This window comes from Ipomoea triloba, chromosome 3, assembly GCF_003576645.1.
Source record: "Ipomoea triloba cultivar NCNSP0323 chromosome 3, ASM357664v1".
In the NCBI taxonomy this organism is placed as follows: Eukaryota; Viridiplantae; Streptophyta; class Magnoliopsida; order Solanales; family Convolvulaceae; genus Ipomoea; species Ipomoea triloba.
Window position 1 is genome coordinate 9,183,819 of NC_044918.1, and position 60,943 is coordinate 9,244,761.

The 60,943-nt window shown below is 38.8% G+C and overlaps 2 protein-coding genes, 1 long non-coding RNA gene and 1 other non-coding gene across 4 annotated transcripts; 1 reads left to right on the forward strand and 3 right to left on the reverse strand.

The window, feature by feature from the left end:
- Window positions 1–12,543: 12,543 nt before the first annotated feature.
- LOC116014399 lies at window positions 12,544–13,313 on the reverse strand. The gene is made up of 2 exons (XR_004097386.1): window positions 12,995–13,313; window positions 12,544–12,919 (listed from the first exon to the last, which is right to left on the reverse strand). It is a non-coding gene; the product is annotated as an uncharacterized LOC116014399 (long non-coding RNA).
- A 72-nt stretch (window positions 13,314–13,385) lies between these two features.
- Window positions 13,386–17,176, reverse strand: LOC116012870 (zinc finger BED domain-containing protein RICESLEEPER 2-like). Its single transcript, XM_031252545.1, has 5 exons — window positions 16,832–17,176; window positions 15,779–16,441; window positions 14,109–14,158; window positions 13,461–14,066; window positions 13,386–13,408 (listed from the first exon to the last, which is right to left on the reverse strand). The coding sequence occupies exons 1-5, from the start codon at window positions 17,002–17,004 to the stop codon at window positions 13,386–13,388; spliced, it is 1,515 nt and encodes a 504-aa protein (XP_031108405.1). The 5' UTR covers window positions 17,005–17,176.
- A 9,307-nt stretch (window positions 17,177–26,483) lies between these two features.
- LOC116012084 (E3 ubiquitin-protein ligase RKP) lies at window positions 26,484–35,993 on the forward strand. The gene is made up of 11 exons (XM_031251551.1): window positions 26,484–26,703; window positions 27,215–28,847; window positions 30,031–30,855; window positions 31,355–31,515; window positions 31,968–32,106; window positions 32,198–32,281; window positions 32,893–33,180; window positions 33,299–33,430; window positions 34,027–34,226; window positions 34,667–34,868; window positions 35,486–35,993. Exons 2-11 carry the CDS (start codon window positions 27,348–27,350, stop codon window positions 35,777–35,779), a joined length of 3,825 nt encoding a protein of 1,274 aa, XP_031107411.1. The 5' UTR covers window positions 26,484–26,703; window positions 27,215–27,347; the 3' UTR covers window positions 35,780–35,993.
- Window positions 35,994–37,054: 1,061 nt separating this feature from the next.
- Window positions 37,055–37,126, reverse strand: TRNAW-CCA. Its single transcript has one exon. It is a non-coding gene; the product is annotated as a tRNA-Trp (tRNA).
- Window positions 37,127–60,943: the final 23,817 nt, after the last annotated feature.

The window sequence follows — 60,943 nt, forward strand, 5'->3', positions numbered from 1 at the left end:
AACCCCCCCCCCCCCCCCCCCCTTCTCTCTCTCTACTATATATCTGAGTCTATCTTGTAAGATGGACTCGTCACAAATGTTCACAATTTACATACTGAATGCCAAAATTTAAATTGTGACATTTAGTATGGAAATTGTGAACATTTACGGGGTGGAAAAGATTTTCCATGAAGGGGAGGAAAATGTGTTTTTCCATTGTTTGGTTGGACGGAAAATGTTTTCCATTGAAATTTGAGTTCCCAAAAGTGAAGGAAAACAAATTCTTTTTAGTTAGAAGGTGGTATTTTGTTTTCCATAGGGTTTGGGAAGAAAGATTGAGCAAGTAGACTATTTTACCCTCATCAATAATAATATAATATATTATCACTATTAATTGTTAAGGGCATATTGGTCTTTATATTCATAATTCATTATCATTCCAAATCCAACCAAACAATGAAATTCATATTCCCAATAATTTTTTTCTACCAACCAAACAATGGAATCTATTTTCTTTGTAATTTGTTTTCCATGGAATTTGAATTCCATTTCCTTCAAATACTTTTCAGCGAACCAAACGGGCTGTTAGTATGTAAATTGTGTATTTTGGACTTGGGTCCACCTTGCAAGGTAAACTTGAGTCCACAGAATAATTTGCCACAATACAATGAAATGGGCTTGATAACCAATCATTATATCATAGATCATAGTTCACTTTGTAAGATGGACTGACATAAGGTATATTTTTATTATACTAAATATATATATTTTTAATACACTAAATGTTCACTTGTTGAAGATATATTATTATATATACGGAGTATCAAGACAAATAATATAGATTCAGTAAATTAAAATTATACATTTATTCTTGGTCACACATTATAATTTTGCCTGGCTTCAACTTTTTTTTTTTTTTTTTTATTCTCTTTTTAACAACACAACAGGACCAGTACGTCATTCCACCATGAATTTGTGTCACATGACACCTACAAAAAGTTAATAACTACTAGAATTCTACAAAGATGTCATTCATTAGAAGTAAAATCAATTGAGCACTTGAATGTAGGATATATATATTGGAAGTGTCACTTCATCAAAAGTGCACATATGGTAGAATGGAGATTGGTGAGGGTTTTTTAAGCACCGTTAACTAATGTCTAAATCTGCAGTTATATCTAGATGACATCGGTGAATGGGAAAAAGAAAAAATGGATGATGCATAAGCAACACAATCAAATCTAGCTAATGTTGCTTGTGCGCCTCTACTTGTGAGACACAATGACAAACATGCATGTTGCATTGTTCACCACCTTTATTTATTTTTTATTTTTCTTTTTTCTTTCATTTATTTTTTTATAATGTATAATATAAATAATAATTATAGTTACATGCATTATGAATTTTATATAAAATAATTATAAATTATAATATAAATACTATTATTTAATTTAAATTATTAATTAATTCAAATGGGTTAAATAATAATAATAATAATAATAATAATAATAATAATAATAATAGATATTTGAAATTATGCTTGCAGTGTATAAATATATTGGTGCATCATATTGACGATGTGAAGAAAGTGTATTGAGGATAAATAGAGTATTGAGTGTTAATGTGAGATGGCTGAACAAGTGGATCCTACAAATACACACATTTTGGATGCCCTTGGAATATTTGTCTTCTAGTTTTCAGACTTTTCACTATAAATAAATGTATGAACAAGTGAACAACTAAGTATATGTAACATTGGACAAAGACCTTGTGGTCAAGTGGCATCCGGTGTCCCAATTAACACTCTCACATGGATGATAGGAGTGGGTTCGAGCCTCAGTGGAGGCAACACTGTTGACTCGTTGTGCTTCAGTAGGTTGAGAAAGTAGCTATGAACAGATACTACATTGTAATAGAGTCCGTAGTACTCAAAAAAAAAAGTATATGTAACATTGAAAAATTTATTGAAATGTAAAAATCATTTCAATTTATTTTGCATTGAAAAAAAAAATACTAAAGACATATAAAAACAATTATAAATAAATAAAAAAATACAATCAATTGCTTGATAAAATTCTAAATACTTAAATAGTCAAAGACTTTGTTATACGATGAGTTAATTCTAGCATTGGTCCTCCGACTATGTTGATTTTTTAAAATTAGTCTCTGACTTTTAATCTGGACAATTTAGGTCCCTTGACTTTCAAATTCTTTTCAATGTTGGTCCTCTCGTCAAATATTGGTTAAGTTGAGGTCAAATGAAGGGGTAAACTTGCCCGTTCACCTGTTTAGTGTATTATTACTCATATTTCTCCTGTCCTACACACTGTATATATGAATATAATCTCAGTCGAAGTCTTAATCGAAGCCATATAATCTCATTCAAAGTCTCTTCGACTGAGATTGTATTCATATATATAGCGTATAGAACAGTTGAAATACGAGTAATAATACACTATATAGGTGAACGGACAATTTTACCCATTCATTTGACCTCAACTTAACCAATATTTGACGAAAGGACCAGCATTGGAAAGAAAAGTCGGAGACTAATTTTGGAAAATCAACATAGTCGGAGGACCATTGTTGGAATTAACTCTTATACGATTTAAGCAATTAATCTAAAAGATATAAATGAATTATTTATGATTTATACATATATAGGCCAAAACGGTATTATTATGCAATATACTCAGAAATAGCGATAGAAATTAGGGAAGAACAGAAGAATTAGGGTTGAGAAAGAAGAAGAATAAGAAGGGAGAGATGAAATTGAACTTACACTTTCCACATAAAAGACTCCTTTTCAATCCTGGTTTGCTATATACAGAGTAATCTCCTAGAATCAACAACGTTCCCTATTTCTCGAATCGCAGCAGGAGGCCAGCTTGATATCTACTATTTTGTACAATAATTCACTCCTTATTTTAGTTGTATTTCCCTTATCCTAGTGAAATTGGGAATTGTTTGTGTGTTATATTGTCCAAGTGTTGAATTATCTACAAGGAGCAACAAAGGAAGAATTTTGGAACATTTTGGACAAGTTTTGGAAGAAAAAGAAATTACAAGGAAGGAAACAAGAATACAATTTGGAAAAGAATTGGAAGTTGCCTAATGGGCCAAGGCCCATCTACCTCCTATATATTCTACCTATTCTCTACAATTGAAGGAAGTTCCCCTACAAAGTTCCTAACCCTAGTTAGTTTTAGATTATTTTTCCTTCTCTTTATATTTCCCTAGCATAGTTTAGATTAGTTTTATATTAGATTATTTTAATTTCAAGCTAATTGGAATCTCGGATTGAAGTTGGATTTGTTCTTTATCAGTTAAGTTCTCTTATTCCTTTATTTACTTTCTTCTCAGATTTCTTGCAATGTTTATGGTTATTTATTATTGCTTTGCTTTGTTTACTTTTATGATGCATGAGTAGTTAGCTTTTGGGTTTGGGTTAGGGTCCTATTGCTATTCTTGATGCTAGATTTGTGATTATTGCATAAAGGGAAATAATAATTGATCTAGGGTTTTATATTTGAATTGGATTATAAATTCCTCTTATTGATAATTGATGCGCAGCTTTTATTGATTTGTTTTGGAGAGGATTTCATCACAACGAAAGTTGGGTGAAAGACTCAGCCTAACCAATTTCAACCCAATTTTTCCTACTATGAGAATAGGGGTAATTTGGGGGCTTATAATGTTTTTGTGTTTAAGGTTATGATTGATGCATCACGAAAGTGGGGCAATCTTAGCCTAATTATTGTTATTGATTACGAAAGTAGCTAACTTGAATTCTTGAGTGCATTGCCAATAAATCCCTTGGTTAATTGTTTTTCCCTAATTCTAAGTTTGTTAGAGCATCAAGATTGCAATATCCCTAATCTGACCCATTCTTTTATCATATAGTTTTTCCCTTATTTTATTTGCATCTTTTATTTTATTTTAATTCCTAAATCATATTTTCCTTGGATTCTAGTGAATTCCAATACTTTAGTGCCTAGGATTTAATAATTCACACAATACGTGCCATAGCCCCAATCCTCAACGGAACGACATTTACACCCTCTTTTTACACTCCCATCTATACATCATCACATTTTAGCACCGTTGCCGGGGATTGATTTATTTGGTTGTATTGTGTGATTGTTTTATTTCTAGCATTAAAGTTAATGAATTCTTAGGAGATCAGGTTTTTATCAAAAAAAAAAAAAGAAACACAAAAAACACAAAAAAAATAATAAATTTTGCTAATGTGCCTGCAAATATATATATTTTGATTTGATTGAAAGGGATTCCCATGATGGATCAAGGAGGATACTATGGTTGTCAAGAGCAAAGAATGTCATTGCCCGATTTCACCAGAATGTGTATAAAGGCCTTTCAAGGTGGTCCACTTCAATCATTCCTTTCATACTCTAAATGATGTTCATATTGTGGTGAAGCTCATGCTTTGGAAAGTTGTTACAAGTTAAACTCCACAATACAAGCACCACATCCTCAGGAGTACCAATCTTTCCCTCAAGAGTTTGGTGCCAATATGAATCAAGAAGTTTTTCAAGGAGGTGCACCACCAATGTTCATGCCACAACCTCTTTGGTGTGCCATATGTGGAGGATCACATGAAGCCGAAAGATGCTACATCTTTGATCCTAACTTTCAATATCAAGGCCAAGTTCAAGTACCTGCACATCAAAAACCTCAAGAGCCATTATATCAAGCACCTCCAAAAACAAGCCAACCTATTGATGATGAGACTTTGGCATTGGCTAGGCGTTGGGGAGTCACTATTGTACCTGATGATGACACTGAGGATGGTGGATATCCCATGAGACAAAGTGAGGAAGAACATGCCAATGATCAATGGGAACCTCAAGAGCCATTCTATCAAGAAACACCACAAGTAAGCCAACCTATTGATGAGGAGATGATCAGGTCCATGATGAATAACATAACCATTCAAATGAACATGTTACAAGCTCAATTGGAAAAAAAATAAAGCTCAATTGGAAGAAAATAAAGCTCTATTGGAAGATCATAAGGCTCAATTGGAAGATCTTCAGGCTCAAAGAGAAGGCTTGACAACTCAAGAACCCATTCAAAATTCAATTCCTTATGAAGATGTTATACATGAGTTGTTCACGCCAAGTGAAGGTGGTGATTCAGAGGAGATGGAGGATGGAGCTGATGAAGATGAGAAAGTGAATGATGGAATTGAAATGGAAACTTTGAATTGGGAAGAAAGTGTGGAGTTACAAGGGAATGGTGACAAAGAGCAATTTAAAGATAGTCCAAGTGAAGAAGTGCTCAAGAATGATTTAGTTGATGAAATTGGTGGCACAAATGATCGAGGTATGTCTTTCATTTGATGACACTCCCTTGGGTGAGAACTTTAGACTAACCTGGGAACCGGGAGGTGTCAATGTTTTTGAATGTGGAGGCCCCCATTGGACGATTTTCATGTCCAAGGATTCTTACTTCATCTTAGTGCATAAAGAAGAACCAAGGTTTTCCCTACTTGCTTAAGAAAAGGAAAATCAAGGGGAAAATAAGAATGGATTTGGTGAAAGTGTGTTCATGGAGAAACAATGTTTGAATTTTATGGTGGTAGACTTGTGGATAAAGGAATTTGTTGATGGCCACCATTTGAGGCACTATCTTGAAGAAAAATTTGCTAGGAAGGATGGGATGTTCTTTATTCAATTCAATGATGGTTGATCTTGAGAGGTTGAGTCGAGCTGACGACAGTAAACTTAGCGCTTCATGGGAGGCACCCCATGTTATCCTTTACTTTTTGCACTTTATTTTACTGCATTTTTCTTTTTATTTTAGTTCAGAGTAGAGTTATGAGTTTTTCTCTATTCACAGGGTGCTCCTTGGGTTATTTTGGTGAGAGATTTGCGTTATTTTACTTTTGAGAGAGTGGGGAATGGTTAGAATTGAAGTGGTTATGCTTTGAAACAGTGTAGAAGTGTTTTAGGGAATATTTTGGACTAACTTGCAGGTGAAACCGAGCTTGGGCGCGAAAAGAACAGAAGTGCAAAAGGAGAGCTCTGGATCATGGCCAGGCTCACGGCCGTGACCCCAGCCGTGATGCCTGGGCGTCGATTCCAGTAGCCACAGAGCAGAATAGGGCTCTGGGTCACGGGCCACATCCCGGCCGTGACTCAGGCCGTGAAAGCTGCCTAGGATTTCCAGTACGTACAGGGCTATTGAGGGCTCTGGGTCACGGCCTGCATCTCGACCGTGACCCTGCCTGGGAGGTTTCACTAGAATTCTAGTGTGTAACAGGGTTTTTGAGGGCTCTGGGTCACGGGCCACTTCCCGGCCGTGACCCTACCCGTGATGGCGGACCGTACGAAAAAAAAAGAGTAAAAAAAAAATTTAGTTTCCTGTTTGTTTTTCTGCTTTCTAGTTCGATATCTCTGTATTTGTTTTTTTCATATGTGGGGCCTTGGTTGTCCATCAGGGACGATGTCCAGATTAAGTGTGGGGGGTACTATTTCTGATGAAATTTGGATGAAGTTTGCTTGAAGGACTCAATTTGCAGCTAAAGGTAGTATGTTTTGCTTGTGTTGTGGCTGTGACCACTTTACTTCCTACTGGTTTGTGGTTTGTTTGGTGGTACTTGTGCAGCCTAGCTTGTCATGGATGATTCAAGGTTGAGCTTGTGTTTAATTCAGTCTCTTGTCAATAATTGGGTTAACCTCTAACCTAAATGTTTCCCCTGTGTGTTATGCATTGCTAGTGAAGGCTTATGTAGGATTCCGGTGATACTTGTTCTGTCATAGCTTGTCTCAGTGCTCTCATAGTGAAGTCTAGAATTTACATGCTTTGAAGTGATATAGGCCATTGTTGTTAGCCCAAGCCTTTAAACCTACCATGTGTTACAATTATTTTCCCTAGTTGTCCCCTTTGAGCCTTGTTTTGTTTAATAAGTGCAAAGCACTTAACCCCGTTCTTTGTATTGTTTTTCTTGTTTAACCATATTATTTAACCCTTAGCCCTTAGCCATATATTTCCATTCACCCTTAGAGAGACTGTAGCATTTGTTCTTTAATTTAGAGGAGATTTTCCCTATTTGAGCTTACTTTTGATAGAGTTATTCCTGTTATCTTTGTTCTAGTGTGGGGGTGTGGTGAAGGAATTATTTGGTTGGTTTGAATTGAAGGAAAGAAAATGTTTGTAAATTGAAAAGAAAAAAAAAAGAAGAAGAGAAAAATGGTTGTTAGAGAAAAGAAAGAAAAAGAAGGATGAATAAAAGTGTGAGTCAGGTTGCTCGAATAATTGTCTTCACCCCCACTAGTTTAGAATACTCTTGTCTTTCCAATTATGTTTTGCTCTCTTGATTCATATTTTCCATATCTCCTCTATGTTTAATTGTGAATAGGTGTGAAATTCTCTCTCTTTTGTTTATTTTTCCATACCCTTTCTTTGTTTAGCCACTCACCCTTAGCCCCATTACAAGCCAAATAAAGTCCTATTTGATCTTAGCATGCAGTTTTAGAGTGATCTATGTTAGTATGAAGGGCATGTCTATGGGAGTTCATCTTAAGCCAAGTCTTACATAATCTCAACTGAGTACATATGCATACAGGGTTCTAATCTACCTAATTTCGGGTGCCCGGTTATTGGCCTGAGAGGGGAACTCACTTGTGATTCTGAGATGATTCTTGAAGCAGGTTAGGTTGTACAAGTTGGTTGGTGGAATGATTGGTTGAACAGGAAGGAAGTGTGATCAGTTGCAGTGCATGGAGGGTGGATTATCCTAGGTAATTGCTTGAGGACAAGCAAAAGTTCTAGTGTGGGGGAGTTGATATCTACTATTTTGTACAATAATTCACTCCTTATTTTAGTTATATTTCCCTTATCCTAGTGAAATTGGGAATTGTTTGTGTGTTATATTGTCCAATTGTTGAATTATCTACAAGGAGCAACAAAGGAAGAATTTTGGAACATTTTGGACAAGTTTTGGAAGAAAAAGAAATTACAAGGAAGGAAACAAGAATACGATTTGGAAAAGAATTGGAAGTTGCCTAATGGGCCAAGGCCCATCTACCTCCTATATATTCTACCTATTCTCTACAATTGAAGGAAGTTCCCCTACAGAGTTCCTAACCCTAGTTAGTTTTAGATTATTTTTCCTTTTCTTTATATTTCCCTAGCATAGTTTAGATTAGTTTTATATTAGATTATTTTAATTTCAAGCTTGGAATCTCGGATTGAAGTTGGATTTGTTCTTTATCAGTTAAGTTCTCTTATTCCTTTATTTACTTTCTTCTCAGATTTCTTGCAATGTTTATGGTTATTTATTATTGTTTTGCTTTGTTTACTTTTATGATGCATGAGTAGTTAGCTTTTGGGTTTGGGTTAGGGTCCTATTGCTATTCTTGATGCTAGATTTGTGATTATTGCATAAAGGGAATAATTATTGATCTAGGGTTTTATATTTGAATTGGATTATAAATTCCTCTTATTGATAATTGATGCGCAGCTTTTATTGATTTGTTTTGGAGAGGATTTCATCACAACGAAAGTTGGGTGAAAGACTCAGCCTAACCAATTTCAACCAAATTTTTCCTACTATGAGAGTAGGGGTAATTTGGGGGCTTATAATGTTTTTGTGTTTAAGGTTATGATTGATGCATCACGAAAGTGGGGCAATCTTAGCCTAATTCTTGTTATTGATTACGAAAGTAGCTAACTTGAATTCTTGAGTGCATTGCCAATAAATCCCTTGGTTAATTGTTTTTTCCTAATTCTAAGTTTGTTAGAGCATCAAGATTGCAATATCCCTAATCTAACCCATTCTTTTATCATATAGTTTTTCCCTTATTTTATTTGCATCTTTTATTTTATTTTAATTCCTAAATCATATTTTCCTTGGATTCTAGTGAATTCCAATACTTTAGTGCCTAGGATTTAATAATTCACACAATACGTGCCATAGCCCCAATCCTCAGCGGAACGACATTTACACCCTCTTTTTACACTCCCATCTATACATCATCACATTTTGGCGCCGTTGCCGGGGATTGGTTTATTTGGTTGTATTGTGTGATTGTTTTATTTCTAGCATTAAAGTTAGTGAATTCTTAGGAGATCAGGTTTTTATCAAAAAAAAAAAAAAAAAGAAACAAAAAAAAAATTTTGCTAATGTGCCTGCAAGCCTATATCTTTTGATTTGATTGAAAGGGATTCCCATGATGGATCAAGGAGTATACTATGGTTGTCAAGAGCAAAGAATGTCATTGCCCGATTTCAATACAAAAATAATGTACCTTAAAATAATGTACCTACAGTACAAAAATAATGTACCTTTAGTATAAAATAATATACTTTTTATTTTTGGTCCACACAGCTGTGTGGGTCATGGTCCATGCAATAATGATTGGCCTACCATTGGGGGGTCCAATTGAGCTACAACTCCCTCCCCAATCTTTTTTTTTTTGAGTTGTGAAACATGAAACACTCGATGGAGTAGGGAACCCGGGGTCAATAAGAGTTTATAAGCAACCTCACCAATCTTGGCAATGACTCTATAGGGCCCGTAGTACTTAGAGGAGAGTTTGAGGTTTCCTCTAATGGCCACAGTGACCTGTTTATAGGGCTGAATCTTGAGGTAGACCCAATCCCCCACATTCAATGTCCTTTCACTCCTACCCTTGTCGGCCTGGACCTTCATCCTATTTTGAGCTTGTTGGAGGTTGTGTTTGAGTGCTGCTGTGATAGCACCTCTTTCAGCTAACCAGTTAGAGTCTTCTCGTCAGATGTGTGCTGAAAGCCATGAGAGGTGGAGGGTAACCATATAATGCCTGGAAAGGGGTACACTTGAGAGATGAGTGGTAGTTAGTATTGTACCACCATTCCGCCAAATGTAACCATTTCACCCAACTCTTGGGTTTTTGAAACACCATGCACCTAAGATAGTTCTCCAAGCACTAATTCACCTTCTCGGTTTGGCCTTCCGTTTGGGGATGGTATGCAGTTGAGAGATTCAACTTGGCCTGCATATTTTTAAACAGGGATTGCCAAAACTTACTGGTGAAAATTTTGTCCCTGTCAAATACAATACTTCTGGGAAGGCCATGGAGTTTGTATATGTTCTCCATGTATAACTCTGCTACATCTTCTACAGTATAAGGGTGAGACAAGGGAAGGAAGTGGCCATACTTGGTCAATCTGTCCACTATGACCAAGATGACCTCCTTATGGTGTGATTTGGGCAGTCCATCAACAAAGTCCATAGAAATGCATTGCCAGGCTTCCTTAGGGATACTCAGTGGTTGCAACAAGCCAGGGTTGGCTATATTCTCAGACTTACATCTCTGACAAACCTCACAGCTCCTTACCCACTCCTTAACATCCCTCTTCATTCCCTTCCAATAAAAGAGAGACTTCATCCTTTGATAAGTGCCATTTTGCCCTGAGTGACCCCCAATTGCAGAATCATGCAACTTAGCTATCAACTCCTTTCTCAGGTGCCCTGTTGCCCCAATATAGAGTCTGTCCTTGTACCTCACAATACCTCTAGACACAACAACCTTGGGGTCTGCAGTGGTGAGTATGAGAGATGTAGTGAGTTTCTCTATGGCCCAAGGGTCCTCTTTATAGCTTGCAATCACCTCTCCCACCCACTGAGGCTGCATTACTGAAATGGAATGAGAGGTAGCTTCTATTTCAGCCTCTCTTCTAGATAGGGCATCAACTGCTATGTTATCAGTGCCCTTTTTATATTGTATTGAGTAGTCCAGTCCCAGTAACTTAGTCAAGCCCTTTTGCTGAACTGCTGTGGTAATTTTTTGTTCTAATAAGAACTGTAAACTATGGTGGTCAGTGTTAATTACAAAGTGCCTCCCAAGGAGATAAGGCCTCCATTTGTCCACAACATTGATGATTGAAATATATTCTTTTTCATAGATAGATAACCCCAAGTGTTTGTCACTAAAGGCCTTGCTGAAAAATGCCACTAGTCTTCCCTCTTGCACCAGTACAGCCCCCATGCCCTTATAATTGGCATCTGCTTCCACAGTGAAACCCTTATTGAAATCAGGTAATGCTAACACTGGAGAGTGACACAGGGCTTGTTTCAGCTGATCAAAAGCTTCCCCAGCCTCTTAGGTCCACTAAAATGCTGCCTTCTTCAACATATTAGTAAAAGGTCTTCTTATGACCCCATAAGCCTTGATAAACCTCCTGTAGTACCCAGTTAGCCCTAAGAACCCTCTTAAAGCTTTGATTGACATGGGCTTGGGCCAAGCTCCTACAGCCTCTAGCTTAGCAGGATCTGTCTGCAGTCCCTCCTTGGAGATGATATGACCCAAATACTCTATCTGAGCCTATGCAAAAGAGCATTTACTCAACTTAGCCAACAATTGATGCTGTCTCATGACTGCTAGGACTTCCCTTAGGTGTTGCCAATGGGTCCCCACACTTGGGCTGTACACTAGAATGTCATCAAAGAACACAAGGACAGATTTCCTGAGTAAGGGCTTGAAGACTTGATTCATTAGTGCTTGAAATGTTGCAGGGGCATTTGTGAGCCCAAATGGCATGACTTTAAATTCATATAACCCCTGGTGGGTTCTAAAAGCAATCTTGAACTCTTCACCCTCCTTCATTCTGATTTGGTGATACCTAGATCTCAAGTCCAATTTAGAGAAACAGACTGCTCCTGCTAATTATGAGAATAAGTCCTCCACTAGCGGTATAGGAAACTTATTCTTGATAGTGATGTTATTTAGGGCTCTGTAATCTATACAGAATCTCCACGTGTTGTCCTTTTTGGGCACTAAAAGGACTGGAGATGCAATGCAGGAGGAACTAGGGGTAATCACACCAGCAGACAACATCTCCTCAACCATACTCTCAATGGTGTTTTTCTGATCAAATGAATATCTATAAGGTCCCATATTGACAGGTTTTGCTCCTGGGATCAAGGGTATGGTGTGGTCAATGGGCCTTTTAGGAGGTAGGGTAGAGGGTTCTTGAAAAAGGTCTTGAAATTCTGTTAACAGTTGGGATAGCTCAGGTATGTCAATGTTGGTAGTGGTTTGGTATAAACAGTAGTCTAGGTAATTAGCCCTGGAAGGTAGGGAAGTGCATTGTACTAAGAAGCCTTGAACTCCCTCCTTATGCCATTTCTTGAGTTGTTTTTCAGTTGCTGCCTTAAGTAAAACCTTCTTAGTTAGTCCCTTTAAGAACACCTTTTTTCCCTCTTTGTGGAAAGAAATACCTGGAGGCCTAGTGTGTAGTTGGATTGGGGCAAATAAATCAACCCAATCCATCCCCAACACCATATCACAACCCCCCAACCTGAGGAGTCTAAAATCCTTCACAAACTACTCCTGTTGAATCTGCCAACTGAGGTTGGAGCAAATGGAATCACTTATCACTGTCTAGGGGTGAGCAAACGGTCGGTCGGTTACATAACTGACCGAATAACCGAATAACCGACCGCGATTTTTGTCAACCGTAACCGACCGAAACCGACCGAATGTAAAGCTATGACCGACCGAAAACCGACCGTCGGTTATCGGTCGGTTACCAAATAACCGAAAATAGTCAAAATCACAAAGTCAAACAAAAAAAATTACATAAGCATCATGTTTAGTCACTCCACTGCCAAGATTGGCATCCTAATATCCAAATTAATAAACCACAATGGCATACTGCCCACCGCCTAACACAAGAAGCCACTGCCAAAGTCCAAAGTCCAACCTCCAAACTCACAACTCACAAACATATTACAGAAATAGTCCAAAGTCCAAACACCAACATTCAACACATTAATTTAAAACAAAATTACAAACAAACTACATAAAATAGTTGATGAAAGATTGATGAACATTCTGCCAAATCCTTTGAACTTTTGAAGATTGAAAAACAGTCCATAAAAATGCAAGCTTCAAATCCTTAAAATCTTCAATTCCTTCAAAATTCAAACCTATCAAATGAAATGTAATAAAGTTAGCAAAATATTGATTCCTTCAAAATATCAACTATCAAGTTAGCATTTTACCTTAAGATAGTAGAACTTTTCTAACTTCTATTGATCAATCACGGGCTCCAAACTAATCTTTGAAAATTCTAAAATCAAATCAAATAATTTAAAAATAATTAGATAAAGATCAATAAGAAATAATAAGTTTATAACTTAATATTTTAACACAAAAAATAAGAAGCAAAGAAAGATATACCCAAGTCAACTTTATCAATCTCTCCCGTTTCGTACTCAATTTCACCATCAATTGAGTCTTCAGTTTCATTTCTTAGCCAATCTTGAGCACAAATGAGAGCTTGTACAACTCTAGGAGTTAAAGAACTCCTATAACTATCAAGAACTCGACCACCTGTGCTGAACACTAATTCAGAAGCAACAGTGGAAATAGGTATAGCCAATACATCGCGAGCTAAGCTTGAAAGAATGGGAAGTCTATGAGCATTTGTTTTCCACCAATTAAGTATATCAAACTCATCATCCTCACCACCATTCTCAAGTTGTTCAGTAATGTACTTATCCAACTCTGTGATCTGATTAGCACAACCAATTTCTTCCAAATACTTCATGAATTCCTTATTAACAGCTTTTTGTTTCCCTTTCTTTGGAGGTTGAGGTATAGAAGGCATGTCCTCACTTACAATCTCATTTGATTGAAAAGTCTCAACTACTGAAGAAGAAGAAGATTCATGCAACCTCTTGTATTCATTAAACAAATCCATCATCACTTGTCTAAGCTTTTTGGACAATATAGAGGCTTCATCATTTGAATACATCCTTTTGAAACAAAAATCAGCATACACATACTTTCTCCTAGGGTCAAGCACAGTTGCAACATACAACAACATATTCATTTTGTCCACATTTCCCCAATAAACATACAACAACATATTCATTTTGTCCACATTTCCCCAATACTTGTCAAATTTATCTTTCATTTTGTCCACATTTCCCCAATACTTGTCAAATTTATCTTTCATTCTTTGTGCCATTGAACTAAAATGTGAATCCCGACTCTTTATCCAATCACGCAAAATAGAATACACTTCACATATTTCTGGAAAATAAGTATTTGAAGTAACATACAATGAGCCTGAAACTTTCACAGTAGTATTTGAAGTAACATACAATGAGCCTGAAACTTTCACAGTAAGATCATAGAAATGACCCAAAAACATGCACAACCTCCTAACATTTTCCCAAAAATGACCCAAAAACATGCACAACCTCCTAACATTTTCCCAATCATCATGGTCCGGAATTCCTTCACTATTCAAAAGGTCATGACCATAATGTGGATCAAGCTCCTCAAATCTCTCAAAGGCTCTCTCAAACTTTTGTGCTGAATCCAACATAAGATAAGTAGAATTCCACCTAGTGCATACATCTAAGCTTAACAAAGCCTTGGATTGAATTTTCTCCATTTGAATACATTCTTTAAACTTTTGCAATCTAGATGGTGATTGTCTCACATATCTCACTGCCCCTCTAACACGACAAATTGATTCATTATTTTCCTTCAAAGCATCATTCACAGCCAAATTAACAATGTGAGCAATGCATCTCATGTGAAGAAATTTCCCATCTAAAATCGAACTACCCAAATTATTGAACTTCTTCCTCAAATACCCCGTAGCAACATCATTTGAACTAGCATTGTCTACTGTGATAGTGAAAACATTATCAAGTCCCCAATCCCGCAAACATTTCTCAATTGCCTTACCAATATCTTCTCCCTTATGACTAGAAATTGGACAAAAATTAAGTATTCTTTTGTGCAATTTCCATTCATTATCAATATAATGCAATGTAAGACACATATAATTCACTCTTTGCAATGATGTCCAACTATCAGTGGTAAGAGAAACTCTAGCACAAGAAGATTTCAAAATGTTGGACACATTTTTCTTTTCATCCAAATAAATCTTGTAACAATCTCTAGCAACAGTCCATCTAGATGGCATACGAAACCTAGGACAGGCAGTAAACATGCATTTTCTAAACCCCTTTGCTTCCACAAACCTAAAAGGCAATTCATCAATTATGATCATTTCAGCCACAGACTTTCTAATTGCAGTTGCATCAAATTTCCCAAAACTTAAAGACTCTCCTTCTGATGAAGGGGCAATTAGTTCGGTTTGTGTAGGGTCGGTACTACTATAGGGACATTTTGGGCAGCTTTTAATGTGAGCTTTTAAAGAACTTATGCCATTCAATTTAGTGTCAGCATGAAGTTCCTTTGCACAATAATTACACCTAGCTTTTTTTTGATGTGCCTCATTTTCAAATTTGGTAAAATGATCCCATACCTCAGATTTTGTCCGACTAATTTTTCGTTTCTTTGACTTAGAGGCACCGGGTGTTTTACTACTTGCATTTGCATCAACGCTAACCCCTTCATTTTGGATTGCTTCATCTTCATAATCAGACATCTCAGTTGAGTGTGTTGACATTCACAACAATCTGTGAAATGTATAAAGTATAATTAATGAATTAGTACAACAATTAAATATTTAAAACAATTAGCACAACAATATAACACACTGGGCAGTGGGGGTACTGGCTGGCAGTTTAAAAAAAAATAACAAAACAAAACTAGGCACTGGAACTAAAAAAAAATTATAAATTTACATACTCAATTAAACATATAAATTACATATGTAATATTAACAATATAATGAATTATTCATAAAAAAATATACTTTATAAAATATTAACAGAAAAAATTAAAAAACAGAGTAATGGTCACTGGAAGTAAAAACAAAATTATAAATTTACCTACTCAATTAAANAAACATGCACAACCTCCTAACATTTTCCCAATCATCATGGTCCGGAATTCCTTCACTATTCAAAAGGTCATGACCATAATGTGGATCAAGCTCCTCAAATCTCTCAAAGGCTCTCTCAAACTTTTGTGCTGAATCCAACATAAGATAAGTAGAATTCCACCTAGTGCATACATCTAAGCTTAACAAAGCCTTGGATTGAATTTTCTCCATTTGAATACATTCTTTAAACTTTTGCAATCTAGATGGTGATTGTCTCACATATCTCACTGCCCCTCTAACACGACAAATTGATTCATTATTTTCCTTCAAAGCATCATTCACAGCCAAATTAACAATGTGAGCAATGCATCTCATGTGAAGAAATTTCCCATCTAAAATCGAACTACCCAAATTATTGAACTTCTTCCTCAAATACCCCGTAGCAACATCATTTGAACTAGCATTGTCTACTGTGATAGTGAAAACATTATCAAGTCCCCAATCCCGCAAACATTTCTCAATTGCCTTACCAATATCTTCTCCCTTATGACTAGAAATTGGACAAAAATTAAGTATTCTTTTGTGCAATTTCCATTCATTATCAATATAATGCAATGTAAGACACATATAATTCACTCTTTGCAATGATGTCCAACTATCAGTGGTAAGAGAAACTCTAGCACAAGAAGATTTCAAAATGTTGGACACATTTTTCTTTTCATCCAAATAAATCTTGTAACAATCTCTAGCAACAGTCCATCTAGATGGCATACGAAACCTAGGACAGGCAGTAAACATGCATTTTCTAAACCCCTTTGCTTCCACAAACCTAAAAGGCAATTCATCAATTATGATCATTTCAGCCACAGACTTTCTAATTGCAGTTGCATCAAATTTCCCAAAACTTAAAGACTCTCCTTCTGATGAAGGGGCAATTAGTTCGGTTTGTGTAGGGTCGGTACTACTATAGGGACATTTTGGGCAGCTTTTAATGTGAGCTTTTAAAGAACTTATGCCATTCAATTTAGTGTCAGCATGAAGTTCCTTTGCACAATAATTACACCTAGCTTTTTTTTGATGTGCCTCATTTTCAAATTTGGTAAAATGATCCCATACCTCAGATTTTGTCCGACTAATTTTTCGTTTCTTTGACTTAGAGGCACCGGGTGTTTTACTACTTGCATTTGCATCAACGCTAACCCCTTCATTTTGGATTGCTTCATCTTCATAATCAGACATCTCAGTTGAGTGTGTTGACATTCACAACAATCTGTGAAATGTATAAAGTATAATTAATGAATTAGTACAACAATTAAATATTTAAAACAATTAGCACAACAATATAACACACTGGGCAGTGGGGGTACTGGCTGGCAGTTTAAAAAAAAATAACAAAACAAAACTAGGCACTGGAACTAAAAAAAAATTATAAATTTACATACTCAATTAAACATATAAATTACATATGTAATATTAACAATATAATGAATTATTCATAAAAAAATATACTTTATAAAATATTAACAGAAAAAATTAAAAAACAGAGTAATGGTCACTGGAAGTAAAAACAAAATTATAAATTTACCAGTAATGGTCACTGGAAGTAAAAACAAAATTATAAATTTACCTACTCAATTAAACATGTGTAAAAACAAAATTATAAATTTACCTACTCAATTAAACATGTAAATTACATATGTAATATTAATAATAGAATGACTTATTCATAAAAAAAAATATGTAATATTAATAATAGAATGACTTATTCATAAAAAAAAACACTTTATAAAATATTAACAGGAAAAAAAAACTGAGCACTGGTCACTGAAAATAAAAAAAAAAATTATAAATTTATCTACTCAATTAAACATTTAAACATGTAATAACATATATACTATTAACAATAGAATGAGTTATTCATAAAAAAAATACACTTAATAAACATAATTAAAAATTAACAGAAAAAAAATTAAAAATTTTACCTGGACTGGACACTGTCGGACGACGGACACTCGGAGACTCGGAGAGTAGTCGGAGTCTCAGTCCTGACTAGGTACAAGCCGGAAAGTGGTGGTGTGGTGCTGTGGTCTGTGGAAGTCGAATGCCAAACACCCAGACCAGCAGACCGTGGAAGTCGAGTGGAAGTCGTCCGTGGAACAGCGTGGTCGCATGGAGACGGGGGATTACAAATTATGAGAACATGAAGAACGGAGAAAATGAGTGGAGAGTGGAGACGATGAGACCGTGAGGGCGTGACTCGTGAGATGTGGTGTGGACTGTGGAGGCGTGGAGTGAAGTCAGTGAACTGTGAAGTCTGGAATTCTGGAAATCTGAAATCTGAATTAGGTTTTAGGGTTGGGCACTTGGGCTAATAGAGTAATGGGTTAGTGCCTAGTGGGCTACTGGACTAAGGCTGAGAGCAGAATGGGCTAACATATATAATTATATAAAAAATATATATATATATATTATATACTGGTCGGTTATCGGTCACCGACCGATAACCGGTTATCGGTCACCGACCGATAACCGACCCCAATAACCGTCTAATGACCGAAAAACCAAAAAACCGAAATTTTTTTTAACTTAATAACCGTAACCGACCGATAACCGATTTTTTCGGTCGGTTCGGTTATCGGTTAGCGATTGGCGGTCGGTTAACCGATATTTTGCTCACCCCTATCACTGTCTCCCCATTAGCTATTGTCACTTTGAGGGGATTGGCTTTTTCAGGGGTCTTTCTTAATTGGCTCAACAGTTTGGGATCCAAAAAACTATGTGTGCTGCCACTGTCCACCAAGATAACCAGTGGCTGCCTCTGCACCAACCCCAATAGTTTGATGGTGTTGAGACCCTCCCCTCCAACCACAGCACACAAAGAAACCTCAGCTTCCTCAGACCTTGGCAACTCCTCCTCCAAGCTCACTAGGTCAGGAGTCTCAGTGTCACCATAATCTTCTATGAGGTTAAAGGTAGGTCCACTATATTTATGCCCTGGTTGCCAAGGGTTGAAACATTTAAAACACCTCTTCTGCTCTCTGAGCTGATTCTTAAACTGATTTATATCAGGTGCCTTATAGGGTGGAGAATGGATAGGAGGTGGAGGTTTTTGGGAATAGCTAGGGTTAGGGAAATTGGAGTTTAGAGGTTTGGCAGGCTGTGTGGGTTTGGGGTTCCATACAGGGTTTTTGGGACCTTCATTAGTTTTTAGCCTTTTTTTCATATTGTCTAGCAAACCATATGGCATCCTCCAAACTCCTTGGTCTAGCAGTCCTAACAAAACACCTCAGGTTCTGCTTCAACCTAGCAACATAGTTCTCCAAAAAGTAATGCTCTGGCATATATGGGTGGGACTGTAACAACAAACTTTTGAACCCCTCAAATCCATCTGTAAAGTCATCCACCCCACCTCATTGTTTGAATGCAGCGAAATCCTCCATCAAAGACACACCACTATCCCCAAACCTCTTACAGACTGCTTCTGCAAATCTAACCCACTGAAATTCCTCCCTCAGTCCACGCACATACCCCTCATACCACAACCCCACTTTTCCAGTAAGATTCACATACAATAAATTCATTATTTCGTGTATAGGGATATGGGAGAGCACGAAGAACTTCTCACACCTAAGGATCTATTGCCTAGGTTGATTATAGTCAAATACTAGGAATTCAGCCTTATACTTGGAGTGAAGTCCTGATTCAATCAAGCATTCTGCCTGATCCCATCCAAGCCTCCCCTTCTGGGAGCCCACTCCACTTCCACTTTGTCTGTCTGATCCAACCCCCTAGGGGTTTCAACCTGTTCATCCTCGCCAATCGCAGGGTCTGGCATAGGAGCTTTGTCCAGTCGCCCTCCGGGTCGCTCAAGGACTCGACTCGACTCTCCATGGAATTGACCTTGAACTGAAGCCTGCCTCGGAGAGGTGCTCATTACCGGAGGTGCTGGCAGGTTAAGCCTCAGTAGTTGCATTAGCTCCTGCCTTAAGCTACCAAATTAGTTGGAGAGGTTCACAACCTGAGTCGTTAGCGCAGTAACCGTCTCCTGGGTGGTCTGAGATTGGCCATCGACTTTGTCATACGCTCGTCCATGGTAGCTTCAAGTGTCCTCATACGCTTGTCCATGGTGAAGGGCTCTGATACCACTTGCAATATACTCAGAAATAGTGATAGAAATTGGGGAAGACTAGAAGAATTAGGGTTGAGAAAGAAGAAGAATAAGAAGGGAGAGATGAAATTGAACTTACACTTTCCGCATAAAAGACTCCTTTTCAATCCTGGTTTGCTATATACAGAGTAATCTCCTGGAATCAACAACATTCCCTATTTCTCGGCAGCAGGAGGCCAACTATATGCCTCGAACAACGTCGCTTGAAGGTGTCTTTAAATGATTAACCCATCACGCAGAATGACGTCGTTTACTACTAACACTTAAACGGTTTTTAACCGCCCCCGTCAAACGGCGTCGTTTCCTTCCTTCGTAATTTCCCTTCCTTACTGCCTTCTGCACTCTCTATCAGACATCCTACCAGGGTCGTTGCATATTACAATTAGGGGTGAAGCAGGATAAACAAAAAGTGTGATACCCAATCCACGCAAAACCCGAACTACATAGCAAAATGGGTATCTGAATATGAGATGTTTAATCGGATTGGTGTAGAGGTATATTTTTTTTTATCCAATTCATCCAAATATATCCATATGATGTCATATGAGATATGATGTGTGTGTGTTCGTTGGCAACCGACACTTATTCCTAGACCATTTTTCCCTTTGCGCATAGTGTAGTTGTTTATCTCATTCTCTCCTCTTTCATGAGTCTCATCTTCACATAATCTTATAGACTCATATTCTAGTATATATCTCACAGACTTAGACACTTAATTAGAATCTTAGTTTAGACTCAACATTGGTAGAAGCCCTTAGCCCTGTATGCGGTTCTAAGCTTCCGACCACTACTAAAAAATTGATCATATAAGTATAGCTTTTTCACTACACCTCTTTAAAAAGGCGTAATGGATTCCCTAAAATGAATAAATAAGACACTACTTTTCGCGGCACCCACCGAGAACGGCTACTGTTGAAAGTAAATTAATGAAATAATAAGTAACTTTCCGCCGCTCCTCCACCATTGCCGTTGTCTCCTCCGCCGACGCCGACGCCGTCCTCTCCTCGCCATTACCATCATCTCCTCCGCCGAAGCACCCTCCTCGCTGACGCAGTCTTCTCCTTACCGCTCCTCCGCCATTGCCGTCATCTCCATCGCAGTTTATTTATTTTGTATTTCATTTATTTCTTATTTATTTCTTATTTATTTCGAATATTAGTGTATTTGATTTATTTCCTTTTATTTGTAATTTATTTCGATATTATGGCTATTGTGTTATATTTGAACTTTCTTGATTTATTTTAAATATTAGTGTTTTATTTTTTAAAGAATTTTTCTAATTTTATTATTATTGTGATATATTTGATTTTAAAAAAATATTAATTGAGATTGTGTAGTAGAGCATTTTTGAAAATAAAATGACAAAAATAATTCTTAGTTAATAATATGAAATCATAAAGTTTATCAATTTATTTTGAATTTTATTATTATTGTGCTATATTTATTTCAAATTTAAAAAAAATTGTGAAAATAAATTATTTGTTTCTCAAACAATTTAAAATAATATTATTTCTCAGTGTATATATTACATGTATTAGTATTAATTAACAAAATGATGACTATTAATAATATAAATTTTGAGAGAGATAGATAGAGCTACTTAAATGTAAAATTTTATATTAAGAAAAAAAAAAGAAATTACACTCCATATTGATTCAAACATAAATATATGTTATATTACGTATATTGTGATACACACACACACAAAAGTATGTATATCTTCATTGCATACATTTTGAAATTTATTTTTAAGATTTATTTTTCATATTTATGATTGTACAATATATTTTATGAAATTAGTATTTTGATAAATTAGGTACTTGATTAAATAGGTATTTGAAGACATTAATAATTTGATTGTTAGTTTTTTTTTTTTTTTGAAAACATAATTTGATTGTTAGTTAGGTATATATTTTGATGAATTAGGTACTTGATTAAATAGGTATTTAGAGATATTAATAATTTGATGAATTAGCTAGATTGAATTTGATTAGTTAAGTATTTTGATGAATTAGATTGATTTGGATTAGTTAGATATAAACTAGGTATTTTAATTATAAACTAGGTATTAGATTAATTTGGATTAGTCGACCATTCGTGTCTTCGTGCTGCTCTATGGCTCTGTCTTTGTTAGATTGCATATTTGTGGTGGCCGGTGAAAGCCCAAAGCTTCGGTGAAGGTTATTATTATAAAGATTAGACTCATTAGAGACTTTGTGGTATGTCATAACCTTAGTTTATTATTTTCTAAAAAGTGTTATTGAGATATGCATATGTGAAATATTGTGAATATGTTGATTGTTGAATTTGATATCTCTAATATCTATGATGTTGAATTTATTTTGAGATTAAGTTTTGCTTTTATTAAGACACAAAAATCATATATACAAATGAAATATGATACCTTAATTAATTCAAACACTAAATTAATAATTCGTTTAACGACTAAATGATGATATGTGTAAAAATTGAAAGAAAAATTAAATCAAAGAGTTAAATTATTTTCAATGTCAACAAAATTAGATAATATATTGGTCAAGCTGCATAACTATGACTCTACCAAGTAGGAGGTTACAAGTTCAAGTTTAGTGGGGACAATGACTCTTTGTGCTTAAAAAAAATATTTGTAACAATCAACTCAATATCTATAATAGAGTATTCATTAGTTATCTACAAATACATTACGAAAATGTCACAATATTTTTTTTTCTTTAATTTTCAGCTCTTGACCAACTCAGATAGATTGATGAAATTAATTTGCACGTTTTATATGGGGCATGTGTTCTATCTTGTAGCAAAAATATTTATAAATTTATGTATATAAATTCATTTAAAAAGAAAAAAAAAAAGATGATTGAAGAAGTCATTTTGTTTCGTTCTTAAGGTTTCTTCTGAAAGACGGTAGAAAATTGGTGGTACGTTTGGTGCCTACCCCAATGGAAATTAAAGTGGTTGGTTCTTTTAGCTATAATTGTCAAGAAATAGAGCTATTGGGAATATAAGACACAGAAATGCAACTACAACACTATTGGGAATATACGAAACAGAGATCAAAGATTCTTCAGTAAATTACTAATAAACAATCAAAATAATAATATGTTGATGATTTTTATTTTGGGTCCATATAATATTGTCTGTTTCAATTTTATATTATATACGGAGGGGTAAAGTAAGATTTGAGAATAAAATATTAATGAAAAATATCAAGAAAAAGGCCAAACTATTACCGAGTATCTGTTTTAATTTAAAATTTGCACGAATTATAAGATAATGCAAACAATGCTAATAATCTTTGCATGTTAGCTTTTATAGTTTGCACAAAATCATTAAAAAACTTGCATTTTATACCATACTATTTATTATATGCTAGGATGAACAACACGCACATTGGAATAGCAAACTAACTTTGTCGGCTAGAGTTACAAGATAGAATTTATCCAAAACGGGTAACACTTAATTGGGTGAGACCGTCTCATTGGTATCAATCCGTGAGATGGGTCGGCTCTTTGATTAATGAGTCAATTTTTTTAATTAATGGGACGGATCATTGACCTCATTAATCAAAGATCCGATTCGTCACCGATTGAAACCCATGAGACGGTTTCATACAATTTTTTGCCATCCAAAACACATATAATAGTGACTACGAGTTTTCATCGTTATTCCGAAAAATTACATACTAGCTTTAATAATGTAATATTAAATACACCTTATATTACATACTAAATTATTTGACTTTGTACAAAGAGTAAAAAGAAATTAAACACATACGTTCTGTAGCACTCATCAAACAAAATTAGACACCTGTCAATTTTGATGTTCCCAGAGAGTTGAATCTTGGAGGATAAAATTTTGGTTAAACATTTTTTTATTTATTTATTATTTACTTCAAAATATAAACGAAGATATCACACTCATTTGTACTCTTATTGGCATTTGGTTCATAAAATAAAAATTTAAGATTATAGAATGAATGTCCATTGGTTGTTTGATTTAATGAATAAAAATGAAATATAGAATCAAATGACAAAATATGCCAAATAAAATGACAGAATAGACACATTCTATAAAATGCCATGTTAATGTAACCAATAAATTACATTAAAAATTACAATTTTCAGCCACTAATTATATTGTTTAGTATTCATTGAAATACTAATTATGTATAAATATTTTCACTATGTTTTATACCACTATACTTTTTCTATAATAACTTAAAGCTAATGGCGTGTTTGGTTGGCATGCATTAAAATTCAATGCCAATATAATTCCATGAAAGGAGAAACTATATTGTTTGGTTACCAACGAAAACCTGAACCAAGGGGGAGGATGCGTTGGGTCTTTTGGTCTCCGCCGAATCAAGACTGGATTAAAATTAACACTGATGATGCCTTCAAGAAATGTACAGGGCTTGCTAGCGTCGGTGGCTTGGCATGAAACCACTTAGGGGATTGGATTTTTGGGTTCATCACAAAAATTGGGTTTGCTAATAGCTTTGCCGCAGAGCTGTGGAGCCTAAGGGAGGGTCTATGGCTGGCAAAAGCAAAGGGATTTAGGAAAGTGATTCTTGAACTCGACTCTGAGTCGGTGGTCACTTTAGTTACGAGCGAATTAGACGACCGTGGGTATAATTCGACCCTCCTCAAGGATTGTCGGTCCCTTTTGGGTTGCTTTGAACAACTGACTCTCCAGCATATTCTCAGAGAAGGGAACAGATGTGCGGATCACCTTGCGAACCTAGGTCAACTAGGGGAGTGGGGCACAGTGCTCATGGATGCACCTCCCGCTAGCATTGAAGTGCTGCTTGCTGCGGATGCCGCCGGTGCCAGTTCCATTAGAGTTTGGTAGCCGTTTCTACCCCGTCCTTGACGGGTCATTCACACCAAAAAAAAAAAAAAAATAGCCCCATATGAATTGCAAATTAGCCATACAAAAAGGAAAGCAAAAGGGAAGAAAATGACATATTTGCCCTTGAGTATTATTTTTAGGCAAAAATGTCGCATAGCACCATCTATTATCAATGGCCGTTCAATTCACACCGTGGACTAAAATAAGATCTAATTAGACATATTTACTTTTAAAATTTTGTTCATTTAGCATTTTCTCCGCACCCCAGGTGACCCTTCCACAATGTTGACATGGAATTTAAATAAAACAAATTATGCTGACTTGTTAATTTATCACCTTGTTAGCCTTTAAACCCATTCAAACTTCGATATAAAAAAACCAAATTATCTCTCTTTAGACTCCTTTAACGGTTTTGGTGTTATAGCATCGCCGCCTTTCTTCTTGTAGCAACAAACATTGGATGACCAGTTTGGAACTCTGGTGGTTGAACTTTTATTTAGGTTGAACAACCGTAATCTTGTTCTCCTGGACCTTTTGATCATATTTTAAACTGCAATGAGTTCATTTTCTCCGACAACTACGTTTCTATGTCATCGTCAGAATACTCCTTTCTGCAAGAAGTAGAATTCCAGACCTGGCCACCCATGCCAAAAGCTCTACCACGACGAGTAGAACTTCTCTTCGATATTCGATCTGAAGTTCTCATTATTTGGTTTCTCTAGGAGTTTGGCAGGAAAATCAAGAATTTGTATGAGATTCAAATTTTTTGTTAAGCTTCAAAGCTTCTAAAATTTGCTTAAGCTTACTTCTCTTTAGAAACCAATTTGCTTGAAGATGGAATTTCACTGGTTTACAATACTGCTAGATGAGATGGGGTTTCAAAGATATCAAAATTTGCTTAAGCTTACTTCTCTTTAGATTTGTTTGTGAAATCTGCAACAAGGGGTTTCAAAGATATTAAAATTTGCAGCTTCACAAAAAAGGCATGTCACAATCTGGAAGTTGAGGTAGAGATCAAGCAAGGAAGTGAAGAAGAAAATTTATGTTTGCCCAGAACTTAATTGCGTCACCATGATCCTTCTCAAGCTCTTAGGGATTTGACAAAAATCAAGAAACACTGTTGTCAGATTGGTGTTATAACTAGGTCTTTGTGTTCTCTGAGGTTGAATAGGTTTAATGGTCAACAAAATTATTTTTATTTAAATTCCATATCAATATTGTGAAAGGGTTATATGGGGAAGCCGGTAGAAAAAGGCTCGGTAAACAAAATTTTAAAAGTAAATGTGTCTAATTAGATCTTACTTTAGTCTAAAGTGTGAATTGAACTGCTTTTGATGGTAGACGTGGCTATTTGACCCTTCTACCTTATTATATTATCATTCTAAAAGAGCATTTCAGTCTTTATATCACTTTTTTCTTTTTCTTTCTCAATAATTTTATTATTTTTTACAAAAAAATATAATATAAATTCCTAATTTATTCTCACATTATTTTTCATTGAATTATAATTCATTTCGCTCTTAATTTCTTTCTTTCAATCAAATGCTATATATGATTTTTTTTTTCTTTAAAATTTTTGGCGGAGAGAAATTCTCCACCAGGGACAGGGCGGTGTGATGTGCGTAAGGTTTCCGTGCGTTTGGCTTGGCTTTTGCATTTGTTCCTACACTTCCAAAATTCTCGCGAACCCAAAAAACGAACTGAAAGTGAAAATTAAAAAAAAAAAAAAAACCATAAAGAAGAACAATAAAAAAATCAAATCCAAATTCTTCATTTCCCCTTTCTCTCTCTAAGACGCTACGCTCTTTCTATCTCTATACTCATATCAATGGCGTCTGCGAACAACCCTACTACTTTCCAGCCGCCGTTGCCATCACGCCGACCAACAGCGTAGAAGGCCTGCACCTCTGTCTATATATCTCTCCATATATCTTATTACAGCTGTAAGTACCTGACGAATTCATTTGACTTATTTGACCGTTTGTGTTTATTTATATTAGAGGAGTGTGTGTATGTATAAATATATGTATATGTATATATATTTTAAATTGTTAAAGAAGTCTATGTAGTTGGTTTGTGATTTTTAGTTTCGTTCCTGAGAGGAGGGAAATGAAATTTTGAAGAGATGTTGAATGATTGTTTTCATGCTTCAAGTATGGAGGGAGAATTACGGGAGGATCTTGGAAAAGAATTTGGAATATTGGTTTGGTTAAACGAATTTAGAGGTTAAAATTTGATTTTGCTGGAAGACAATATTTGTTGCTAGTTTGAGTTTTGCGGGTCAATTTGATCATAGAAAACGCCAGAGGACGAAATAGCACGGTGATTCTGGGACATGAATGGCTTCTTTTCATCTCCGTTTTATTATTATTTTTATTTATTTATTACTACTTTTATGTTCTATGATGAGCTGATTTGAGATTTAGCTCTACTGATCAAATTCCAAAATTTCAGGGCTCAGGAATGATCTACTGCTGGTTTTTTATTTGACTAATACTTCTAAAGTCTTATAGAGTAGGGCATGTAGTTTGGATTCAGTTGGGCAGTTATTCTAATTTGTGGCCGTAGGGACTTCCATTGTTTGCTAATGGCAGAAGACAGCCTGAGGATTGGTGGTCTTTCTTCTGGCTTAGCAGTGGTATTGAACAGTGAGGGCAGGAAAGATAGTTCTCAGAGAAATCGACTTGTCTCATGTTGTAATGATTTTGGTCATCAGTCAGTTGAAAGAACTCTTGAACACATATTTGATCTCCCATATAAAACTGTTAAACCTCTCTCTTGCAAAGTGGATATTACAGTTGTTCGTTCAATAATTAAAAATGAGTTTTTCAAGTATCATTTAGACCTGAAGACTGGAAATGAAGGCTGCTGGGATGGAGTTTTGACTGTTGGTGAAAACTCCCAGTCTCAGATTGTAAGAATAGAAGAATCAAGCATATGTGGTGACATTCGAATAGTTAAACCACCTTTGCTTGTGGAGAGTCATTCCTTGTTCAGTAGTGTGAGGGCCAATGCCTCAGTCTGGAAAGGAAAATGGATGTATGAAGTAACACTTGAAACTTGTGGTATTCAACAGTTAGGGTGGACTACTCTTTCTCATCCATTCACTGACCACAAGGGTGTTGGGGATTATGATGATTCTTATGCTTATGATGGGAAACGGGTTAGTAAATGGAATAAAGAAGCCCAATCTTATGGTCAGCCATGGGTTGTTGGTGATGTAATTGGGTGTTGCGTAGATTTGGACTGTGACTACATATCATTCTATAGAAATGGTGTTTCACTTGGTGTGGCATTTAGTGGAATTAGAAAAATGGCTCCTGGATTGGGCTATTATCCAGCAATTTCTCTTTCTCAAGGTGAACGGTGTGAGCTGAATTTTGGAGCTGTCCCTTTTAAATATCCTGTTAAAGGATTCTTGCCTATTCAGGCACCCCCATCCACAAACACTCTTTCTACCCATTTACTTAATTGCTTTGTAAGGCTAGTTGAGACACATTGCATGGAAAGGGCTGAATATGGATCTGTTGAGAAATTGCGATTGAAAAGGTTTGCGCCATTTGAAGAACTTTCTCCGCCTGTCTTCCGGGGATTATGTGAAGAGTTATTCTTATCACTTGGTGCTGAAGCTGGGAGTGCAAAGTATGTAGCTTGGGGCCCACTTATATCATTAATGATAAAAATCTTTAGGATGCAGCCACCACATGACTATACTAGTTTGGACAGATTGCTAGACTCCTTACTAGATTTCCCAGAATCAAGACTGTTATTTGAACACATTATAGATGCTCTTTCATCCTTCTGCAAAACAGCACAATTGTCCCTTACAGAGTGTCCATATTCAGGATCATATACCTATCTTGCATTGGCATGCCACATTTTAAGGCGGGAAGAATTGATGATTCTATGGTGGAAGTCTTCAGACTTTGAACTCTTGTTTGAAGGTTTCCTATCACGGAAGGGTCCTAACAAGCAGGACCTCCAGGGCTTGATTCCTTCTGTGTGGTGGGCTGGTTCAGGTGAGGACATGTCCTGTGAGGCTAGCTTGATGCTGACAACTAAAGCTTTATCTGAAGCAGTCAAAAAGGTAGGGTCTAACTGCATGTAATTAATTTTTATAGACACAATATATGTTTTCCTACCGCCCCCTTCTGATTTAGAGTACCCTGTATTTTGTATCTTATTATCATGGCTGTAATTCTTTTCATTTGAATTACATAGAGTTCTAGTTTCTGATAGAAACTGCTTTTTACCAGATGGTTTTATTCACAACTTAACTGGTCAGACTGTTAGCCTCTGTATTACTTACTAACTTCTATATCATCCTTTCTACCTACTTGATATTGCAAAAGTTTATACTTATAATATATAAAGAATTCCCTTGCTTCCTCATGTGCTTTAATGTCTGCCCTAGCTTCAGTTTTTTTTTTTTTGTTTCTTGCCATAAATAATGTACTGGAGAAAATAACAAAGTGATTACAAAGAGATAAGACCAAAGACTTTGGCTAACGGTTGGTTGTTGTCCACTCATAATTCAACTGCAGCAGATTCCAATTGGCAACCGATTGAATCTCTTCCAGAGGATAAGGTGTTTTACTGAGCTTTATTGCCTGTTTGCCAGTGCACATACTGCTTACTGTAATTTTAAAATATACAAATGATGGTACCTTTAATCAATGCTTTATAGTTAAGGTCAATGCCTCTCATAGTCTCATGAATGAATATGTGAAATTTTTATTGCCTATGCAAATGAAACCTATGCCTCTCTAGGTTTTTGACTTTTTGGATAATTTAAATTAATTAGTCATCAAATGACAATCTATACTTCCATAGGTTCTTGCATAATCTTTAATTTGACTTTCTCATTTATGTGCTTATATATGTCTTGTCTCAATTGTAAAATTCCTAGCAAATCCAGCCTTTGTTTGCATGCTGTGTAGGCCTGAATGATGCGTCTTTTTTCAGTATTTTTGTTTGCTATGACTTTGTAACTTTGCACACTAACATAATGGATCTATTGGCACTTTTGAATTTTTGTTTTGTGTGCTTGCCTCTGTGTAGGCTGTTGCTTTAAGGAAATTGTATATACTCTGGCACTAAATTATTTGCACACAGTTATTCATCCTGTTTTACATAAATCTGATACTGTAGCTTAATAAATTGTAAATCAGTTTTTTTCCCCCTCTTTTGAAGTAGCATTTAAAGGTTCATGATTATTTAATACTAATTAATGGTTATCCAATACCAAAGATAATCTGAACCTTCTCCAGGTTGAAGAGAAGCAAAGGGATCTCTGCTGCCTGGTCATGCAATTCATACCACCTACATCACCTCCTCAGTTACCTGGCTCAGTCTTTAGGACATTTTTACAGAACCTTTTACTAAAAAACAGGGGTGCTGACCGTAATTTGCCACCAACGGGTGTTTCAAGCAACTCTGTACTTGTCTCTCTGTTTACAGTCATACTCCATTTTTTATCTGAAGGGTTTGCCATAGGGGATATATGTGGCTGGATGAAGGGCTGTGGAGATACTGGTGTTGGCTATCTTCACAAAGGTGGTCAACAAAGTTTTCCTGTAGGCTTGTTTCTGAAAAATGATCCTCATCGAGTTGACATTCCTAGGCTTGGAGGTTCATATGTTCACCTAACAAAATCCCACCCCATTAATGGAGACCAAGATGAAGAAGTTGTTCGGTGGGAAGAAGGGTGTACAGATGATGAAGAAGCTAGAGTGACACATCTAAGTAAGAATAAGCCCTGTTGTTGTTCCACTTATGTTACTGATTTTCCAAGAAGCTCGAAGGACCCAGTCAGACATGTTCCAAAGGGTTCTCGTGGACCCCACTGCAGCTCGATTCCAGAAAGATCTTCTCATCTTGCTGCAGAATGTAGTGCTGGAAGTCTGAATGATGAGATAGCAGACAAGCCTAGTACAAGTGACCAGCCTGTGTCAGAGTTTGGTTTTCGACCTATGCAGCAGATGAGGATTGTGTCCAGGGAGAACAATTTGTCCTCAGCAACACTCAAGGAAGAGGAGCTTTTAGATGCCATGCTGCTTTTGTATCATTTGGGTCTTGCACCAAACTTTAAGCAGGTATCTCAATCACCTTTACTCAAAAGTGTGTGATTTACTGATTTAGCTCTATTCATTCTCCAATGATATGCTGAAGTTGAAACTATGCAATTGAGGCAAATGAAAACCTTTTTAAAATCTGTGTAATCTGAACTTGAAGCACAATTGTTTTTTTCTTAATTAAATTATGGGTACTTAGGGGGCTTTTAGTTCAAACATTGGAATCGGAATCATAATTGGGGTCATGGCTTTTAGCAAATACTTATTTGATGGGCATATGCCACATACATTAATGGGGTCATGGCATGGGCCTTGTTTGTATGAGCTATCAAAGCCCTGGGTAGTATCTAAATGAAATAAACAATGAAAATTATAATGCTAATTCCTAGTTTCTTTGTTAAAATTTGTGTTGTCAACATTGAATAGTTGCTTTTGTTCTTTCAACATTCTTATTTGCCTTGTTGTTTACCTCCATCATTGAGGTCCATACCCTCTTAACCAATGACCCATGCTTGTTCAGGCATCATCATACATGTCTCGACAGTCACAGTCAATCTCTTCACTTGAAGAAACTGACAGACAAATCAGAGAAAGAGCATGTGGGGAGCAAGTGAAGCGCTTGAAGGAGGCTCGCAGTGTCTATAGAGAAGAAGTAATGGAGTGTGTTAGACATTGTTATTGGTAATAAAATACGGAGTATTCTTATTGTATTTGCTCTCATTTAGTTGGTTGACATTTGCCTTATGATGATATATTAACACTTGCCTGGTTTTTTGCCCAACCTACCTTCCCAAATCCTTAAATTAACCTATTCATATATTAATTTATGTTAGTTTCTGTTCCTTGCTTGCACAGTCTATCCTCTGCCCATTCTGCCTACATGCTTACCAAAAGCTTGATGCTGAAGATCTTGATTTTTCATCTCAAAGCATGAATTATCTGTTTGTTTAAATTATTTACAAAATATCTGGTGTGAAAAATCTTCATTTTAGACATTACTAATTTGTTTGAGTGTTTGGTGTTTTACTAAAAAACCATAGAAGTGCTGGAACAGTTGGTTGTTTGACTGCTTCTGTATTTAGCATTTGGCTAACCTCTTATCAAAATTTGATTAGATATTTATCATCTTACAGGTATCGCATTTCCCTGTTTTCTCAGTGGAAGCAAAGGGGAATGTATGCAGCATGCATGTGGATTGTTCAACTGCTTTTGATTCTTAGCAAAGTGGATTCAATCTTCATCTATGTTCCTGAATATTATTTGGAAACTCTGGTATTGAATCCAAAATTCTGCTTCCCACTGCACTTGATTATTATAACACTGCTGATTGCTAACTCCCTTATTTCCTTCTCCATTGAAACAGGTTGATTGCTTTCATGTGCTTCGAAAGAGTGATCCTCCTTTTGCCCATCCTACAATTTTCATCAAGCAAGGACTTGAATCATTTGTATGTTGCAGCCTCCCCTCACTCTCTCTCATTCAGCCCCTTCACTTGTTTATAGTCTGTTTCGAGTTTGCAATGAGGTCAGGGTGGACTGAAAGATGGATATATTGACTCGAAACTGTCTATACAATAGCAATATGATCTATATTTATTCTTCAAGTACTGATACAAGGATATGTTTGCATTTTTCATCATACAACAGCCTGCCTCACTGAAGACTATTATACTTTTTAATTAGACGACCAACCAGCATTGTTGAGATAACAGAAATAAAAAAGGAAGCATTTCCATATTGGATAAACTTAATACTTATTACAAAATGTAATTGCATTGGCAATAATTGCACAAAATATTTTTCATGAGAACAGAAATTTTTCATCTGTTATATGATTCTTAGAAAAGATTGAAGTTCTTAACATGATTATTAGTGTTCTTCTAGTTGTTTGTAGCATGCTAACAACATGCCATTTTTATTGATATTTTCAGAATATATTAATTAAGATTATTTGGTTCACCATATTTATGAGCGTTTGTGATTTGTCAAACTTTTTGGTGTGCTAGTAATATCAAGAAAAAAAAAGAAGACAGTAACTCTTTGTAATCTTCTTTTCCAGGTCACTTTTGTTGTAACCCACTTCAATGATCCAAGGATATCTAGTGCAGAACTAAGGGATCTTCTTCTTCAATCTATTTCTGTCCTTGTACAATACAAGGAATTTTTAGCTGCTTTTGAATCCAATGAAATGGTTATGCAAAGGTTGCCAACAGCATTATTATCTGCATTTGATAATAGATCTTGGATCCCAGTCACAAATATTCTTCTGCGGTTATGTAAGGGTTCTGGTTTTGGCTCTTCAAAGCATGGAGAGTCATCATCATCATCGTCATCAATCATATATCAGGTGAATTTATGAGTTCTATTGTTTTCAGGAGATTCTATCTCTTTGTCCAACTCTTTAGCCCTAAATCTGATTTTGTTTTGTTTTGTTTGTTTTTTTTTTATAATTCAATTTCTTTAAGAAATTGCTGCGGGAGGCTTGCACTCACAACAAAGAACTATTTTCTGCTTTTCTAAATCGTCTGTTTAACACCCTGAGCTGGACAATGACTGAATTCTCTGTTTCAATTCGAGAAATGCAAGAAACTTACAAGGTACCCTTCTTCCATGTATGAAATTGTACAGGTTTTGTTGGAGTATTATACTCGTGGTAGTTCTTTTACTTATTGATGATGCATTTAATATCATTCAACTGAGTTGTTTGGCAACCACAAATAATATTGTGAACACTGGCACACCATGCTTGGTGCACCTACAGAAGATGTTCTTCATGGATTTGATTAATACTTATTGCTACTATATGAATGCTCACTTTGATGGTGATGCATATTCACCATGATTATGAAGTAAAGTTTCATTTTTTTTTGAACTTGATATTCATCATATAATATTCATTTACAGATGATATTCATCAAGGCTCACCAAGATTGGTAAGCGGTTCATGAATACCAATTGGGTTTGCAATAAGACTATCAGAGATAGGTTCTAGTGTACGCAAATGTATATAATAATAGGTGGTAGGTGATTCTTAAAGTAAGTTGGCTGTCCAGGAATGAAATTAACATCCATAGTAAATGTCCGAAAATGAAACTAAAATGAAGTGTAATTTGATTATTGGAGCTTTGTTAGCCATTTTAATCCCCTCATATCTTCAAATATAGAGTAACTTTTTTTGTTGTTTGTGTTTCAGGTATTGGAGTTTCAACAGAGAAAATGTGGTATCATATTTGATCTGTCCTGCAATCTTGCAAGGTTACTAGAGTTTTGTACACTTGAGATGCCTCAAGCTTTTTTACTAGGTGCTGATACAAACTTGCGAAGGCTTACTGAAGTGTTCATCTTTATACTAAATCACTTAATTACTGCAGCGGATCCAGATCTCTTTGACCTGTAAGTTTCGGAATCCAAACAGAAAGTCTTTCTGAATTCATTAGTCACAATCATAACCATATGTTTTTCTAATTCAAACTAGGCATAAGATGATCTGGCCTCGAGTTGAGAAAAGCCATCTATCTTAATGCCTAGTAAACATTCCAGAAATTGGTATTTTCAGTTTTTGATAATTTTAAAAGCCTTTCCTTTTGCAATCTCAGTGGCCCTCATAACTAGTGCCCCTTTATATTATTATTACCATTCAGGTCTTATAAGCTTGATATTTTTGAGAAACTGAAAATGAAGCTTACTAATTTTAGAAGTGAGCTTGTCAGCCTCATACATTCATTTAAGAATTAACAGAATTGTAGTTTATCCAGCGTTTTTAGTCAAAGCCTGAAGCTTGCTGTTGGTGTTTTTCTTTAACTTTACTCACAGAATTATCTGGTATCTTGCAGCTCCTTGCGGCGACCTGGTCAGTCCCCGGAAAAAGTGTACAAAGGCATGATATTAGCACCTCTAGCTGGAATTATTCTAAATTTGCTTGATGCTAACAAGCAGATGACTGAGGTGCAGAATGATATTGTTGCAATATTTGCCAACATGCACTGCCTTGATACTGTGATATGTGGATTTCAGTCACTGTTAGACTACAACTGGGTTAGTTTCTGCTCATATTTAATCTTGGGAACATTTCTTGTCTATGAAGTTATGAACTGAATTTATACTAAAATATGCGTTTTAAACATATTTCTCCTGATTTGAATCTGGGAAACAGAAAGGAATGTGGCAGACAGATATCACAGATGAAATTATTGCTTTTAGTCAGTTCTAATCACCTTGGTAGTATCATTTGCAACAATGTCATCTTCCATTGAAGCCAAAGTAGTCAAATAATGGAAGTGGTAGGAATCTCTTGGGCTAACTTGCAGCCTTAGATGAATTTCTTTGAGATAGGTGATATTAGCTAAATGCATGACCTAATGTCAGATAATTACAGTTTACTCATACATGATTCGTTGTAAAATACTTGTAATTGTGTAAAAGAATTTTCCTCTGCCTAAGACTGGATCTTTCTAGGCTGCATTTCGTATTGTAGTTTCTAGCATTCATGAGATGAGAACCTCAAGAATTCTTACAAGTACCATTTCCCATTGCTTGACCGAGTCCTATGAACTGCGTGATTCGACTCCATAGCTATAAATCAATAAGGGGCTGGCTTCTATATGTTGGCTTTACTTATTCCTAATCTGCTACTGCTTTTGACATGGTTTCAGGCTAGCATATTCAGGGGGGACGATTACATTCCAAGACTTCGGCAGCTAGAGAAGTTTTCGATGCTGCTAATATGTCAATCCGATTTGCAAGATGCTGAGAAGAAGGGATACGAGGGAGATGCAGGTTACGAAGATAGTGTATGCTGCATCTGCTATGCAAGTGAAGCAAACACGCGGTTTGTGCCATGTTCCCATGTTTCTTGCTACGGCTGCATAACCAGGCACATGCTGAATTGCGATAGATGCTTCTTCTGCAATGCTACAGTCACAGACATCGTCAAGACTGATGCATAAAGAAAGAAATGGGAAGCACCAAATAGCAGGACCATGTATTTGTTTAAACAAGTTTTTAAGGCTAGATACTACAGTGTACTAATAGACGTACGGGGTAAAAGATACAGGGGGATAAAATATGTTATGGTTACAAATTTTTGTAGGGTACAAAGAGGGCATTATTTATTGTAAATAAACGAGGTTTAATGAAAAGGAAATCCTTTTTTGTGGAGTAGTTTTTTCATTGCGTCCAATTTTTTTTTTTTTTTTTTTTTTGGCACGAGTCTCATAACCGTAATAGTTATATTAACTTCCAGTGGTCTAGTGGTACCCGGTTAACACTCCCACATGGATGATGGGAGTGGGTTTGAGACTCAGTGGAGGCAATTGTTGACCCTTTGTGCTTCAGTAGGTTGAGAAAGTAGCTATGAACAGATACTATATTGTAACAGAGTCAGTAGTACTAAAAAAAGAAAAAAACTTCCAGTTAATTCATAATTATGGTGATTCGAGGGAGTCTCTCTTTTGATATCTTGATCACCTAAAATCCAGTAGTTATAATCACTTTTGAACAATTCGTGTGAGTTGGTCTCATTTTGGAAAAGGGTTTTCTCTTTTTCTTTCTGTTTCTTTTGGTATGATGAGTTGTTTTGTCTGCTAAGTATATTTAGGTTGTATTTGGTTGGGAATTTTTGTGCCCTATTATAAGATTTGAACTTATTACCATGTTTGTTTGTTTATTTTTACTATCATATTATTGGAAATCATAAGTGATTATAAAATTCATTACCTTTTTTCTCTCATACTTTTAAGCATTGGAATGAAAAAATGAGGAAGACAAAAAATCATTGTCCATACGTTAAATATGGAACTTTAATATTTTAATTAATTAATTATTTTGATTCCAATTCTTATTTATTACCAAACAAAGATGCTCTTTCTACTGAAATTCATTACCATTGTCAAGTATTTGATTTCGATTACCATTCTAATTGCAATATTTGAACCAAACGAACCCTTAGTTTGGACTAATTTGCTTCGTTTAAAAATAAATAAATCTAAGCTATGAATGCTTAGGTGATGAAATTTTTTCTACTTAAACTCATTATCATTACCAAGTATTTGATTTTTATTACCATTTCAATTTTAATGTTTGAAGAATGAACCAAACTAACTCTTAATTTGGACTAATTTGCTTCATTTTAAAAACAAATAAATTTCGGCTAAGGAAGCTTAGGTGGGGAAAAGATTATTTGAGAAGGGGAAAAAGTTGACACCGGAATTTGATCGGGGGATTGAACCCGACGTGAATCGAACACGCAACCTTCTGATCTGGAGTCAGACGCGCTACCATTGCGCCACGAATCCGGTTTGAGAAACACTGGACTACATATTTATATGTACAGATGCTCTTTCGTTTGTTTGTTTTTGCCTCACGGAGTACGTAAGACTTATTCCACTAAAATCATATAAACAATTCTCCAATTTTCAAATTAAAGTTTGATATTGATACATTTAATTTTGAATAAAATATTATTCTCTCTGCATATTTTTATTACATTAAGCATCCCGACCTTTCCAGATTTCCAGGTTAGGAGCGAAGTCTTAGATAATAAAAGAAAATACAGAAAAAAAAACATGTAATCCGGTGAGAAAAGAATAAGATGGAATTCAAATTCTATTGTTTGATAAGCATGAATAGAATTGCTAGGAATTAAAAGGGAAGAAGTAAATAAAGACTAAAATGCCCTTTTAATAATAAAAAGTGCAACAACAACAATAATAATAATGAAAAAGTCTCAAATTGGCCCTCTAAATCGGGTGGATAGTGCAATTAGGCTCCCTAACTAAAATAAGCTCCATCCAAGCACCCTAAACCAGTAAAATTGTTCAATTAAGTCAAAGTTGAATTGTTTATATGCCAAATTCAGTTAGGGGGCCTAATTGCGCTATCCACACGACTTAAGGGGCCAATTTGACACTTTTTCATTTTTTTTTCAAAACAAATATTTTTTATTTATTAAAAATATTATTTATTATAAAAAAAAAATAATATAAAAAAAGCAGCCACTGACCTTATTTACTATATACTATTGGATTCAAATTCTTAAGTTATCATAAAACTCATTACTTTTTTTTTTCTTTCTCATACTTTAAAACACTAGAACAAAAAATGAGGAAGAAAAAAAATTCATTGTCCATATGTTTGTTTGTTTGTTTGTTTTTTTTTTTTTTTTTTGGGATCATTTGGAAGGGGGATACCCATAGGGAAACTGTAGACTACCATTGGCACCATACAGGGACTCCAAGCTCATCCTCTTTTAGGGGGGATTGTAGTATGTAAGTCCCTTTGTCCAGATTCTTTGCTTCACATGCAAGAAAGTCTGCCGCTCTATTTTGCTCACGTCCAATGCATTCAAGTTTCCAATCATTCAATTTAGCATCTTCACTTTTTCATGCTAACAGGATTTTATCCACAATGTTCTCCACCTTCCTTCCATTATAGAGACCTTCCATTATATCTCTAGAATCGGTTTCAAAGATGACATAGTTAAGGCCAAGAGCTTGCACTAATTGAATTCCCTTCAGTAAGACCCAAGCTTATGCACCTTTAGCTGAGCTTCTACATACCAATCTTTTGCATGAATCCCTTTATCCACACTCCTCTAGAATCTCTAATAATACCACCACAGCCGGTAGAGCCATTACTCTGATTACAACTCCCATCTACATTAACTTTAGACCAACCTTCTAGAGGTCTGACCCAACCAATTTGTTTCCATGATCTCATGCTGGAAACTGCACCCGGCTGCTTCGATCTAGAGAATACAAGGTTGATCTCTTTCACTTGTTCTTTGATCCAGTAGGTTCTAGTAGGCACCTCCACTCTAGTATTTGTGGATACGAGATCGTTTCGCCACTTCCATAGCCACCATGCCGTCACTACAAAGGTAATGCTTACCATATGTTTCTAGGTAGTGTTCTCGAAACCCCTCACTCTTGCATTTAGCCAGCTTCTATATTCCTGATTCCGCGTCCTATAGTGGTCTTATGGTAGTAGGATTTCCCAAACTCTGTGCGCTATTAGACATGTCCGGATAATATGTTCCATATCCTCATTGAAGTATCTATAGGCTTTGCATGTGGGATCATTTGTAAAGCCTCGCTTTGCTCTATTAGCGTTCGTCATGTGTCGATTATGCTTGGCTAACCAAAGGAAAGAGCGGATGTGGTTGGGTACTTTCAAACTCTAGATTTCTTTCCACGCCTTATCTTCACATCTTTGGGTCGCAATTGTCGCAATATTATAACGTTTTCTTGACAGAGAAATTTTTGGAATTGTCTTCTCCCCATCCCCAGTCATCTTGATCCATATCTCCAGGGCAGAGCACGATTGCAGCTAATTTGTCTAATAATTCTGCTGGTAAGCATTCCACAAACTTGTACCATAACCAGCCTGAAGGCGGATCCCAATATTCTGCAACTGTTGCTTGAATCTCTGTGGATGGTATTTCACGAATAGCATCTCGGTGAAGGGGTTTGTGCTCAATCCAGCTGTCTAACCAAAACTGGGTTGTTAATCCGTTCTTAACATATTTCCTTAGACCTTCCTTCAGAATAGGTAAAGCTTGAAGTATACCTTTTCAAGTGTTGGACATTGTCGATTTATCCTTCCATGCATTTATTTTAGTGGAACCATTTGTATATTTCGCTTTGAATACCTCTACCTACAAACTATTCTCATCATTAAGGAACCTCCACCCAAGTTTGGCTAGGTAAGCTCGATTCATTGGTTCAAGGCTTTGTAATCCCAAGCCTCCGTTATCTTTTTGTTGTAGCACCGTCTGCCAATTGATTAAGTTATATTTCCTTTCCCCTTCAGCTGCCCCCCATAGAAAGTCTCTTGAAATCCTCTCCAGTCTTGATATAACTCCTTGAGGGAGATAGGTTGATTGCATAGTATAGATTGGGATCGCTGTTAGCACATATGGAATGAGAATCGTTCTTCCTACCAGCGACAGAGTTCTCCTTTTCCAGCCGGCTAGTCTGATTTGGACCCTTGATATTAAATCTGAATATGATTCTTGCTTGATTCTGCCATGTATAGAGGGTACTCCGAGGTATCTTCCCAAATCATTCACTCTCTGTATTCTCAGACTAGTGCTAATGGCTTGTTGGATTTCAGGATGGGTGTTCTTTGACATATGTAAGGAGGATTTTGTGAAGTTGACTCGCTGTCCAAACAAGGAACAAAATTCTTCTAGGCATTTCTTGATAACAGAAACTTGATGTAGTGAAGCTTCTCCAAAAAGAACAAGGCCATCCGTAAAGAACAAGTGACTTAGAATCGATCTTCTTCTCGTAATCTTCAAACCTTTCCACATACCCTTTTCCATTGCTTGTTCTATCACATGGCTCAGCCTCTCCATACAAAAAAAAGAAAAGTAAGGGTGAGATAGGATCACCTTGTCTATGTAAACGCGAAAAACTTGAATTGTATATATTCAAAATTCAAAGTATCGGTTACAAGAAAGTAGTATGTATCAAACGAAAAAGGGTACAATCTCTGTATAGAAATCCTCTGATTCTCTTCTAGAAGTATGTCAATTGGAAGTGTACTGAATCCGGAGTATGCCGAATTAGAAGTATGTTGAGTTCAGAGTATGCTGAACTGGAAGTATGCCGAGTTGGACGTATGCTAAACTGGAAGTACACCGAGTTCGGAGTATGCCGCATTCAGAGTATGCTGTACTGGAAGTGTGTCGAGTTGGACGTATGCCGAGTTCAAAGTATGTTGAACTGGAAGTATGGTGTGTTCGGAGTATGCCGAGTTGGACGTATGCCGAGTTTAGAGTATGCTGAAATGGAAGTATGCCGAGTTCGGAGTATGCCGAACTGGAAGTATGCCGAGTTTAGTACTCAAATGGCATGTTCCTCAGTGCAGATGTACTGCGAGCGTATTCCTCGGCGCAGATATACTGCGGGAGTGTTTCTCGACGCAGATATACTGTGGGCGTATCCCTCGGCGCAGATATACTTGCAGGTGTGTTCCTTGGCACAGATATACTATGGGCATATTTCTCGGCGCAGATATACTGCGGGCGTGTTCCTCGGCGCAGATATACTGCACGCGAGATGCAGATCTTCAGAGCTTCAAAGTCTTCAAGGGGTGATTAAGGATGTCAAATGAGGGCTTTATTTATAGTCGAAAATATAACCACTATCCCTCAACAAACTCCCTAATCATTTATCTAACTTAATTAATTAATTAATTAAGAAAATGAACATTGCCTAAATCAAGTCCACGTTCAAGATTAAATCATCTAATTCAAATTCGAATTAAATTATAATTATCAAATTTAAATAAATTATAATTATAATTAAATTCAAATATGAATTGAGATTGGACCAATTAATAAATTAATTAATTCAATAACCCAAAATCAAGTTTAATTGAGCTAATTAAATCAATTTAATTATAATGGTCCAATAATGAATTCAATAATCAATCCCGAAATTAGGCCCAATGATGATTTAGTCGACCCATTTTGCGACCCCGTATTTAGTTGTCACCTGCTTGACCACATTCCAAGTTCTGTGAAATAAACTAGCATGAAAGCCATTTGGTCCAGGGGCCTTGAACGGGGCCATCTCAAAAACTGCTCTTTCGATTTCATCTGCTGTGAAGGACCTGTTTAGAGTCAGCCAATCTGAAGTGTGCAGCATGGGAAAGGAAGCTTTCGAAGGATCATCAGGTAATAGGTCTTTGTAGTACCTGCGTAGGAGGTCTAAGATTTCATTTTCGTCTGTAATCCAGTTTCCAGTAGCATTCCTTAGTCCCTTAATTCTTGTCGAAGACTGTTTGACGACAATAGCTGTATGATAGAATTTTGTATTCTGATCCCCAGAAACAATCCACTCATCCCTAGATCTTTGGAACTAGAGAAGTTCCTCTTGATACAAGATGTTTTCCAGTTGCTAGACTGCGTTGTACCCCACTCAATCGTGCGATAACTCTTCTTTTCCTTTGGAAAATGTTACCAAAGGTTGTTTTGTTCCGTGCTTCCAAGTGATTAGCAATAGCTTTTGTGTTTTCATTCAGACTTTTTGAACAAGACCATGACCTCTTTACACATTTCTAGTAATCTGGATGAGTGCACCAGGCCGCGTTAAATCTGAAACTCTTATTCCCTTTCCTTGATGGGGTCCTTGTTAGTTAAACCAGCAGAGGTGTGTGATCAGAGTTCATCATAGGGAGATGTGAAACCTCCGCTTTCGGGAATCTTAGCTTCCAATCGGTATTGCATAATGCTCGATCTAGTCTAGCACCCTTAAATGTTGATGTATCCAGTCCTCGCACCCAGGTGAATCTTGAACCAGAATATCCAAGGTCTACGGGTCATTCTCTGAAGATCCAGTCTTGAAAGCCTACGCAGCGAGAAGAAATCAAAGGATTAGTGTTACTAGTTTCTTCAATATTCTAGTAAGCCCAAGATCACGAGTTTATAATCACGAATATATTGTTTAAGGGTATGAACAAATGACCTAGAGGCCGCCCCTTGGCAATTCCAAAAAATGTAATTCATAATTGGTAAGCAAAAAGAAAAAAGCTCAAGAGAGCATGGGGTTGTCTACCCCTAAACCAGGTTGGCCGAACTCGCAGTCATCGTCCATCATAGTATCATTTGGAGGTTCCGCCATGTTCAAGAAACCATTATCGTTGCCCAGTGGGTCATAACCATCGTCGAAGTCATTTCTACGTCCGGAAGCTGTCATTGTTCTCTCCCCAGGGTGTTGAACGATTGTCCCATTGATCCGATTATTGGATACAAAGCCTCACACTACAGTGTGTTAATTCTCTGCAGCTGCTCTCCTTGGTATATATCTTCCACCGCCTCGTCCCCTAGTAGCCTGCGATAGCACGAAAGCTTTGTTGTTATGCACATTCCAGCCTCCTTGAGTGCTGGTCTCTCCTGACTAATGAGGTACTTCCTCTGTCTGTATGGTTCCAGCTTTCGGCATCTTCTGCCAACCTTGGAATACCGGTTGTTCCTTAGGTACATTCGATAGATGGGCCATCTCCCCCTCTGTTCGGGTATTCTCTTCGAAATTCTGAAGTGGGGTAAATCTGGATGGATTTCCCAAGTGTTGCTGCCCCTTTTCCTGTACGGGTTGCTGCCACCTATTGTTAATTCTTCTTCTTTCCCCAACTCTCCTTGTTGGTCGCCTGTCCTTACATGTTACCAACATCCATGAACCATATTTTTCTGTCATGTGGGGTGCCTCCACCAGGGCCTTAGTCCTTAATGGTGCATTCATGATATTGTTCTTCTCCTTCTCTTCTGCCTACTTAGTATCAATTTCTTTGTTCAACGTTGAGTTGCCTGCCGGGGGGGTGGGGGGGGGGTCTCCACCCCACATTGTTCACGTCGATGCCCGTACAACCCACATTGGAAGCACATGAGAAGGATTCTTTCGTATTCTACTGGCCAAAGCTTGTTCAAGAAATTGAATTTTGCAACTAGTGGTTTAGTGACATCGATCTCTGTTAGGAACATCATGTAATAGGTTTTGATGATACCAACTGTTAAGTAAGAATCCCCAAGTCTCGATACATAGGCAAAACAATGTAAGTTCGATAAGTAAACTAAGAGCGAAAATACAACCGGGTAATTTGAGCTCAACTCGGGAAATATTTAAGCTTAAGGTAAACTTGTTTGAACAACTTAGAAGTTTTCGTGTTGTAAGCAAACAGATAGATCAGAAGCAGGCACGAGACAACTCTGGAGGAATAAGGGTCTACGAGACATCAACTAAGTCTCGAGACACAAGCCAAGTTCGAGAGGTAAGGACCTCTCGATATACCTATCGAGTTCGAGACGTAAAGAATATTCGAGAGATAGACCTCTCGATACATGGGATTGAAACATCAAGTGGTCGAGACATCTTTTATGGTCTCGATAAACCGGCACTTCTCCAAGAGGCTGAATGTTAGTCAACATGTGCAGATAAAATACTCTAAGTTTGGAGAAGAAGAATATCATGGAGATAAAATATTGAAGAGGAGCTGAGCGGGAGGTTTCAAAATGGACGGAAGTGGATGACACGTCAGACCTCCACCACAAACGGTCAAGAAGTGCACCAATCCTGAAGTGGTCAGATTCCCCAAACAAGGAATGATGGGAACATAAAAAGAGTAACTTTATCCAAAAGAAGCAAGTGAAGCATGAGCTCAAGAAAGTGGAATATGGAATATTCACTACAAAACAAAAGGCTCAAGTTACAAGACCACTACTCCATGAAAAATGCTGAAATTGTGCAAAGACCCATGTTCGGCGTGGGAGACCAATTTCAAACGGAATAGTTTTCCCTCCAACGGAACTATTCTTCTACTCTCATATATAAGGACGTAAAGACACAGAAGAAAAAGGGGTTGTGAAAGAGGTCAAGAGGTTAACAAGAGGTGTCTGATAAAAACGTTCCAGTGCAAAGTGCTTAACTTGGAATATCATCCTGATATTCAATACAGCGAGAGAACACATCTTAGTGTTCGAAGAGAGTTACAAAGCTAAACTGTCATACATCCAGAAGGTGACCAAAGCTGCTCTACATCAAAGTTGATTCAACGATAGCTTGTGGTCAGATTGGAGATTGTTACATTCAACTGTGACTATCAACAACGTCTTGCTTTGGATTAAGCAAGGGAGGTGGAGTATCCTGGCTGCTGTCCGAGCGAAAGAAACCTGAGGCTTGACGCGGGCTTGGTGATCAAAGGTCAAGTGCTCGAGAGGTGGAGTAACTGGAAGCGGGGAGAAAAACCTGAGGAGAGGCGGAGTAACCTGGCTGCTGTCCGAGCGAAAGAAACCTGAGGCTTGACGCGGGCTTGGTGATCAAAGGTCAAGTGCTCGAGAGGTGGAGTAACTGGAAGCGGGGAGAAAAACCTGAGGAGAGGCGGAGTAACCTGGCTGCTGTCCGAGCGAAAGAAACCTGAGGCTTGACGCGGGCTTGGTGATCAAAGGTCAAGTGCTCGAGAGGTGGAGTAACTGGAAGCGGGGAGAAAAACCTGAGGAGAGGCGGAGTAACCTGGCTGCTGTCCGAGCGAAAGAAACCTGAGGCTTGACGCGGGCTTGGTGATCAAAGGTCAAGTGCTCGAGAGGTGGAGTAACTGGAAGCGGGGAGAAAAACCTGAGGAGAGGCGGAGTAACCTGGCTGCTGTCCGAGCGAAAGAAACCTGAGGCTTGACGCGGGCTTGGTGATCAAAGGTCAAGTGCTCGAGAGGTGGAGTAACTGGAAGCGGGGAGAAAAACCTGAGGAGAGGCGGAGTAACCTGGCTGCTGTCCGAGCGAAAGAAACCTGAGGCTTGACGCGGGCTTGGTGATCAAAGGTCAAGTGCTCGAGAGGTGGAGTAACTGGAAGCGGGGAGAAAAACCTGAGGCTTGAGGCGGGCTTGGTGATCAAAGCTCAAGCGCTCGTTATTGTACTAGAAAGGGAAGTTTTTAGTGCAATCCTTCCAGGGAGTTTCTGGAAGAAGAGTGGAAGTAGGCGGGTTGGCCGAACCACTTAAAAATCTCTCTTGCATTTACTTTCTGTTTTTATCTCTCGCTAACTTCTCGATTGCACTGCATATAATCACACCTCTCGAACTAACCCAAACTCGTGCTAACCAAAAAGGGGATAATATTTCCGCTGCGCATAAAACTTTGTCTTCACCTCGTGAGGTATCGAACCTAAACATCCTAAGTTCAATACACACGAGAGGTCGAAAAGATTTGCAAAATCTTATACAAGTCTATTCACCCCCCCCCCTAGACTTGTACCCCATCCCCTTGGGACCAACAATTGGTATCAGAGCAAGTTCTCTGATCGATATAAACCTTTGTTTATATTGCCTAGAGATCCTTCTTTGAAAAATCTTTTTAAAGTTTTCAAAGCACGAGATAATTCTTCTAATATGGATAGCATGTTGTCGAGACATCTTCTCTTTGATCTTAGCAGGTTCGATGACTGGAAAACACGCATGCTTGCGTATCTATCAGCCCTCCATGATGAGATGGCCGAAGTTATAACATCTGGACCAGTCAAGATCATGATGGTAAACACGACTGCTGAGCAAACCAGAGATACACCAAAGTATGTCCCCAAACCTAGGGAAGAATGGACAAGTGATGATAGGAAGAGAAACAACTTGGACAACATTGCCAAGGATATTCTCTTCAGAGCTATAGACGAAACCATCTTTCCAAAAGTAAGAAAGTGCAAAACGGCGAAAGAGGTATGGGATACTTTGATGTTAATTGGTGAAGGTGACGAACAGGAAAAGGAGAACAAGCTCACCGTGGCCATGAAGAAGTTCGAGGACTTCAAGATGAAGCCAGGGGAGAGCATCGACAGCATGGAATCTCGTTTCATGAAGCTATCAATAGAGATCAGTGATCTCGAGAAGGAGATTCCACAAAAGGAGCTAAACCTGAAGGTCCTACGAGGCCTTACCAAGGAGTGGGAAATGAAGGTGATCACAATGCGTGATCACAGGGATTTGAAGAACACCACAACCGACCAACTGTTCAGAGATCTCAAAGCCTTCGAATTTGAGATGTTTCCAAGAGATGAGGACGTGGTGGACAGACGGAATGTGGCACTGGTTGCGGACCAACCAACCACCTCCTCAAGGTCAGATCCTAATCCCACTGATTTTTTATCTGACGAACAGTTTGCTTTCTTCATAAGAAAATTCAGGAAGTTCATGAAGAAGACACCGGAAAGCAATACAAGTTCACCTTCCTCCTCAAGAAGGAAAAATGAGAAATACACATCCAGAGGAATGGAGGAAGAAGATCAAGGTCTATGCTACAACTGCAGGAGACCGGGGCACTTCAAGGCTGACTGTCCTTACCCTAAGGTAAGCAAGTATCAAGGCCTAGAATGTAGGAACTCCAGGAGAAAGGAGGAACCTAAAGAGAAGCCAGCACAAAGTGGCTTCAAGGGAGATACAAAGAAACATCTGCGCAGAAAGGCGCTTGTTGCTGAGGAACTCGAGAGAACAATCGAGGAGTCCGAGACGTCGAGCTCCAGTGAAAGCAGCAGCAGCTCAGAGGATGAGAGGGGGCTCATCTGCTTATACACCGAGGAAGAAGAGAATCAATGCCTAATGGCCATTGACAATGAGGTAACCTCTACTTCCACATCTCGCTGCTCTACTTCTACCTCTCGTTGTTCTTCTTTCAGAAGCGATGAAGATCCCTTTGAGATGCTTGAAACATTTAAAAGGGATCTCGCAGTCGCTAATAGCACTCATGCCAAAATCAGGGAAGAAAACAGCAAGCTAACCGCTGAAAGAGATATGCTTAAGAACGTCTCGAAAGAGAATTCAGAGCTAACTCTCAAAGTAAGTGAGTTAGAAGCTAAAATAATCCTACTGACTGAAGAGTGCAAAACTCGAGAGATCACAGAAAATGATCTTAGAAAGGTTATAGCATCATACTCTAATTCCTCCAAAGCTATGGAGAAAATGGTGAATGATCACAGACCTACAAGTGATAGAACCGGTCTAGGGTTCCATCGAGACCATCTCTCGAGAAATAAACAGACCAACGGTTTGGGAACTTCAAGAAATGGAGGATCTCAACCCAAACCAAATAAAGGTCATAAAGGACCAACAGAAAAGACCAGAGTAGCTATTCATAAACCGTCCCTATACACCAGCAATGGAAAGTATAGGAAAGCTACGAAGAATGGCCGGGTAAACAATATCGAGAGATCACCTTGCTATCTCTCGCAAGGCCATTCCAAGTACAAAAAGAGCTACATTCCATATAATGCGCCTCAAGGCAAATATGGAAGGTCTGAGATCCACATAGTTAGGAACTCACGGATGGAGAAAGGCAGACTCTATCCATCTAGTGAGAATTGGTCATCGAATCACAATTTCTGGAAGAAACCTCACTTTCAGCTATTTCACATGACCAAACAGCGTATGAAAGGCATGGTGCATAAGCCGGTCGAAAAGTCTCTACCTAAGTTGATTTATGCACCAAAGAGGCCTAAAACCTTTGCTAGCATTCCTTATAATTATCAAACGTACAATGGCTACATTGCGCCTAGGCCTGGAATAATGGGCACAAGGTATAAATGGATGCCTAAACTCACTAACCCACCAGGACCCAAAGTTTGGGTACCTAAACTTGCTTAATTTCCTTGCAGGACACCAGGGACGTGTGGTTCATTGACAGTGGATGTTCGAGACATATGACGGGAAATCTAACACTGCTAGAGAACATCCAACCTATCGAAGGTCCCTTGGTGACATTTGGCGACAACGAGAAGAAGGGACGCACAAAAGCTGTTGGTGAAATTCAAAAGAATGAGCTGGTTATTAAGGGAGTATCCTACGTTGAAGGGCTCAAGTTCAATCTCCTTAGTACAAGCCAGTTCTGTGACAAAGGCTACAAGGTTGTCTTCACCAAAAGCAAATGTCAGATTATGAACGAGGAATCTCTCGAAGTCGTCTTGGAAGCAGCAAGGAAAGGAAACATGTACATAGTGGATTGGAGGTCTGCAAAACCATCCCTATGTATGCTAGCAAGGAGCAAGGAAGATTTATGCTGGGATTGGCATAGTAAGCTTAGTCATCTGAACTTCAAGACTATCAACAAGCTTACTAAGAGGAACTTAGTGGAAGGACTGCCCAAAGTGACGTTTCGAAAGGATAAAATCTGTGAGGCATGTCAACGTTGCAAACAGATCAAATCCTCTTTCAAGAGCAAAGCCGATACATCATCCACTAGACCATTAAGTCTTCTTCACATGGACTTATTTGGCCCAGTGGATCCACCCAGCATAAAGGGAAAGAAGTACACTCTTGTGGTAGTAGATGACTACACAAGATTCACATGGACCGTGTTCTTAACCAAGAAAAGCGAGACAAAAGTTGCCCTGCCAAATCTTTTGAAGCAAGTTCAAGTTGAAAAGGATGTCTCGATACTAAAGATCCGGTCAGATCAAGGTGGAGAGTTCGTTAATCAAGTAATCGAGAGCTACTGCAACGAGAACGGGATTCATCATCAACTGTCAGCTGCTCGAACGCCTCAACAAAACGGGGTTGCTGAAAGAAGGAACAGAACTCTCAAAGAAGCCGCAAGGACCATGCTCTCGCAAGCCAACATATCACAAGGATTTTGGGCAGAAGCAATCAACACAGCGTGCTACACCCAAAATCGGTCCTTGATAGTAAAAGGAGTTGGAAAGACTCCATATGAGTTGTGGAATGGAAGAAAACCGAATGTAAGCCACTTCCACTCATTCGGGTGCAAATGCTATATTCACAACAATGGGAAGACTCAACGTAGAACTTTTGAAGAAAAGGCAGATGATGGAGTATTTCTGGGATACTCATCGACAAGCAAAGCACTCAGAGTCTTCAACAAGCGGAGTTTGGTGGTTGAAGAGTCCATACATGTTACCTTTGATGAAAGGGCATCAACAGATCAACCATCAAAGACAACGGAAGCTGCTGAGGAAGATCAGCCAGAGTCTATCGAGAGATCAAACTTACCTCTCGAAGACAAGCAGTCGATAGTTCGAGACGTAGCAGAACTCCAGTCAGAATCAGATGATGAAGAGTCTACCAAGAAGAAAGCGCCTGACTCAGTTGATCAAAACCAGATCATAGATGTTCAACCCATATCTCAACCTTCAATGGAAGTATCAACTGAGGAGCCGCAACCCGACCTAAGATGGCTGAGAAGTCACCCTGCTGATCAAGTGATCGGAGATGTACGTGACAGAGTTCGAACCAGATCAGCTTACAGAGAAAGCATGTTTGCTTGTTTTCTATCTCAAATAGAGCCTAAGGTGATCGATGAGGCTCTAAGCGACGCAGATTGGGTGCAAGCAATGCAAGAGGAACTTCATCAGTTCGAGAGGAACGACGTTTGGGAACTAGTTCCGAGACCTCATCATCAGAATGTCATTGGTACAAAGTGGGTTTTCAGAAACAAGATGAATGAGGATGGAGTTATTGTTAGGAACAAGGCCAGACTTGTTGCCAAAGGCTACTGTCAGGAGGAAGGAATAGATTTTGATGAAACCTTCGCTCCAGTGGCACGTCTCGAAGCCATACGCATCTTTCTCGCATATGCCGCCTTCAAAGACTTTAAGGTATATCAAATGGATGTCAAGAGCGCTTTTCTGAACGGACTTCTCGAAGAAGAGGTGTACGTTGAACAACCTCCGGGTTTCTTGAAGGACGTGGGAGCTGACAAAGTATACAAGTTGAAGAAGGCACTTTACGGCTTAAAACAAGCTCCGAGAGCTTGGTATGATACCTTATCCTCTTTTCTACTTCAGTGTGGGTTCACCAAAGGCCTAGTGGACAAAACATTGTTTAGAATTAAGGACGGGGATCACATCTTATTGGTGCAAATCTATGTGGACGATATCATTTTTGGAAGCACCAATCCAGACTTGTGCGAGAAGTTCTCCAGGTTGATGAAAGGGAAGTTCGAGATGAGCATGATGGGAGAACTAAACTACTTCCTTGGATTACAAGTGAGACAGCTTAAGGAAGGTATCTTCATCAATCAGGAGAAATACACCAAGGATCTGCTCAGAAAATACAATATAGAAGGGAAATCCTCAGTCAAAGTACCCATGGGAACCTCTCTACGTATCGATGTCGACAGTGAAGGTCGAGAGGTCGATCAGACTACTTATCGAGGTATCATCGGATCTCTTCTCTATTTAACTGCTAGTAGACCAGATATATCCTTTGCAGTAGGTGTATGTGCTAGGTTTCAGGCAAGTCCTAAGGAAAGTCACTTAAATGCATCTAAAAAGATTCTTAGATATCTCAAAGGTACGCAAAGTGTTGGACTTTGGTATTCGAGAGGTGGATCTTTCGAACTTATGGGTTATTCAGATGCGGACTTTGCCGGTTGTAAAATAGATCGAAAGAGCACATCAGGGACATGTCAGTTTCTAGGTGGAAGACTTGTCTCATGGTTTAGCAAGAAACAACATTCGATAGCTACAAGCACTGCTGAGGCAGAATATGTAGCAGCTGGAAGTTGTTGTGCTCAGATCTTATGGATGAAGCAACAGCTAATGGATTATGGTGTTGAGTGTAAGGAGGTTAAAATTATGTGTGACAATACAAGTGCTATTGCCATCACCCACAACCCAGTGTTACACTCCAGAACAAAGCATATTGATATTAAGTATCACTTCATCCGAGACCACGTTGAGAAAAAGGACATCACTTTGGAATATGTTGCAACGGAGGAGCAACTAGCAGATATTTTCACAAAAGCGTTATGTGAAAATAGATTCTCTCAACTAAGGTTAGAATTGGGAATGATAGAATTGGAATGAATGGTCAAATCTTATCTTCTTGTATTTAGTGCCATGAACTGTTTCGCATGTGAGGGGCGGTTTCATCAACTTTATGGCAGCTTTGGAGTTACACAAGCATTGAACGGTCATTCATATTGCATCCCGTGACTCAAAAGTGATAACCTTATTGGGCTATAAATAAGAGGGTTTCTTTCAGAAGTTCATATCATCAACTTCCCATGGAGAAAAAGAAAGGAAAAGATGATGTTCCATTCTTTTATAGAGGAAAGAAACCGGCAGTCAAGTCCAAAGATTTTCAAGGAGAAAACTATCCAGAATCAACGAAGGGTGAACAGATTACGGAGCTTCCTGATAATCCAAGCAAGAATCCTATTCCCATCCAAGGTGAATGGATCCCCAAATACGAGGAGATCCACAACGATGGGATACTGGAATCGGGAGAAGAGTCCTGCACAAGAGGGACTCCTACTGCTGCACATTCTGGAAAAGGGCCTTCCTCAACCAAATGGAGAACCAAGGGAAATGGAGAGGAAGACCAGATGGGACTTTCTGAGGTCTGCAGCAGTCAAAGGGGTGATCATACCTAATCCAAAGACATTAAGAGGATTAGCGATGAAGATGGTCACTCCCAACTACAGTAAGCAGCTCCGGAGAGAAGAACAAGAAAAGGGAATAGCCACCCCTAGTTCTGTTATTAGACAAATAGGACTTTAGATGGCTAGTTCCTGCTTTAACGATAGATTCCTATTAGGCTGACCAAGGCCAAACAAAAGTTTCTAGGGAATTTAATAGGATATTGATTCATATGTAATGTATCTGGAAATCACTAAATGAACTTAAGGATATGTTCCAAGTGATATCTTTTAAATGAATCAAACTTGTTTCTCTCGCAATCTGTGTTCGAAAGGTAGTTCGAGAGGTCACCCGATCAGTTTGTCTACATACATTATGTCTCGAAGAAGGGTAGTTCGAGAGGTCACTTCGAAAGATAACAAACTGATATCTCTGAACGGAGGAATAAGGAGGGTTAGGGATCAATCACTCAGGGGGAAGATCCTTAACCAGATCAAGACGGAGGAATAAGGAGGTTTAGGGATCAATCACTCAGGGGGAAGATCCTTAAACTCATGTGGAAGACAATTCACCTTCGAGAGGTGAATCTGATATATGAGGGGAAACGGCTAACTTTGGATATTAATGCTAGCCACGTGGTCATCGGTTACTGACGGTTTTCCGCACTTAAGGGAATTATCTTGATAAGTGGGAGCATGCTCATATAGTTACTATTCTTTAATACCCCACTATCCTGAACCTAAAACCGCTCTGTTAAATTACCAAAAATACCCTTATTTTTCATATACGCTGACCGTTACTAGGGGTATTTCTGACCTTTTACTTCTTTAAAGAAAACCGGTATCCTTCCTTGGGTCAAGCTCTCAACCCTACCCATATATCCAACCCGAATCCACACGATATAAAAGCCAAATCCTTCTTCTTTACCCGGATTCAAGCTAAAACCGTTTACCCAAAATCCCCAAATACTAAACGCAGTACACATTCCCTCCAAAACATCTAACCTTCATCAATGGCGTCCGAATCCTCTACATCAACCTCATCTTCCGACGCATATCAGAGGGAGTTGCTACACATTCGCTCTCAGATCAAACAAGTCAAGGCGGGGAGTATCCTTGACAGAAATGGCTTCATCACCAACTCCCCTAATCCAAAAATGGCGGAAAAAGTCCTGAAGAAGTTTGAGAAAGCAGGACTGATGAAATACATGACGCACGACTACGGGACCGTTCACCCCCTCGACTTCACAGAATGGTTCGCAAATGCCAAGGTCACGAAGGGTAAAATCGAAAGCCGCTTTAATGATTTTCCCATCACAACATCTGTAGGTGACCTCAGAGCGGCATTTGATTTCGCGTCATCGGAGGAAGCAGTCAAGCATCTATCGGATTACGACTTGGACAAGCAAGCCTTCTGGGAGAAAATCCGACTAGCGACTGCACCACCCAGAGCATCCTCTGCCCTCCGCAAGTACCACCTAAAGGAGAGGTTTGCTCTCGCTGCCGACCTAATCATGAAGTTTGTGCTCGGCAAGGTGTCCGGAACTGACGAGGTTAGTCTAGACCTCCTCAAAATCCTCCATGCCATTTGGAACAACAACAAGCTGGACTGGGCACATATTATCTTCAACTTCCTCCAACAGCAAGTGATGCGCTCAGTCTCCAACGCCAACCTGTCGATCAGTAAAAAGGTTGGTTTCGGCTTTGTTGTGCAATTTCTCCTAAGCCTGAAGGGCTTCGAACTGAGGGAGGGAAAAGAGATTCATCGAAATACCTATATGGGTAGGACGAAATCTCTAGTCCCCAAAACTAAAGGTGTTAAAGCTGCACCTTCTCCCTCACAGCCAAAAGGAAGGGGCAAAAGGAAAGCCCAAACCAAGGAAAAGAATTCTGATGATGAACCTCTCGATGTACTGATACAAAGGGTTCATCTGCCAAAGAGGGCTAGGAAAGCCAAAACTGTTGCTGTCACCCGGGTTCAAGAGGTGGAACCGTCAGTTATACAAGTACCCTTCGAGGACAGGGCACAAGCCCAGGGGGAACCTCAGGCTACACTGGCCACTGAGGTTGAGAGAGTGCCCCCTACCAGGTCCCTGTCAAGAGATTTGTGTGTTAATGATGATATTACTGCTGAGGGTACTGGTGACTCTGTTGGTTTATCTCGAGAGATGGCTCGAGAGGTTGAAGGTACTGGGATCAGTGATCCAGTACAAGGAGATGCAGAAGAACCATGTGAGATGGTTCGAGAGACAGACTACACAGTCAGGGTGGAAGATGATCTCTTGGAGCATAGTCGAGAGATCACAGCTCAGATAGACGAAGCAATCTCTGCTACTGAAATCATCTCTGATGGGCGGGATGACTTATATGAAGAAGTTTCCACTCAGTTGGCAGTGGAAGCACCCACTCTTGATGACTTCTCCAGGGTGATCAGGTGGATCAACTGGAGAACCAGTTCTTTCACTCAATTGATGAGTCAAGCAGCTGAAATGGAGGCAGAAGAGCAGTTTGCACTCCAGTGGTTGGGCATCTCCGAGATCCCAGCTCAACAACTGATGGATCTTGCCCACGAAACACGAGTAATGAAGCTGAACAGTGAAAGAACTGATAAAGGGAAGAGCATAGCAGTTGAAGCACCAGAAGTTGAAGCTGAGCCTGAAGAAGATCCTGAAACAGAAGCACGATTTCGAGAAGATATCAGGCTCGCCACTGCCATCTCCTTGGGACAGAACGTTGAGTTCACGAGAGGGCCAGGAGAGACCTCTGGGGTTGCTCACGATGATATTGCAACAGCCGCAATCCCACTGTCCCAAGTCAGCAACTCTGCTCTGGACGAACAGGTAGAAGCTTCGAGAGGTGAATCCGAGACCTCTGAAGCACTTCAAGTGGCACCCAACACCGTTCTACTTTTGCCACCACCTGCGTCCACACCCTCGATTGACAACGATGAAGCTCAGACAGTTCGAGAGGGTGTAGTTCCGTTGCTCACACTGCCGGGTTTTCCTACTGCTCCTGAAATAATTATCATTCCAGACTCATCGGAGCAGACTGAAATGCAGTCCAATGAGCACTTAGAGCAGATTGCCCCAAGTCCTGCTGGTTCGAGGAGTACTGATGATACCATCGAAGGTGGAAACCGGGAAGCACCTGTCGACACTTCGTCTCCAACCTCACCAGCAGATGACCAAGTTCCCAGCACTGGTTCGAGAAGTGACGCTGAGGGGGAACTTCTATTGGATGGAAACCGGGAAGCGTCCAATACCGAAGAACCCTCTCCGGCTAATCCTATCTCCACAGTTGCTGAAGCTGAGGCTCCAGGTTCGAGAGGTGAGGAGCAAGAAGTGATCCATCCCTCAGGTGGAAACCGGGAAGCGCCTGACATGGAGCTACCTTCGAGCTCTGAACCTTGTGTCCCTGTGGATCCTCAGACGTTAAATCGAGAGGTGGACTCGCAATTGCAAGTCATGGGTGGAAATCTGGAAGCACCCAAGTCCCCTCCGACGAAAGGTACATCTCGATCCTCATCTCCTACTTCTGACTATGATCAACAGGCCGAAGAAGTCTTCATTGGCGAAGTGCGTCAATTCATGGCTGATCAATCTCAGAAGATGGCTCAGCTCGAAAGAATACTCGCTGTGGTCCGCAATGCTGCAATGCCTGCTGCTGGCACAAGTGAATCCCAAGGCCGTCATGCCGAACTTCTCGAACAGGCGATATGGGCTGAGGATGCAGCACGGAAAGCCACTGATGAAGCCGCTGTAGCTCGAGCAGAGGCTGCAAGTGCGAGGGCTGAATTAGCCGAGATGCGAGCAGAGCTGCGAGCCTTCCAATATTCCAGTGAACTTCGACAGGATGTGATGAAGGCCATACTCGATGACCTGTCGAACCAAGTCCCTGCCCAACTTCAAGCAATCTTCGAAGGTATGTCCACCCTCCTCTCCCGTGCTGATGATGCCAACAAGGGGGAAAAGAAAGAGAAAAAGAAGGGGGAAACAACGGGCAAGAAAAGGGCAGCAAGTGAACCAGCTGGACCACCTCCAAAAATACCAAGAATCATGAGCAAAGCAGTGGAGGATGCTAAACAGGCAGAAAACCTAAGGGTCCAGCGTACACTGGAAATGGAGAGAAGGAGAGAAGAGGACAGAGAAAGAAGAAGAAAAAGACAAGAACGACAGTCAGAAGAAGAAAGGAAGATAGATCTTCTCATGACAAACTTTAAGTTTGGGAACAGAGAAGACACTGAACAAATTCTGACTCTGGAGATATTCAAGCTTCTGAAAATCACTGGGATATCTACACACAGCAATATGTCTCCAGAAGAATGCATTGCCTGGTGGAAAGATGGAGTAATTGATGGTGAGTTCGTGGGGGAAGCCTACAGGAACTACAGGCATCTAGATGTCACAGATGAATACTTAAGCCTGGTAAATCCGAAAGACCCCATCAAGACACGAGAAGCCATTAACAAGAAAAGGAAAGGCAACAAGAAGTAAGCTCTCGTGGTCCAAACTCCATCTTATTTCAATGTATTGATACTTATGTTGTTCTTGGTCTTATTTCTTTGAATCTTTTCCACTAAACTCTGTTATGTAAACATTCCCTTAATCTTAATACATATATCTTCTGCTGGGGGTGTTGCGTGAGTTTACTTATTCATGTTTAGTAGAATTGTTGTCAAACTTACCATATGCGCTGAAAATAAAATCAATGCTTTTTCTTTTTCAAATCAGCCATATAAGTAAGTATAAGTGTTGGCATCATCAAAAAGGGGGAAATTGTTAGGAACATCATGTAATAGGTTTTGATGATACCAACTGTTAAGTAAGAATCCCCAAGTCTCGATACATAGGCAAAACAATGTAAGTTCGATAAGTAAACTAAGAGCGAAAATACAACCGGGTAATTTGAGCTCAACTCGGGAAATATTTAAGCTTAAGGTAAACTTGTTTGAACAACTTAGAAGTTTTCGTGTTGTAAGCAAACAGATAGATCAGAAGCAGGCACGAGACAACTCTGGAGGAATAAGGGTCTACGAGACATCAACTAAGTCTCGAGACACAAGCCAAGTTCGAGAGGTAAGGACCTCTCGATATACCTATCGAGTTCGAGACGTAAAGAATATTCGAGAGATAGACCTCTCGATACATGGGATTGAAACATCAAGTGGTCGAGACATCTTTTATGGTCTCGATAAACCGGCACTTCTCCAAGAGGCTGAATGTTAGTCAACATGTGTAGATAAAATACTCTAAGTTTGGAGAAGAAGAATATCATGGAGATAAAATATTGAAGAGGAGCTGAGCGGGAGGTTTCAAAATGGACGGAAGTGGATGACACGTCAGACCTCCACCACAAACGGTCAAGAAGTGCACCAATCCTGAAGTGGTCAGATTCCCCAAACAAGGAATGATGGGAACATAAAAAGAGTAACTTTATCCAAAAGAAGCAAGTGAAGCATGAACTCAAGAAAGTGGAATATGGAATATTCACTACAAAACAAAAGGCTCAAGTTACAAGACCACTACTCCATGAAAAATGCTGAAATTGTGCAAAGACCCATGTTCGGCGTGGGAGACCAATTTCAAACGGAATAGTTTTCCCTCCAACGGAACTATTCTTCTACTCTCATATATAAGGACGTAAAGACACAGAAGAAAAAGGGTTTTTTGTTGTAAAAAAAGGTCAAGAGGTTAACAAGAGGTGTCTGATAAAAACGTTCCAGTGCAAAGTGTTTAACTTGGAATATCATCCTGATATTCAATACAGCAAGAGAACACATCTTAGTGTTCGAAGAGAGTTACAAAGCTAAACTGTCATACATCCAGAAGGTGACCAAAGCTGCTCTACATCAAAGTTGATTCAACGTTAGCTTGTGGTCAGATTGGAGATTGTTACATTCAACTGTGACTATCAACAACGTCTTGCTTTGGATTAAGCAAGGGAGGTGGAGTATCCTGGCTGCTGTCCGAGCGAAAGAAACCTGAGGCTTGACGCGGGCTTGGTGATCAAAGGTCAAGTGCTCGAGAGGTGGAGTAACTGGAAGCGGGGCGAAAAACCTGAGGCTTGAGGCGGGCTTGGTGATCAAAGCTCAAGCGCTCGTTATTGTACTAGAAAGGGAAGTTTTTAGTGCAATCCTTCCAGGGAGTTTCTGGAAGAAGAGTGGAAGTAGGCGGGTTGGCCGAACCACTTAAAATCTCTCTTGCATTTACTTTCTGTTTTTATCTCTCGCTAACTTCTCGATTGCACTGCATATAATCACACCTCTCGAACTAACCCAAACTCGTGCTAACCAAAAGGGGATAATATTTTCGCTGCGCATAAAACTTTGTCTTCACCTCGTGAGGTATCGAACCTAAACATCCTAAGTTCAATACACACGAGAGGTCGAAAAGATTTGCAAAATCTTATACAAGTCTATTCACCCCCCCCTCTAGACTTGTACCCCATCCCCTTGGGACCAACAATTGGTATCAGAGCGCTGTTCTCTGATCGATATAAACCTTTGTTTATATTGCCTAGAGATCCTTCTTTGAAAAATCTTCTTAAATATTTTCAAAGCACGAGATAATTTTTCAAATGGACAGCATGTTGTCGAGACATCTTCTCTTTGATCTTAGCAGGTTTGACGACTGGAAAACACGCATGCTTGCGTACTTATCAGCCCTCCATGATGAGATGGCCGAGGTTATAACTTCTGGACCAGTCAAGATCCTAATGGTTAATACTGCTGCAGTTCAAACCCAAGAAACACCAAAGTACATCCCAAAACCTAGGGAAGAATGGACCAGTGATGATAGGAAGAGAAACAACCTGGACAATATTGCCAAGGATATTCTCTTCAGAGCTATAGACGAAACCATCTTCCCAAAAGTAAGGAAGTGCAAAACGGCAAAAGAGGTATGGGATACTTTGATGTTAATTGGTGAAGGTGACGAACAGGAAAAGGAAAACAAGCTCACCGTGGCCATGAAGAAGTTCGAAGACTTCAAGATGAAGCCAGGAGAGAGCATCGACAGCATGGAGTCTCGGTTCATGAAGCTCACAACCGAGATCAGTGACCTTGAAAAGGAGATCCCACAAAAGGAGCTGAACCTGAAGGTCTTACGTGGCCTCACTAAGGAGTGGGAAGTAAAGGTGATCACGATGAGAGATCACCGAGATCTGAAGGAAACCACAACAGACAAACTCTTCCGGGATCTCAAAGCCTTCGAGTTCGAGATGTTCCCAAGAGATGAGGACATTGTGGATCGACGAAACGTAGCACTTGTTGCTGAGCAACCATCCACATCTTCAAGGTCAGACTCTAATCCTATGAATGTTATGTCTGACGAACAGTTTGCTCTCTTTGTGAGAAAGTTCAGGAAATACATGAAGATGAACCCGGAGAGCAACAAAAGTTCACCTTCCTCCTCAAGAAGGAAAAATGAGAGATATCCATCCAGAAGGACGGAGGAGGAAAATCAGGGTCTATGCTACAACTGTAGAAGACCGGGACATTTCAAGGCCGAATGCCCTTACCCACTAGTAAGCAAGCATCAGGGCCAAGAAGGCAAGGATTCCAAGAGAATAGAGGAATCCAGGGAGAAGCCAACACAAGGTGGCTACAAAGGATCATCAAAGACGTATCAGCGCAGGAAGGCGCTTGTTGCTGAAGAATTCGAGAGGACAATCGAGGAGTCCGAGACGTCGAGCTCCAGCGAAAGCAGCAGCAGCTCAGAGGATGAGAGGGGGCTCATCTGCTTATACACCGAGGAAGAGGAGAATCAATGCCTAATGGCCATTGACAACGAGGTAACCTCTACTCCTACATCTCGCTGCTCTACTTCTACCTCTCGTTGTTCTTCATTTAAAAGCGATGAGGACCCCTTCGAGATGTTGGAATCGCTCAGAAGGAACCTTAACATCGCCAATAGCACTCATGCTAGAGTGATGGATGAAAACAGCAAGCTAACTGCTGAAAGAGATATGCTTAAGAACGTCTCGAAAGAGAATTTGGAGCTGACTCTCAAAGTAAGTGAGTTAGAAGCCAAAGTAATCCTACTATCTGAAGAGTGCAAAGCTCGAGAGACGAGAGAGCTTAATCTTCGAAAGGTCATAGCATCATACACTAATTCCTCCAAAGCTATGGAGAAAATGGTGGTTGATCACAGACCTACAAGTGATAGAACCGGTCTAGGGTTCCATCAAGACCATCTCTCGAGAGATAAACAGACCAATGGTTTGGGAACTTCAAGAAATGGAGGATCTCAACCCAAACCAAATAAAGGTCATAAAGGACCAACAGAAAAGACCAGAGTAGCTATTCATAAACCGTCCCTATACACCAGCAATGGAAAGTATAGGAAAGCTACGAAGAATGGCCGGGTAAACAATATCGAGAGATCACCTTGCTATCTCTCGCAAGGCCATTCCAAGTACAAAAAGAGCTACACTCCATATAATGCACCTCAAGGCAAATATGGAAGGTCTGAGATCCACATAGTTAGGAACTCACGGATGGAGAAAGGAAGACTCTATCCATCTAGTGAGAATTGGTCATCAAATCACAAGTTCTGGAAGAAACCTCACTTTCAGCAATTTCACATGACCAAACAGCGTATGAAAGGCATGGTGCATAAGCCGGTCGAAAAGTCTCTACCTAAGTTGATTTATGCACCAAAGAGGCCTAAAACCTTTGCTAGCATTCCTTATAATTATCAAACGTACAATGGCTACATTGCGCCTAGGCCTGGAATAATGGGCACAAGGTATAAATGGATGCCTAAACTCACTAACCCACCAGGACCCAAAGTTTGGGTACCTAAACTTGCTTGATTTCCTTGCAGGACACCAGGGACGTGTGGTTCATTGACAGTGGATGTTCGAGACATATGACTGGAAATCTAACACTGCTTGAGAACATCCAACCTATCGAAGGTCCCTTGGTGACATTTGGCGACAACGAGAAGAAGGGGCGCACAAGAGCTGTTGGTGAAATCCAAAAGAATGAGCTGGTTATTAAAGGAGTGTCCTACGTTGAGGGGCTCAAGTTCAATCTCCTTAGTACAAGCCAGTTCTGTGACAAGGGCCACAAAGTTGTCTTCACCAAAAGCAAATGTCAGATTATGAACGAGGAATCTCTCGAAGTCGTCTTGGAAGCAGCAAGGAAAGGAAACATGTACATAGTGGATTGGAGGTCTGCAAAACCATCCCTATGTATGCTAGCAAGGAGCAAGGAAGACTTATGCTGGGATTGGCATAGTAAGCTTAGTCATCTGAACTT

Coding starts and splice junctions, on each gene's coding strand:
- LOC116012870 (XM_031252545.1), bottom strand. CDS start 17,004: ATGTCAACACACTCAACTGAGATGTCTGATTATGAAGATGAAGCAATC. Junction 14,067..14,108: donor TCTTACTGTGAAAGTTTCAG/GCTCATTGTATG, acceptor TGAAAGTTTCAG/GCTCATTGTATGTTACTTCA. Junction 13,409..13,460: donor TGAACAACTTGAGAATGGTG/GTGAGGATGATG, acceptor AAATGCTCATAG/ACTTCCCATTCTTTCAAGCT.
- LOC116012084 (XM_031251551.1), top strand. CDS start 27,348: ATGGCAGAAGACAGCCTGAGGATTGGTGGTCTTTCTTCTGGCTTAGCA. Junction 31,516..31,967: donor TGTGTTAGACATTGTTATTG/GTAATAAAATAC, acceptor ATCATCTTACAG/GTATCGCATTTCCCTGTTTT. Junction 33,431..34,026: donor AAATGCAAGAAACTTACAAG/GTACCCTTCTTC, acceptor TTTGTGTTTCAG/GTATTGGAGTTTCAACAGAG.